General features: G+C 36.2%; 1 protein-coding gene and 1 pseudogene across 1 annotated transcript; both read left to right on the forward strand.

Moving 5' to 3' along the window:
* The first annotated feature begins 23,356 nt into the window (after positions 1-23,356).
* LOC118835862 (60S acidic ribosomal protein P1-like) lies at positions 23,357-23,704 on the forward strand. Its single transcript, XM_036743146.1, has one exon. It carries the CDS (start codon positions 23,357-23,359, stop codon positions 23,702-23,704), a length of 348 nt encoding a protein of 115 aa, XP_036599041.1.
* Positions 23,705-28,564: 4,860 nt separating this feature from the next.
* LOC118835867 lies at positions 28,565-40,531 on the forward strand (annotated as a pseudogene).
* Positions 40,532-72,089: the final 31,558 nt, after the last annotated feature.

A 72,089-nucleotide genomic window follows, 5' to 3' on the forward strand; every position in this document is an offset into this window, starting at 1 on the left:
TCCGAGCTTCAAAGGTTTTTGTACTGCTTTTTTCCAAGCTACTTGTAGGCCCCTCTAAATTTTCTGGTTCTTCTCATGTGGTAATGATGCAAAGAAAGGGTTTACCCCTCTACTGGCCCGTGTGTTGTTCTGTGAACGACCTCAAGTGCTCTTTTCTGCCTTGAAACTGCTATAAAGGCTCCCTGTCCACAGCAACCAAAAGCTCTGCTGCACCAGTGCTCCACCTCACCCCAGGACCACCACCCAAGACTGCAACCCAGTTCCAAGCAAAGCAAGAGTATCCTTCCTCAGTGCCAGCAAAAAGATCCCTTCACTCCAGCTCTGATCAGCTACTTGATTCCACCCACTGTCTGTGGGCCTTGAGCTCCAGAAACAGCCACTGTTGCTGCCACCACTGCTGCCACTTCAGCCACCTTCACTGCCCAGAGCTGGGATTGGACTGTGCCCTTCCCTCACCCATTTCCAACAGAGTTTTCCCACTGACTTGCTAAATTTTCTTTGGTGTTTGTGGGTTAGAAGTCTAAAAACTACCAGAACTCAGTGATTCCGTACCCTTAGGCCTTTTCTGCCTGGTCTGCTCCAGTGTGGCTTGCTGGGCTATGGTCTGCTGCCAGTTTGGTGTGATAGACCCTTCCCAGTGACCATCCAGGCCAGCTGGGGCCGGAGAATTGTTTCACTCTATCATTTTGTGAGTTCTGTAGGTCTATCATTTGTTTTGAGTCATTTTACAGGTGTTTGGAGTGATTTGGGGGAGAGCTCAAGTCCCTGCTTTTATCCTTTCATCTTGGCTTTTGCCCCCTCCTGCATTCTTTTTTGTGTCATTGTAAATGTTAGTTATCTTTCCAAGTACCATAATATCTAAATTTTGACAAGAACACCCACTACAAGGGCAAGAATAGATACCAGTAGTATTTTAACAGATACCTACCTCCAACTTGAAATCAACCAAATGGATACCAATTTTAAACACACAGAAGTATACTATATTTGGATGTCTCTCCCTCCATTTTCTCTGGCAACATCAAAAAGATTTTGTTAAATGCTGCCTCTGAAATCTAAATAGACTGAATCTATAATTTTTCTTTCATCTAATTGTCTGGTTACATTGTCAAATGGATGGAAAGACATTTGCTTGTCATGATCTGTTTTTTTAGCTCAATCTCTTCTCCTGACTGCTCCACCTATTCAACTTTTGTCTTCTCAAACTCTTTATGACTCCATCTTGGGAACTGCTAATAAGTCTTCATGATTGTAGTAACTCACAAGTGATTTATTTGATCTCAGCTGATTGATGAATTTTTTTACATCATTTCATTAGAGGCCCCAGATGTGCTCCCTTCACTTGCTGCTCAAATGATTTTCTAGACTGCTACACATTTTTACCAGTAGACTCCTCTGTTCCATTTACTCCACTTTCTAGCTTCCATTAATTGTTTTATATTATACTATTAGAATGCAAGCTCCTTGTGATTAAGAATGATCATATTTTATAATATTTGTATCTTCTGTTCTTCTCAGACTGTCCAACTTCTATTTAAGGTTTTCTAAACTTTTTTTTAAACTATCCATATTTAAAGCCAATCTCAAAGATTTTTCTTTGATAGTATTCTCTAAAATTCTTCAAAGAAAAAAAAGTTAAACTATCTGTTCTTAAAAAAAATATCTATAGGGTTTTCTCCTTTCCAGTCACATGGGAGCACACTTCAAACATCACTAAGAATACTTTAGCCATTATATCTATCAATTATTGGCCTCAAATAGTACCTTGAACTCATTGAGGGTAGTTAGGTGCTATATGAACATTTCCTCACTTATATTTATAAATCTTTACTTTTTTATTCTCATTTTAAATGCAATTTCTACTGGAAAAGAAAACAAGCAAAAAAAGGGATGTCATGCCCTCTCTATGAAATATCCTATCTTCATCTCATAGAGACTGTATGTCAAGTCAAAACCTTTCTTTCCCTTAATGTAAATTACAAAACCACAACTGTAGCAGCAGCAAGAACAACACACAAAGTAAAAATAGAAAAAAGTCTTTGCCTTTTAAAATATTTATTATATTCCAGATCTTATTATGAGTTTTATTCCTCCAAGCTTTATTCTTACAGAATAATGAGGCTTTTGCATTTCTTCTCTTTTACTTGACTTTACTTTTCCTTCTTATATATTGCCTTTTAAGAGTCAGTATTTTCCTTTCTCCTTTTGTTTTTTAGAATTTCTGTTTGAATAACTTCCCATATCTATTGCATTGACTTCCTCCTCAAAATGTTAAACCTTACCAAGGAAAGCTAAGGCAATCAAGATTGGGAGGGAAGCAGAAAACTAGGAAAAAAGTTTTACACCCAGTGTCTCTAATAAAGAACTAATTTCTAAAATATATAGAGAACTGAGTCAAATTTATATGAATACAAGTCATTCCCCAATTGATAAATGGTCAAAGGATATGAACAGGCAGTTTTCAGAGGAGGAAATTAAAACTATGTATAGTCATATAAAAATGTGCTAAATCACTATTGATTAGAGAGATGCAAATGAAAACAATTCTGAGGGATCACCTCACACCTATCAGTTTGGCTAACATGATAAAACAGGAAAATGATAAATGTTGGAGAAGATGTGGGAAAATTGGAACACTAATTCATTGTTAGTGGAGTTGTGAACTGATCCAACCATTCTGGAGAGCAATTTGGAACTATGCCCAAAGAGCTACAAAAATATGCATACCCTTTGACCCACCAATACCATTCTTAGGGCTGTATCCCAAGGAGACCAAATAAATGGGAAAAAGACTCTTATGTGCAAAAATATTTATAGCAACTCTTTTTGTGGTATCCAAAAACTGGAAATTGTGAGGAAGCCCATCTATTAGGGAATGACTGAACAAGTTGTGGTATGCAAATATAATGGAATACTGCAGTTTTATAAGTAATGATTAAAAAGTGGACTTCAGAAAAACATGGAAAGACTTATATGAACTACTGCTGAATGAAGTGACCAGAATTAGGGGAACATTGTACACAGGAACAGCCACAAAGTATGATGAATGACTTTGATAGACTTAACTCTTTTCAGCAATGCAAGGACCTAAAACAATTTCAAAAACTCATGATAGAAAATACCATCCACATCCAAAGGAAAAAAAAAATATCAAGTCAGAATGCAAATCAAAGGATATTTTTTGCTCCATTTTTTGATTTTGATTCTTTTTCTTTCTCATGGTTCCTCTCATTTTTCCTAATTCTTCTATACAGCATGACTAAGGTGAAAATATGTTTAAAAATAATATATATGTATATTCTATATCAGACTTTGTGTTTTCTTGGTGTGGGGCAAGGGGAGGGAAATAAAGAAAATTGAAAACTTATGGAAATGAAAGTTGAAAACTAAAATTAAATAAATTTATAAAAAATAAATCATTAAATTTCTCTATCTCTCCCTACCTTCTCCCTCCCTCCCCCTCAATCTGTCTATTTGTGTGTGCATGTGTGTGTATATAAATTTATATATACCTATATATAGATATCTATGCAAGTATGTGTATACATGTGTGTATGCATATACACAGACTGGGTGCAATAACCCTAGAGAGAGTTCATTTCAAAATTGTATTTCATAAATTGACATATGCATGGCACTCTCTTTCCAAGTGCTAACACCAGGATCCCAGATATGATTTTGCAAAGCCAACAGTATAGACAACTGCTGAGACAACCCATGCTGTAGCACAGACCTGGAGAAGAGAAGACCTCGAGCAGCCAGAATATAATTGGAGATAATAGCTCCTTAAAAAGTAAAATTAACCAAATAGAAAAGGAGGTAGAGAAGCTAAACAAAGAAAAACATGTTAAAAATCAGATTTGGGCAAATAGAAGCTAATGATTCAATGAGACATCAAGAATAACTCAAAGAAAATGTAAAGAATGAAAAAAATAGAACAACACATGAAATAAGTGATTGGAAAAAAACAACCCACCTGGAAAAAAATCTAAGAGAATGAAGTAATATCATTACATAACATATATCCATAAAGTGGTATAGCATCCAAATTCTTAGAGGAGAAGTTAAGGGACTTACAGGAAGAAATATACAACAAAACTATCCTGGTGGGGGACCTCAACCCCCCCCCCAAACTTGATAAATCTAACCTCAAAATAAACAAGAAGTTAGGGAGGTAAATATAGTTTTAGAAAAGGTAGATATAATAGGACTCTGGAGAAAACTGAATGGGGACAGAAAGGAATATACCTTTAGCTCATAGGTACATTGCACATATGCAAAAATTGACCTTGTACTAGGGCATAAACACCTCACAATCTGTTGCAGACAGACAGAAATAGTTAATGCATCCTTTTCAGATCATGATTCAATAAAAATTATTTGTAATAAAGGATCATAGAAAGATAAACAAAAAATTAATTTGAAACTAAATGATCTAATCCTAAAGAATGAGTGATTCCTAAAGAATCAATAACTACCCTCAAGAGAGTGACAATAATGAGACAATATACCAAAATTTATGGAATGCAGCAAAAGCAGTTCATAAGGGAAGTTTTATATCTCTAAATGTTTAGATTAATAAAATAGAGGAAAAGGAGACCAATGAATTGGGCATGCAACTGAAAAAGCTAGGAAAAAAAACAAATTGAAAATATCCAATTAAATACCAAGTTAGAAATGCTGAAAACCAAAGGAGTGGTTAATCGAATTGAAATTCTGAAAATTATTGAACCAATAATTGAACCAAGATGGCTGCATGAAAACAGAGCTCTCTCACAAGTTCTGTCAGATTCCTATAAAAAAGTGAATTTGAGCAGATTTGAGAGAGTTAGAAACCAGGAGGAGTCTGAGTGGGGCAACTTTGCAAGCCAGGAACCTCTCAAAGGCCGAAGGAATGAAACTGTAGCCTTGGAGAGCACTCAGCATGCGGAGCTGCTCCAGACGGCACTAAAGCGGAAGTGGCCAGGGAAAACCACATGGGAGACAGGCTGGGAGAAATTTGGGCACCCAAAACAGGCAGACATCCCCAGGCCTCCCAACACAGGACAGCAGTCCACGGAAGCAATGAGAGGCAGCCACCCACTGTGAGATACCAACTCCTGAGGCTTGCAGCCGGAAGGCATGAAACACTTCTTGAACTTCTGGGAGACACAATGGCCAGGTAAATGGCTCTAATCCCTCCCCTCCCCACCCAGAGAATTACTCAGAAAAAAATGCTGAAATAGAGAAGACAGAAGTGGGGCTTCAGTGGCCAAGTACTGGGAGTTTCTGAGTCCCAGAGGGGAAGAGCCAGCAGGGGTCAACACCAGGAGCTCAGATGCACTCTTGCTCCACCAGTGGAAGTTCCAGACACCAGCTCAACCAAAAAAGAGCTGAGACCATTGCTGAAGAGCAACAGTGCTGGACAGCAACCACAGGGAAAGAGGAGACTTCAGGCAGCCAGACCCCTCCCCCACACCTCAGGAAACTGAAGGCTATAATTCACAAAGCCAATAACTAGACTCACAATCCCCAGAATATGAAAGCTGGAACAGGGAGCACTGAGCCCTAAAAGCAAAACTTTATTGTAAAGCAAGGAAAAGGCTAACCAACATGAAGAAAAACACAGAAAAACTGAGGACCATTGATTCTTTTTATGGAGACAGGCATAATCAAAATACTAACTTGGAAGAGGATAGCAATGACACTATAGCCACATCTGATACCTCAAAAGGGAATGTGAACTGGTCTCAAGCCCCAAAAGCATTACTGGAAGACTCTATGAGGAATCAAGAAGTAGTACAACAGGGGGCAGCTAGGTGGCGCAGTCAGTAGAGCACCAGCTCTGGAGTCAGGAGGACCTGAGCTCAAATCCGGCCTCAGACACTCGATGCAAGTACTAGCTGTGTGACCTTGGGCAAGTCATTTAACCCCAATTGCCCTGCCAAAAAGCAAAAAAAAAAATTTTTTCAAAAAAAAAAAAGAAGTAGTACAACAAAATGTAAAGAATGAAAAAATAGAAAAAAAGTGTGAAATATCTGATTGGGAAAAGAACTGACCTGGAAAATAGATTGAGGAGAGATAATTTAAGAGTTAGTGGTGTACCAAAAATCCACGATGAACAAAAGAGCCTTGACAGTATCGTCAAAGAAATTATCAAAGATAACTGCCCAGAGGTCCTAGAACCAGAGGGCAAAATAGTCATTGAAAGAATTCACCGATTACCCCTGAAAGAGATCTCAGACTGAAAACACCAAGAAATATTATAGCCAAATTTCACAGTTACAAAGTCAAGGAGAAAATACTGCAAGCAGCCAAAAAGTAACAATTCAAATGTCATGGAACTACAGTCAGGATCATGCAGGATCTCTCAGCTTCTACATTAAAAGAAAGGAGAAATTTTCCAGGCAAGGCGATGGACATTCAATGAAATAAGGGAATTCCAGACCTTCCTGATGAAAAGGCCAGAACTCAATGGAAAATTTGATCTCCAAATACAAAACTCAAGAGAGACATAAAAAGGTAATCAGGGGGAAAACCCCCCAAAACATTATTAATCAAGAAGGGCAAATTATTTCCATCTTTATATAGGATGATATAATCTTGCATATGTTTTATATATGTACATATACATGTCAATCCTGAGAATAGTACAGCTATTATGAAAATTGAAAGGGATACACATAGACTGTGAATGTTTGTAGAAAATAACTGATAAAAGAATAAAAAACATAATTAAGAGAAGTAAAGGGAGGGCTATGAGAGAAGAGGTTTTAGAAAAGGGTGAATCACACCAAATGAAGAGGCACAAAAACACATTTTTGTAGAGGGAAAGAAGGGAGGGAGAAGAGCAGCATTTGACCTTTACTGTCATCTGATCTAGTTCAAGAAGGGAATAACATACCCCGATAAGTACAGAAATCTAACTTGTCATACAGGAAGTAGGAGGGAAAAGGGGGAAAAAGGGAGGGCAGTGGTCAGAAGGGAGGATAAAAGTAGCAAGCGGGAAATGGTAAGATAAGAGAGGGGAATAAAGAGGGAGGGTAAACTGAGGAAGGTGACAGTCAAAAGCAAAATTTTGTTGAGGAGTGGAAGGGGAAAGGGAGAAATAAAAGCAAAAATGGGGGAAATAGGATGGAGAAAAAGATACAGATAGAAAACATAACTGTGAATATGAATGGGATGAACTCTCCCATAAAACAGAAGCATATAGCAGAATGGATTAAAAACCATAATCTTACAATATGCTGTTTACAAGAAACAGATTTGAAACAGGGGGATACACACAGGGCAAAGATAAAAGATGGGAGTAAAATATATTGCACCTCAGCTAAAGTTAAAAAAAAGTAGGTGTAGCAATCCTAATCTCAGACAAAGCAAAAGTAAAACTAGATTTAATTAAAAGAGATAAGGAAGGACATTACATCTGGCTAAAAGGCACCATAAAGAATGAAGCAATATAATTGTTTAATGCATATGCACCAAGTGGTATGATATGCAAATTCTTAGAGGAGAAGTTAAGGGAGTTACAGGACGAAATAGACAGCAAAACTGTAATATTGGGACACCTCAACCTCTCCCTTTCTGAACTTGATAAATCTAACCTCCAAATAAATAAGAAAGAAGTTAAGGAGGTAAACAGAATTTTAGAAAAGGCAGATATGATAGACCTCTGGAGAAAACTGAACGTGAATAAAAAGGGATATACTTTCTTCTCAGTGGTGCAAGGCACATACTCAAAAATTCCCCGTGTTCTAGGGCATAAAAAGCTCACAATCTGGTGCAGAAAGGCAGAAGTAGTCAAAGCATACTTTTCAGATCATGATGCAATAAAAATTATTAGTAACAAAGAACCATGGAAAAATAAGCTAAAAATTAATTGGAAACCAAATGATCTAATTTTAAGAATTAGTGGTCCAAAGAACAAATCAGAGAAACAATTAATAACTTCATTCAAGAGAATGACAATAATGAGACAAAATACCAAAACTTATGGGATGCAGAAAAAGCAGTTCTTAGGGGAAGTTTTATATGTCTAAATACTTACATGGATGAAATAGGGAAAAAGGAGATCAATGAGTTGGGCATTCAACTGAAAAAGCTAGAAACAGTACAAATTGCAAATCCCCAATTAAATACCAAATTAGAAATACTGAAAAACAAAGGAGAGATTAATAAAATTGAAACCAAGAAAACTATTGAAATAACAAATAAAAGAAAGAGCTGGTTTTATAAAAGAAAACCAATAAAATGGATACACCTTTGGTCAATTTGATTAAAAAAAAAAAGAAAAGACAGTCAAATTACCAGTATCAAAAATGAAAAGGGTGAGTTCACCTCTAATGAAGAGGAAATCAAAACAATAATTAGGAATTATTTTGCCCAATTATATGCCCATAAATTTGACAACCTTAGAGATATCGATGAAAATCTACAAAAGCATTAATTGCCCATATTAACAGAAAAGGAAGTCAAATTTCTAAATAACCCCATTTCAGAAAAAGAAATTAAGCAAGCCATCAATGATCTCCCTAGGAAAAAGTCTCCAGGACCAGATGGTTTTACATGTGAATGCTATCACACATTTAAAGAACAATTAATTCCTATACTTTGTAGACTATTTGGGGGAATAGGTGAAGAAGGAGTCCTACCAAATTCTTTTTATGACACAAATATGGTACTAATACCCAAACCAGGTAGAGTCAAAACAGAGAAAGAAAATTATAGATGAATTTCCGTAATGAATATTGCTGCAAAAATTTTAAATAAAATATTAGTAAAAAGATGGCAACAACTTATCATGAGAATAATACACTATGACCAAGGTAGGATTTATTCCAGGAATGCAAGGCTGGTTCATTATTAGGAAAAGTATTAGCATAATTGACCATATCAGCAACAAAACTATCAGAAACCATATGATCATCTCAATAGATGCAGAAAAAGCCTTTGACAAAATACAACACCCATTCTTATTGAAAACACTAGAAAACATAGGAATAAATGGAGCCTCCCTTAAAATTATAAATAGCATCTACCTAAAACCATCAACAAGCATTATTTATAATGGGGATAAGCTAGATACCTTCCCAATAAGATCAGGGGTGAAACAAGGATGTCCATTATCATCCTTACTATTCAATTTGGTAATAGAAATGTTAACTATAGCAATAAGAAAAGAAAAAGAAATTGAAGGAATTAGAATAGGCAAAGAAGAAGCCAAATTATCACTTTTTGCAGATGATATAATGATTTACTTAGAGAATCAAGTAAAAAACTACTTTAAATAATAAACAACTTTAGCAAAGGTGCAGGATATAAAATAAACCCACATAAATCCCTAGCATTCCCATATATTGCTAACAGCTAGTGATAGAAAGAGAAATCCCATTCAAAGTTACTGTAGACATCATAAAATATTTGGGAGTCTATCTGCCAAGACAAACCCAAGGCCTATATGAACATAATTATGAAACAATTTTCACGTGAATAAAGTCAGATCTAAATAAATGGAAGAATATCAGTTGCTAATGGTTAGGCAGAGCTAATATAACAAAAATGACAATTTTACCTAAATTAATCTATGTATTCAGTGCCATACCAATTGAACTACCAAAAATTATTTTACAAATCTGGATAAAATAATAACAAAATTCATCTGGAAGAACAAGAGGTCTAGAATACCTAGGGTATTAATGAAAAGAAATGCTAGAGAAGGTGGCCTAGTCGTACCACATATTAAACTGCACTACAGAGCAGCAGTCATCAAAACTACTTGGTACTGGCTAAGAAACAGAGTTGTGGATCAGTGGAATAGGATAGGTACATAAGATGGAGAAGTTAACAACTATAGCAATCTACTCTTTGATAAACCCAAAGAGGCCAGCTTCTGGGCTAAGAATTCACTATTTCACAAAAACTGCTGGGAAAATTGGAAAATGGTAGGGCAGAAACTGGGCATAGACCAATATCTTACACCATATACCAAAATAAAGTCAAAATGGGTTCATGATTTAGGAATCAAGGCTGATACTATAAGCAATTTGGGAGATCAAAGAATAGTTTACCTATCAGATTTACAGAAAAGAAAAGGATTCATGACCCAGCAAGTGTTAGAGAGCATTACAAAACGCAAAATGGATAGTTTTGATTATGTTACATTGAAATGTTGTTGTACAAAAAAAGCCAGTGGAATAAAGATTAGGAGGGAAGCAGAAAATTGGGAGAAAATCTTTACAACTAGTGTCTCTGCTAAAGGCTTCATTTCTAAAATATACAAGGAACTGAGCCAAATATAAAAGAATACAAGTCATTCCCCAATTGAGAAATGGTCAAAGGATATGAACAGGCAGTTTTCAGAGGAAGAAATTAAAGATATCTATAGGCATATGAAAAAATGCTCGAAATCACTGCTGATTAGAGAAATGCAAATCAAAACAACTCTTAGATACCACATCTCTCTTGTCAGATTGGCTACAATAACAAAACAGGAAAATGATAAATGCTGGAGAGGATGTGGGAAAATTGGATCATTGTTATATTGCTGGTGGAATTGTGAACTACTCCATCCATTTTGGAGAGCAATTTGGAACTCTGCCCAAAGGGCTATAAAAATGTTCATACCCTTTGACCGAGCAATGCCACTTCTAGGGTTGTAACCCAAAGAGATCACACAAGTAGGAAAAGGACCCATATCTACAAAAATATTTGTAGCAGCTCTTTTTGTAGTAGCTAAGAATTGGAAATCAAAGGGCTGCCCATCAATTGGGGAATGGCTGAACAAGCTGCGGTATATGAAAGTAATGGAATAGTATTGTGCTATAAGAAATGGGGATGATATGACCTTCATAACAACCTGGAAAAACCTAGATGACATAATGCTGAGTGAGCAGAGCAGAGTGAGGAGAACGTTATACACAACCACAGATATATGGATTCTGTGAGGACTAACCCTGACAGACTTTGCTCTTCTCAGCAACAGAAGATGCAAAGACAACTTCAAAGACTCTAGATGGAGAATGCTACCTACATCTACATCCAGAGAAAGAACTATGAAGTATGAATGCAGATTGAGTCACACTTCATCCTCATCTTTTTCCCTCCCTTTTTTTCTCTCTTTAGTTTTTTGTTTTGGGGTTGTTTTTTTGGTTCTGTTTCTTCTTTCTCATGATTCATTCCATTGGTCGTAATTCTTTTCCACAAATTGAATGGTGTGTAAATTAATTCAATGTGAAGTTATACACGGAAGTTATATGGGATTCCATGCCTCCTTGGGGAGGGAGGGGGGAGGGAAGGAAGAAAATCTGGAACTCAAAATTATGTAGAACTGAGTGTTGTAAACTAAAAATAGTAAAAAAGTAAAAAACTAAGAGCTGCTATTATGAAAAAAAACAATAAAATTGACAAACATTTGGTGAATTTGATTTTAAAAAAGATACGAATTGAAAAGGGTACATTCACCCTCAATGAAGAATTTAAAATAATGATTAGGAATTATTTTGCCCAATTGTATGCCCACAAATTTGACAATCTTAGTGAAAAGAATGAATATTTGCAAAAATGTAAATTGGCCAGGTTATCAGAAGAGGAAGTATAATACCTAAATAACCCCATCTCAGAAAAAGAAATTGAGTAAACCATCAATTAACTTCCTAGGAAAAACTCTCCAAGGCCAGATGGATTTACAGATTAATTCTATCAAACATTTGAAGAACAATAAAATCACATAGTGTATATAGTATTTTGGAAAATAGATGAAGAAAGAGTCCTACCAGATTCTTTTTAGGATACAAATATTCTTTAAATCAAAAGAGACATTAATATAAATTAAATTAAGAAAAAAATTAAGTGATAAATAAAACCAAAAGTTGGTTTTATGAATAAAAAATAAAATAGAGAAAAATTTGATTAATTTGATTTTTTTTAAAAAAGAAGAATATCAAATTGCTAGCATTAAAAATGAAAATCGTGAATTCACCACTAATGAAGAAGAAATTAAAACAATAATGAGGAGCTATTTTGCCCAACTGTATGCCAATGTATTTGACATTATTATTGAAACAGATAAATATTTACAAAAATATACATTTCCCATAAGAAGAGCAGAGAAAATAAAATGATTGAATAATGGAATTTCAGGAGAAAATAAAGAAACTGAAGAAGCCATTAATGAACTCCCTAAAAAAAATTTCCATGCTCAGATGGATTTACAAGTGAATGCTACTACACATTTAAAGAACAATTAATTCTAATACTATATGAACTATTTGGTAAAATAGGGGAAGAAGGATACCTACCAAATTGTCTTTTATGATACAAATATGGTGCTGATACTTAAACCAGGAAGAGTCAAAAGAGAGAAAGAAAATTGTAAACCACTTCCTGTGATGAATATATATGGACAAATTTAAATAAATATTAGCAAATAAATTATAGCAGCTAACCTCAAGGAAAATACACTATGATCAGGTAAGATTTATATCAGGAATGCATGGCTGGTTTAATATTAGGAAATTATCAATGTAATTGACCATATCAACATCAAAAATATCAGAAATGGTATGATTATCTCAATACATGTGGGGACAAAATACAGCACCCATTCCTATTAAAACTCTAGAGAGTATAGGAATCAATAAAATCTTCCTTAAAATGATTGGTAGCAGCTATGTAAAAGCATCAGGAAGCAGGACATGTAATGAGGATAGGCTAGAAGAATTTTTAATAAGATTGCATATGAAACTAGGATGACCATTATCACCAGTGCCATTCAATATTGTAATAGAAATATTAGCTTTAGCAAGAAAAGAAGAAAAAAGAAATTGAAGGAATTATAATTGGGAAAGAAGAAATCTATCAGTCTTTGTAGATGATATGATGGTATACTTAGAGAATCCTAGAGAATGAAGTATAAGATTATTTGAAATAATTAACAGATTTAGCAAAGTTATAGGATATAAAATAAACATACATAAATCATCAGAATTTCTATATATTACTAACTAAGCAGAACAGTAAGAGATAGAAAGAGAAATTCAATTTAATGTAACTATAGGCAATGTGAAATATTTGGGAGTCTACCTTCCAGAATAAATCCAGGAACTATATGAAAATAAGTATAAAACACTTTTCACAGAAATAAAGTCAGATCTAAATAATTGGGAAAACATCAGTTGCTTATGGGTAGGCCAAGCCCATATGATAAAAATGACAATTCTACTAAAGCAAATTACCAATTCAGTGCCCTATCAATCAACCTGCTAAAATAATTTTAGAGCTAGAAAAAAAAAAACACATACAAAATTCATCTGGATGAACAAAAGTTCCAGAATATCAATAGAATTAATGTAAAGAAATGCAAGGGAAGGTGGCCTAGTCATATGAGATCTTAAATTGTAATATAAAGCAGCAATCCTCAAAACTACTTAGTATTGACTATGAAATAGATGGTGGAACAGTGGAATCGATTACGTACCCAAGGCACATCTATTGTTTGATCAACCCAAATACTCCAGCTCTGTGAGAAGAACTCGTTTGACAAAAGTCACTGGGAAAACTGGAAAATAGTTTGGCAGAAACCAGGCATAGACCAATATCTCACATCCTGTATGAAGATAAAATCAAAATGGGTATATGATTTAGATATACAGATTGATAGTATAAGCAAACCAGGAAAGCAGGAAATAGTTTACCTGTCAGATCAGTGGAGACACGAAAAATTAAGACCAAACAAGAGAGAGAGAACATTAAGAAATGCAAAATGGATGATTTCGATCATGTTAAATTGAAAAGTTTTCACAGGAACAAAGCCCATGCAACTAAGATCAGAAAAGAAGTAGAAAACAGGGAAACAATTTTTACAGCCAATGTCTCTGATAAATGGCTCATTTCTAAAATATATAGTCATACAAAAAAAAGTTCTAAATAACTGTTGATTAGAGAAATGCAAACAAAACAAATCTGAGATACCACATCAGACCTATCACATTGGCTAATATGATAAAGCAGGAAAATGACAAATGTTGGAAAAGATGTGGGAAAATCATTGGAACACTAATGCATTGTTGGTGGAGTTGTGAACTGATCCTATCATTCTGGAGAACAAATTGGAATTAAACCCAGACGGCTTTAAAAATGTGCACACCCTTTGACCCAGCAATACCATTTCTAAGGCTGTATCCCACAGAAATCATACAGTGGGAAAATGACCCTGATATAAAAAAAAAATCATATCAGCTCTTTCTTTTGTGGCAAAGAATTGGAAACTGAGGAGATGTCTGCAATTGGGTAATGGCTGAACAAGTAGTGGTATATGAATGTAGTGGAATACTATTGTAATATAAGAAACAATGAGCAGGTAGACTTCACAAAAACCTGGAAAGACTTATATGAACTGATGCTGAGTGAAATGAGCAGAACCAGGAGAACATTGTATACAGTAAGAGTCACATTGTGTGATGACTCACTTTGGTAGACTTAACTTTCTTCACCAAGGAAATGATCTAAAAAAACCCAAAAGACTCACAATAGAAAATACTATCCATATCCAGAGAAAGAATCTGGAATTTGGAATCTGAATGCAGATGGAAGCATATAATTTTCTTTCTTTTTTTGTTATTGTTTTATTTCATTTTTTCTTTCCATTGGTTCCTCTGATTAGTTCTAATTCTTCTTTACTACATGACTAATGTAAAAATATGTTTAATATGATTATATGAGTAAAGCTTATATTAAATTTTATGCTATCTCGATCAGGTTGGTGGGACAGCAGGGGGAGAAAATTTAAAACTCAAAATCTTATTGAGGTGAATGTGGAAAACTAAAAATAAATTAATTATAAAAATACCCAAAATAATAAGATCAATTATTTCTATATGTGAAAATTTGGGGTTGTTATTGTATCAGTAATTAAGGTGGGACTTTCTTTTATTGTTTTCACTTTTAGCACTTATTTAATCAGAGACTCTATGTAGCTGCTCTTAAGAACCTCCTGGCTTGTAAACCCAGATGTCGATGCTTTCCTGGCAAGTATGAATTGTGATTCAAATCAAACAAGGTCTGTCTGTTGGTGTTTGTAATTTCTATCTGTGTTTGTTCTGAAGTTCAGAGTGCTGGCTTTTCCTCCTGAACTAAGTGAGTTATGTTTGTATATGTGATTGAAGTGAGATTGTTAACCCCTTAAAGTTACTTTCTTTAGTAAAGCAGATCAAAAGAACCTATGCTAGCAGCTCTTGTTACTTGTCTTGTTGGGTCTTACACCACAGTAGCAGCTGCTAGCCAAATTGTTGCTACAGCTATTGATATCATATTTATTTATGTTTTATGTTATTATTTTTTCCAAATTCTCTTGTATTACAAAATTTGAGAAACCATTATAAAACAGAAATGGTGTTATACAAAGCAATTTTTAATCTGGATTTTGTTACACATGAATTGGGATTTTAAAAGGATGATAAAATTATATATTTGTAAACCTAACTGCTTAAGGAGGTATATGCAATTACAAACAATTAATGAAAATAATTATAATGTGTATAACAATAGCAACTTTTCATTTGAAAATCTTGGCTGTTGTGAAAGTGTATAGGGTTGTTTAAAAGTGTAGCTTCAAACATATTAATGATGAGTCACCAATCAATTATTTGCTATATGTAGGGAGGCAAAGAATATGGGTAGTTTTAATTTATATATAAAGGATAAATGAAATGCTAGCTGTTAAGGAAATATAAGGAAATATATTCAAGGCATAACTGTTGGCTAGTGAAAGTATGCCATTTAAGGTAAAAAGTCTTGGGATTGTAACTTACTATTGTTTTGAGTTTAGAATACAGAGATCATTGTCAAAATTGTCTTGAAGGTAATATTAGGAAACAAGATGTGCTGTGTTCTAGGAACTTTTAAAAGTAGATATCTGTACGTGTGAAAAAGTTTTGGGAATCACTGGAGCATGGCCTAGATAGGATCCTCCTGACTCTATTTACCATTGCAGTATTTCCTTTCTGAAAAGGAAAATCCCCACCTGCTTAATCCTGAGCCAACACCTCGTAACTAGATGATGTGTTTTCAAATGTGACTCATGCCTTGAATTAAACAGAGCTAAAGATATTTTCCCTTCTGTTATGATATGATGTTATTATAACTATATCCCTCTTTTTCCTTTTATAGCAAATTTCTATAATCAAGAAGCCTTGTAAGTAAAATACTAAATCTATTTAATAATAGATTGATGCTGAATTATCTCTGAATTTTAATAGGATGCAAGTTTGCATAGCTTACAATTTTAACCTATATTTGTTATTAAACAATAATGTAGGGAAGATATCCTCCTGAGAGGGAAATGATTACACAAAATAATATGACAAAGATATAATGTGATAATTTTCTAATTAAATTTTGAGAAAAGCAATAGGTTTAGTCTATTTTCCCAAGAACTATGAACAGATGTCTACGATTGGCTTCCAAAACTCATCTATCTTGGAAATTCAGGCTTTGAGCATGTATTGGTCATAAATTCTAAAAATTGGATTTTATATATAATTTGTATGGATAAAGGTAAAGAAAGTGAAAATTTTCCCATTGGAGACCTTAATCTTTGTCTTCATAAGGGTTCAAATAAGACAACATCCAAGGCACATGGCTCCCCAAAGAGCCTGGGCCAGGGTTTTGAGAAAAATGACTACCTCCCCACTTGCGTCCCCCTTTCCATACCTGTGTACTTTCCATGCTCCATTTGCTAATATCCCTTAGTTTTGGTTTGCTTTGGCTATATGATTTTCTTTCCCCATGCTCCTCATTCCCCTATCTCTGGTTCCCTTTGTGGTCTCCTTTGACTTGCTTTTGGTTGTGTTGCAATGGCTGCTCATTTCTTTTAGCACTCAACCATCATGCCTGAATCATTCAGGGGATGTTCTCCTTTCCCAGTTATCGTAACTGTAGTATGTCCCTCAAAGGGACTAAGAGTGACAATTTGAGGTGGGAAAATAGACTTCCATCAACCAGGTTTCCTGCCCCCTTTCCTTCTGTCTCAACCTACCATCATTCTGGGACAAGTTTTTCATGTGTTCTATCTCCTTTTATCAGATCCTCCACCCCCCGTATACTGGCCTGTGCACATGCCACTTGGTTGAGGGAGTAGGCTGCTGGAACTCTGTGGTATGATATCTTTAACTCTCTCTCCCCAAGGGTGGGAGGTCTCACTTTGTCTCCACTTCTTTTGGCCACCAGGAAATTTTCTATCCTCCTAGTAATCTATCTTTGGGCTTCTCTAGCCCTGACTTGGTCCATAGGTGCTCTACTGCTTTGGTCAACAAAACAATGCTATCTGTTGTGGTTTCCCCTTGGTCTGCAGTGAATGACTCAGGGGTTTCCTGGAACAAATGGAAGGGATGTGAAAAATTACTTTACTAACAACTTTGATTTTCTTGAGTTTTCTCATTATAAGAGGAGGCTGGAATAACTGACCTGGGAATCACAATTAGCCAAGCTGGAAGCAGACTGAAAATCACTTAAGTTTGACATACCACAGAAACTTTTCAGAATTCACTTGCTAAATTCAAAATACCCTCCACTGTGCTGGTGACCACAGCACTAACTTAAATTGGTTCATACCAGCTCAAAGGGACAGAAATAGCACAAATATCTTAGTTCTTGGACCTTAAGGACTTTTAAGCTTGAACTTCTTCCTTATTCCCTGTAGGAGTCTCTAAACCAAGGGATGGTGGCAGTAATTGATTGGCCCATGACATGGCCTTTCCCACCCAGCTTTGAAGTTTTTATAGCATTTTCTGAAAGAACATATTGTTGAATTCAAATTTCTAATCTTCTATCAGTTTCCACCCTATAGGTAAATTCATCCCATACACATTCTAAATTATAACTATTGTTATATATTTCCCTCCTTCATATTTTCCCTCATTGTCCTTCTCATCCTATTTCTACCCCTCCCCTCTCCTCTACTTTAAATTTTTATTTATAATTTCTTTCAACCCTTTGATATCTGTACTGTCTGTATCTAGAGTGCATTCAAGAATAGGCCCAGATTTTTCTCTCATCTAGGTCAAGACTAAAATTTGTAATTGTTTTTCTTCACCATTTGAAATAGGAAATTGACAGTAATGAAATGCATATTGTAGCTATGTGACTTTATATATCGCACAGAGACCACACTTTTTAACCACTGTGTCAGTTTCATTTTGTCCCTAAAGCAACTAACCCTTCCCCATAATAAAAATCCCTAATGAAATCCTATAGAATAAGGATCTGTTAGATGATTATAAAACACATATACCATAGGTTATTGAAAGGAGAAACACCTATGCTGTAGGTCTAAGTGATCAATTGACATAAAGAACATACATTTAATGAAGAACAATTATTTTCATGACATTTAAGTTAAAAAAAAATCTTATAGGCATTAAAAGCTAATGAATCTTTAATTTCAATATGTCCAGTGTTGTGGTGATAACTATTTAGTAGTTTACTTAATTAGTAGCTAAGCTGAAGATTTTTCATTAATTGAGGAGCAGTAGAAATATTCTAATATAAACCAGTTATATCATCACAAAATCTAGTGAGATATATTTTTTTATTTACATTGGTCCTTGATTGCTTGTAAAATGGAAACAATTCTTGTTATAACCTCAACCACTATACACTCCCTCTGCCCAAAACCATCACTTTTGAAGCTTAGAAGCAAGTCCAAATATCACATTACTCAGTATTAATTATCTAGCATAATAGTCTTTTACTTATGACTATGTAAAGTGACTCCATGCATATATTAGAAAAAAAATACAACCCTGACCATGCTTTTCTAAGGTTTAAACAAGGTCAATACTTTTTCCCACATCTTTTTCATGTGTTCCCCATTCTCTAACATAGTTTGCTTTTCATTGAATAGGTAAAATAATACAAAAATGAAAAATCCTCAGGAGCAGGATTCTTGAGCATACCTTCCTAATATGTCATCTCTGCCACACTTAATTAGAAAATATAGTATTATTAACTACTTACTGGGTTAAAATTTTCTTATCAAATTTTGTGTTAAACATCTGGCTTCATACAAAATTTCTGATAGGGAAGATCAAGTCATGCCCTAGTGAATTTATTTTCTATTCTTCTTTAATTTTATTTTTTCTTAACTGTTCACATTTATTTATGGTAATAATTTGGAACATTTACCAGTATTACACCGATATGGAACTAAATTGTTGATTATGATGAAGCACAATTTGCAAAGCACAATAAAATTAAATCAATGAATCACTGAGTCTCTATTGAACACATTATGTGTCAGGTAATGTACTACATGTAGCAAAGATAATAGAGGAAAAACCCTTCCTTTCAAAAGCATTATATTCTATACAGTGAAGTAACATGTACAATTATATGTAAAATATATACAAAATAAGTATGAAGTAATGTTGGGGACTGCTAGATTAGGTAATGCCTTATATAAGAAAGAAATGACATATAAGCTCTGTGTCTCAAATGATAAGCCACTAACTTTCTTCTACTCTATTGCTCCTGACTGACAATATTATTCTTTTGTGATTCTTTTTGGAGGGCTGATTCAGAAGCGTAGTCATTGAGCAATGAAGCCAATCAGGTGTTGGCTCTAAGATGTATTGTTTCAGATAAGTTAATTATTAATCTGCCTTTGGATGCCCTCTTTCTTATATGTCACTGAAGGCCAAGTTTTAATTCTTTCATGAGCATAATATTTGGCAAATTCAATGAATATAAGTGGCCGCTTGGGCCCAAACTCTGACAAATGCAGTTAGTTGCCTAGGCAACTTCAAAACTAAGTACATACGATCTGTGATATTTGATTGTTAATGTTCAATATTAATGAATCTTTCATTTCACCATTTCTTGCTCTTGTGTTACATTTAATAACTCTAGAATAAATTCTCAGGGGTGGAACCATTATGGTAGAATAAAAGCAGGGACTTGCCTGAGCTCTCCCCCAAATTCATTGAAACTCCTGTAAAAATGGCTCTAAACACATTCTAGAGCTACAGAATCCACAAAATGACAGAGTGAAAAAGTCTTCAACACAAGACAACCTGGGTGGTTGGTGGGACGGGTCTAGCACACTGTGTCGGAAGCAGAGCACAACCCAGCATGGGCTGCACTGGGCAGAGTAGGCTGGAGGAGACCAGGCCTAAGGGCAGGCACTGAATCACTGGCAGCTTTCATGGTTTCCAGACTTCTCAACACACAAAAGCCAAAGACAATTAGTAGATCAGTGAGAAACCATGGTTGGACCTAGGTGAGAAAAGAGCCCCAACTAGCTCCAGCCTCAGAGCAAGGGAGATAGCTGCAGCAGCAGCAGCAGAAGTAGCTGTGGTGGCAGCAGAGGCAGTGACTGCTTCTGGAGCTTCATGCACACATGCAGTGGGTTCATCAAGTAGTTAATCAGAATGCAAGTGTGGGGATCTCTTTACTGGCATTGAGGCAAGATTCACTTTCTTTGCACTGCTTGGATCTGGGTCATAGTCCTGGGCGGTGGTCCTGGAGTGAGGAGAATCACTAGTGCAGCAGAGTTTGTGGTGGCTGTGGAGAGAGAGTCCTCCTAGCAGTTTCAAGGCAGAAACTAGTGCTTGAGGTCATTCACAGTCCAGAGCCAGGCCCAGAGAGGAGTAAATACGTTTCCTTGGATTACACCACCTCAGAAGAACTGAAAATTTACGGGTGCCAAGAAGTAGCTTAGGAAAACATTTAAACAAAAGCTTAGAAGCTTGGGACAGAGCACTATCTATGCTGGAAGAAGAGTCATACCTTGACAAAGAGCTCAAAAGTCAATAATTGGCTGGCAAATTGAGCAGACAGCATAAAAACTCAGAATATAAAATCTTACTTTAGTGACAAAGAAGATCAATGCCTACAGCCAGAAGGAGATAACAAAGTCAAAAATCCTACATCCAAAGCCTCCAAGAAAACAAATGCATTGACCTCAGGCCATGGAAGAGCTCAAAAAAGGATTTTGAAAATCAAGTAAGAGAAATAGAGGAAAAATTGAGAAAAGAAATGAGAGTGATGCAAGAAAATCATGAAAAATGAGTCAACACCTTGCTAAAGGAGACCTAAAAAAATATGGAAGAAAATAATGCCTTAAAAAATAGATTTGCCCAAATGGCAAAAGAGGTCCAAACAGCTAATGAGGAGAAGAATGCCTTAAGAAACAGAATTTGCCAAATGCAAAATGTGGCCCAAAAGCTCACTGAAGAAAATAATTCCTTAAAAATTAAAATGGAGCAAATGGAAGCTAATGACTTCATGAGAAATCAAGAAATTATAAAACAAAATAAAACAATGAAAAAATGGAAGACAATGTGAAATATCTCATTGGAAAAACAAAGGACCTCGAGAATATATCCAAGAAAGAAAATTTAAAAATTATTTGAAATTATTTGAAAGCCATAATCAAAAATAAAAAAGATCCTAGACAACATCTTTCAAGAAATTGTGAAGGAAAACTGCCCTTACACTTTAGAACCAGAGGGGAAAATGGAAATTGAAAGAATCCACCTATCACTTCTTGAAAAAGATCCCCAGAAGAAAACTTCTAGGGATATTGTACCCAAATTCCAGAGTTCCCAGGATGAGGGGAATATATTGAAAGCAGCTAGAAAGAAACAGTTCAAGTATTGTGGAAACACTATCAGGATAACACAAAATCTAGCCGCTTCTACATTGAGGGATTAAAGGGCTTGTAATATGATATTGTGGAGGTCAAAGGAGCTAGGATTAAAAGCAACAATCACTTACCCAGCAAAACTGAGTATAATACTTCAGGGTAAAAATGCCCTTACACTGAAATAGAGGACTTTCATGAATTCTTGATGAAAAGACCAGAGCTGAACAGAAAATCTGACTTTCAAATACAAGAATCAAGAGAAGCATGAAAAGATAAACTAGAAAGAGATCTAATAAGGGACTTAATAAATTTGAACTGTTTATATTCCTTCAAGGAAAAATGATATTTGTAACTCATGAGACTTTTCTCACTATTAAGGTAGTTGAAGAGAATATAAATACCTACATATGTACATACATACATACATACACATAGGTACATACATACATATACACATGTGTGTATATATGTATATGTGTATAAGTATATATGTATATGTGTATATGTATATATGTGTGTGTGCATATATATGTATATATGTATACATAGATAGATAGATAGATAGATAGATAGATAGATAGATAGATAGATAGATGGAGGACACAGGATGAAAGGATGATATCTAAAAAATAAAATTAAAGGGTGAAAAAGGAATATATAGGGAGAAGGAGGAAGGGAGAGTTAGAATAGTGTAAATTATCTCACACAAAAGCGTTGAGAAAAACCTGTTACAATAGAGGGAATGAGGAGGGAAGTGACAAGGAATGAGACAACCTTATCCTCATTGAATTTGGCTTAAGGAGAGTATAACATACACACTCAACTTGGTATCTTACCTACAGGAAAGTAGGGAGTGAAAGGGATATGAGGGATGATAAAAGGGAAGATAGATTGGGGGATGGGGTAGTCAGAAGCAAACACTTTTGAAAAGGGATTGTGTCAAAGGGGAAAATTGAATAAATGAGGGACAGGAGAGAATGGAGGGAAATATAGCTAGTCAATTTCACAACATGACTATTTTGGGAATGTTTTGAATAACAACTCATGTATAACCTATATTGAATTTCTTGACTTCTCAATGGGCATGGTGTAGGGAGGGAAGAAGTGAGAGAATTTGGGACTCAAACTTTTAAAAACAAATGTTAAAAATTGGTTTTTTTACATGCAACTGGGAAATAAGATATACAGGCAATGGGGTATAGAAATCCATCTTGCCCTACAAGTAAGTAAGGGGGGAGTGTATAAGGGGAAGGAATGGGGTGATAGAAGGGAGGGCAGACCAGGGAAAGTGGCAATCAGAATATATGCCAATTTGGGGTGGGGGGAGGTGAGAGATGAGGTTAAAATTTGTAACTCAAAATCTTGTGGAAATGAATTTTTGAAAACTAAAATTGAATTAATCTTCAAAAGATAAAGCAGGTCCTCTTATACATTTTCTAGGTAGAAGTCTTGGGTTATATATGATATTTCCGTGTTTCATGAATATTTTAACTTCAAGATTGTATTTACATTTTCCCCTGGCATTTTTATTTTGACATTCTGACAGAAAAAAATTAAAGTCAACATTTTGTTCTATCAATACGATGAGTTCATCAAAATATTTTAAAAAGGCTTTCTCTTCAGTTGTCTGGAAGTTGCTTGGTTCTTCTTCGGAAGCTAAGGCCGCGTTGGGGTGACCCCTCACTTCAGCCAGCGACTGGCAGCACTACAAACAAGTCACCTCATCCATCCGCTGAAATGGCCATCTCCGAGCTCACTTGCATCTACTTTGCCCTCATCCTTCACGACGATGAGGTTATGGTCACGGAGAATAAAAACGATGCCCTCATTAAAGCAGCAGATGTAAATGTTGAACCATTCTGGCCTGGATTATTTGCAAAGGCCCTGTCCAATGTAAACATTGCAAGCCTCATCTGCAATGTAGGAGTTGGTGGACCTGCCCCAGCAGCTGGTGGTGTTGACCCTGCTGAAGGGGCTTCTCCTGCTAGCACAGCTGCCCCAGCTGAGGAGAAGAAGAAAGAGGAAGCAATAAAAGAAGCATCCGAGGAGTCTGATGATGACATGGGCTTTGGTCTGTTTGACTAGATATTTTTTGTAACATTAAATAAAAAGCTTGACTCAACTAAAAAAAATATTTTAAAAGGTAAAATTACAATGAAGATAACAAGAGTGAAGATAGATATAAATGTATATTAGCACATTTGTGAGTCAGCACAATCTAAGTTGTAGAAGGTAGATGAAATCAAAGTGGCTATGTGTCCATTTTAGATTTTTTAGGAATAGGCTTTACAAACCATCTACATCAGGTAATGGCAGATTAGCTAATTATAGTAGCATTACAATGCTGTGAATTTTAAGTCAATTTTAACAACAACCACAAAAGAGGGTCAACTTGAATTCATCTAGTCCAGAACTAACAGTTGTAGAAATAGAAAGTTCTTTTAAAAATGTGGATGAAATGCAAGAAGCTAGAAATAATTTAATAAACCTTTGCTCAATATATTAAGGTGAAACTTCTTTGTGGAGCTTGAATTCTACTAAGTAGACATTGAGGTCCTTTTCAGGTCTAGATTCTATGATACCATGAATAAATTTCAATTTTGGCCCCATTTCCCTGTCCCTAATCAATGGAAGGTAAATGAACACTTTACTGGGTAGTCATAGGATCAAAGGAGTTTGAGCAGCCACAAAATTTTAAAATAATATATTTCAATCACTTCATTTTACTAACTGAGACACAGATAAAGCATGTAAAATACTCAACTTTCCTTAATAAAATTCATTTAATAAGCTGGAATGCAGACTTAAGTTCTTTCATTCCAAATTCAGTGTTCTTTCTATATCACCATACATTTTCTTTCCTCTTTAATTTAATTTTTGTGTCTTGAAATGGAAAAAAAAAAACAAAAAGGAAAACAAACAAACAAACAAAACCTTTAACTTCTGTGATCCTAAATGGAAAAAAAAACATTTAAAAAGTATTTCATATTTCTACCTCTGGCACTGATTAGTCATCTCAGCTTATTCATTTCTAAAAGGAAACTAATTGCTATCATTTATATAGTTCTTCAGGGTTTACAAAGTAATACACACATATACATACATACACACATGCATATGTACACACATATAATATCACACTGGATCATCACTAGAACACTGTTAAGTCCTATTATCATCCACATATTAAAAATAAATAAACTAAGGCCGAGAGGAGCCAAGTAACTTTCCTAAGAGGAACTACTAAATATCTAAAACATTATTCAAACCTGTGTCTTTCTTATTCTTAATCCAATGCATTGTGATGCCTACTATCCTCTTAATTAGTAACAACTACAATAAGTATATCACAAAATTATTTTGAGGATCAGATATGATCTTACATACATATATACAAACATACATCTATATCTATACATGTGTGCATGGATATAGAGATAATGAGACAGTGAGACACACACAAAGAAAGTGCTTCACAAATGTTACAGTGCCATACATCAACATTTGTTTTTCCAATGGCATTTGATTCTCAAATAGCCTTTTCCTACTCTGCAGTTATTCCCTCTTTCCTTTTCTTCAACATCTTCTGTTCTTCCTCTTCCTATTCCTCTTCTTCCTCTTCCAGCAGCTGACCTAGCCCTACTTCAGCACAGGCCCAAGCAGGCTTGCAGACATCCTCCAGCTACTATACTTCCCCCTACTTCAATGCAATCCCAGGCAAATAGGAATCCTCCAGCAGCTGAACCTCCCAGTGCTTCAGCATAACTCAGGGGAAATGCAGAAAACCCCTGCCTGACCTCAGCCCGTTCCAGACACCACCACCAGGACCCCAGTTCAGCACCAGGTAAGCTGCCAAACCCCTAGAGTGCCCAGCTGCCAGCACCTGAAAAGCCAACACACAAAACCAGTAACCAGGCCCCCAACATAAGAAGCTTGGTTCAATGTTCCCTGAACTTCAGGAAAAGAGCTTTACTTTAAAAGCCAGGAAATAGGCAAACATCTTGAGGAGGAAGCAGGAAGGAATAATGACAATAGAGAATTATTATGCTGACAGAGAAGATCAAAATACAAACTCAGAAGTAGACACTGTCAATATACCTATATCTGAATATACCTGTACTGAAGGGAAATATGCATTGTATTTATAGGGCAATAATTCAAGCCCCCAAATCCTTCTTGGAAGATGTCAAAAAGGATTTTAAGTCAAATAAAAGAGGTAAAAGAAAAATTGGGAAAAATGAGAGGTATGCAAGAGTCAACAGCTGAAAAAGGAAGGATAAAAACTGACTGAAGAAAACAATTATTGCATAAATACAAGTAGCTAATTGAGAAAAAAGCAGCAGGTCCAAAAATCCACTTAAGAGAAGAACTCCTTAAAATGTAGAATTGGCCAAATGGAAAGGGAGAACCAAAAATATCACTGAAGAAAATAATTCCTTAAAAATTAGATTGGGCAAGTGGAAGACAATGACTCTATGAGACATCAAGAATCAATCAAACAAAATCAAAAGAATGAAAAAAATAGAAGAAAATATAAAATATATCACTGGAAAAATAACTGACCTGGATAGTAGATCCAGGAGATGTAATTTAAGAATTATTGCTCTACCTGAAAGCCCTGATTAAAAAATAAATAAATAAAAAAGAGCTTGGACAACGTCTTTGAAGAAATCATCAAGGAAAACTAACCTGAGGTCCTAGAATCAGAGGATAAAATAGTTATTAAAAAATCCAATGATCACCTCCTGGAAGAAATTCCAAATTGAGAAAAACAAAAGAATATTGTAGCCAAATTCCAGAATTATCAGATTAAAAAGAAAATACTGCAAGCAGCCAGTAAAGTAATAATTTAAATATTAGTGAGGATTACACAGGGTCTAGAAGATTCTACATTAAAAGCTCAGAGGGCTTGGAGTATGATATTCAGGAAGGCAAAACAACTTGGATTACAACCAAGGATCAACTACCTAGCAAAATTAAGCATAACCTTTCAGGAGAGTAAATGAACAATTCTATGAAATAGGGGACTTTTAAACCTTCCTTATGAAAAGACCAGAGCTCAACAGAAAATCTGATCTGCAAATACAAGGCTCAAAAGAGGCAAAAAAATTAAACAGGAAATAAAAATGTTATTTAATAAGGGTAAACTGTTTACATCACTGCATAGGAAGATGATACTTGTAACTTCTGAAAACTGTGTCTTTATTATTACATTTAGAAGAGGTATACATAGACAGAGGGTATGCGTATAAGTTGACTTTCATATGATGATGAAAAATAATTAAGGGGTGAGAAAAAATATTGTTCTGGGAGAAAAGGAGGAGAGAGAAAAGGACAAATTACAACAGTGAAGAGGCACAAAGAGAAAATAACATATTTACTCACTTGGGCATAGAAATCTCTTTTACCCTCTATCAAGTAGGAAAGGGAAAGGGGAAAGAAAAAGGAAGGGGTAAATAGAACTGAAGGCAAAAGGGGGGAAGAAATAGCAAGGGAAAGTGGAAAGAAAATGAAAATATGCTGATAGAAGAGACCGGAGATTGAGGGAGGTGGTGGAGAAAAGCAAAATACTAGTGAGAAGAGAAATGGGGAAAAGGCAGGAGAAAAGCATAAATTGGGGAAAAATAGGACAGAGAGAAAGACAAAGTTAGCAATCATAACTGTGAATGTGAATGGGATGAACTCTTCCATAAAATGGAAGGAGACCAGATTAAAAACCATAATTATACAATATTTTCTTTACAACAACAACAAAAAAAACATACTTGAAGTGGACACATGGCCACAGGATAGAGGTAAAAGACTGGAGCAGATTATATGATGCTTGTTGCTGAAGTAAAAAAAAAAAAAAAATAGGTAGCCATCCCTGATCTCAGACAAAGCAAAAGCAAAAACAGATTTGTTAAAAGAGATGAAGAAAGAAACCACATCCTGCTAAAAGGTACCATAGACAATGAAGTAATATGTAATAACAGGCCATTGGAAACTAAATAATTTGATCTTAAAGAATGAGCTGGACAAACAACAAATCACAGAAACAATCAATCACTTCATTCAAGAGAATGAAAGTACTGAGACAACAAACCAAAACTTGTGGGATTAAGCCAAAGCAGTTCTTAAGGGAAATTTTATCTCTCTAAATGCTAATATAAATAAAATAGAAAAAGAGGAGCCCAGTGAATTGGGCATGCAACTAAAAAAGCTAGAAAATGAATGAATTAGAAATCCCCAATTAAATACCAAATTAGAAATTCTCAAAATCAAATGAGAGATGAATAAATTTGAAATTAAGAGAACTGCTAAACTAATAAATGAAACTAAGAACTGGTGTAATACATAAAAACAAAGAAATAAATAAACTTTGATTAATTTGACTAAAAAAAGCAAAGAAGGTAACCAAATTACCAGTATCAAAAATGAAAAGACTGAATTCACTAACAATGAAGAGGAAATTAAAACAATAATGAGGACATATTTTGCCCAGCTGTATGCCAATAATTCTGACAATCTCAGTGAAATGGATGAATACTTAAAAAATATACATTACCCAGATTAATGGAAGAGGAAATAAAATACTTAAATAGCTCCATTTCATAAAAGCAAATAAATTGAACAAGTCATCAATGAACTCCCTAAGAAAAAAAATCACTAAGGCCAGACAGATTTACAAGTAAACGTTACCAAACATTTAAAAAACAATTAATACCAATATTATGTAAATTATTTGGTAGAATAGGCAAAGAAGGATTCCTTCCAAATTCTTTTTATGATACAAATATGGTGCTGATACCAAAAACATGAAGAACTAAAACAGAGAAAGAAAAGTGTAGACCAATCAACCTAATGAAAACAGAAGCATACATTTTAACTGACATATTAGCAAAGAGATAACTACAACTTATTATTAGGATAATAGACTAAGACCAGGTGAGAGTTTTACTAGAAATGCGGGGCTGGTCCAATATTATTAAAACTATTAGCATAATTGATCTTATCAATAGCACCATGAGCAAAAATCGTATGATTATCTCAATAGATGCAGTAAAACCTTTTGAAAAAAAAATACAGTACTCATGCCTGTTTAAAAAAAAACACAGTAGGAAACACAGGATTAGATGCAGTCTGCCTTAAAGTCATGAGTAGCATCTATCTAAAACCATCAGCATGCATCATATGTAGTGGGGATAAGCTAAAAGCATTTCCAATCAGATCAGAGGTGAAACAAGGATGTCCATTACCCCACTGTAATTTAATATTGTAATAGAAATTTTAGCTTTAGCCATAAGTGAAGAAAAAAAGAACTGAAGGGATTAGTATTAACGATGAATTAAAAAGCTACCACTTTGCAGAAAATTTTATTGTATATGTAGAGAATCAGTTAAAAGCCTAATTGAAATAATTAACTGCTTTAGCAAAGGTGCAGGGTATAAAATAAACCCACATAAATAGTTGGCATTTCTACGTACTACTAACAAAGCATAGCAGCAAGAGATATGAAGAGCAATTCAATTTAAAGTATTTTTAGACAACATAAAATATCGGGGAGTCTACTTGCTAAGATAAGCCAAGGGACTACATGAACAATATTGTAGAACACTTTTCACACAAATAAAGTCATATCTAAATAACTGGAAAAATATGAATTGGTCATGAATAGGCCAAGCTAATGAAACAAAAATGACAGTTCTACCTAAATTTATTTATTTAATACCATACCAATCAGACTGCCAAAATAATTTATAGAGCTAAGAAAAAAATAACAAAATTAATCTGCAAGGAAATAAAAGGTCTAGAATATCGAGGAAAAACTGAAAAGATATGCAAGGGAAAGTTGCTTTGCCATACCATATCTAAAACTTTAATATAAAGCAGAAATCATCAAATATACTTGGTACTAGTTAAGAAATAGATTGGTGGATCAGGGCAAAAACTGTTGGGAAAACTGGAAAATTGTATCGGAGAAACTAGACATAGACCAGCATCTTATACCTCATTCCAAAATAAGGTCAAAATGAGTACATGTTTTACATATAAAGATGACATTATAAGCAAATTACTATAGCAAGGCATAGTTTACCTGTCAGATCTATGGAGAATGGAAATAAGACATAGATAAAATTATGAAATGCAAAATGGATAATTTGATTACATTAAATTAAAAAAAAGTTTTTGCACAAAACCAATGAAAACAAAAGTAGAAGGGAAGCAGAAATCTGTGAAATATTTTTTACATAGTCTATGTCTGATAAAGGCCTCATTTCTAAAATATGTAGAGAACTCAGTCAACTTTATAAGAATACACATTGTTTTCCAGTTAATAAATGGTAAAAGTATATGAACAGGCATTTTTCATATGAAAAATTAAAGTTATCTATAGTCATTAAAAACTACTGCTAATTAGATAAATGCAAATAAAAACAGTTTAGAACTATCTTATTTTATAACCCAAAGTGCTATAAAAGGAGATCATAAAATGGGAAAAGGACCCACATATACAAAATTATTTGTAGCAGTTCTTTTTGTGGTGGTCAAGACTTGGAAATTGAGGGAATGTCCATCAAGTGGGTAATGGATATACATATTGTGGTATATAAATGTAATGGAATACTATTTTTTTATAAAAGATGATGAGCAGCCAGACTTCAGGAAAACTTTGAAGGACTTATATGAATGGATACTAAGTGGAGTGACCAGAACCAAGAGAATATTGTATATAGTAATAGCAATATTATGTGATGATCAACTTTGATAGACTTAGCTCTTCTCTGCAATGCTAGGACCTAAGCCAATTTCAAAAAACATAAAACAAAAAACAACAACAAAAAAAACCAAAAACCTAGTGATGGAACATGCTACCCATATCCAGAGAATGAACTATGGAGTCTGAATGCAGATTGAAGCATACTATTTGCTTTCTTTTTTGTTGTTGTTTCATTTTATTTATTCTCTCTCTTGGTTTTTCCCTTTGGATCTAATACTTCTTTATATGACTAATGTGGAAATATGTTTAATAAGATTGTACAAACTTAGCCTACTTCATTGCATGCCATCTTGTGGGGAGGTACTTGAAGGAGGGGGAGAAAATTTAAGACTCTAAATCTTATAGAAGTCACTGTTGAAAACTGAAAAAAGAAATAAATATTTTAAAAGGAGTATTTTAAAATACTTAAATATTTGTTGAAATGAACAGATAATTATAACAACATCTTTAATACGAGCCTGTTCATTAATTACTTCTTACTAAATGAATAGATATTATTATCATATAGGCAGGTATGGATATCAAAAGAACATCATAATGATATCTTGTAACTTCTTTTTTTATTATTCCATAACTTATTATTTAATATTTTTTTTAGTTTTCAGCATTGATTTCCAAAAGATTTTGAGTTACAAATTTTCTCTCCATTTCTACCCTCTCTCCCACTCCAAGATGGCATATATTTGGATTGCTCCATGCCCCAGTCAGCCCTCTCTTCTGTCATCCTGCTCCCTTCCCCCCACCCATTTTCCCTTTACTTTCTTGTAGTGCAAGATTGTATATCTTATTTCCTAGTTGCATGCAAAAAAACCTTTTTTTCAGCATCTTCTTTATAAACTTTAAATTCCAAATTCTCTGCCCTCTTCCCTCACCACTTACTCTCTCTAATAAGGCAAGCAATTCAACATAGGCCACATATGTATCGTTATGCAAAACACTCCCTTAAATAGTCATGTTGTGAAAGACTAACTATATTTCCTTCGTCCTATCTTGTCCCTCACTTGCTGAATTTTGTCCCTTGACCCTGTCCCTTTTCAAAAGTGTTTGCTTTTGATTACTTCTTCCTCTTTTCTGACTTCCATTTTATAGTCTCTCCATTCTTATCCCCTTCCCCCTACTTTACTTTTTTAATAATTTATATTTTATTAATTGATGATGTAAAACAGTTAATTTCCTTAAATGTTATTTAAATTATATTTTAGTAAAAGAAATGCTATTGAATATGTTTCACTATATTTTGAAATCTTGGTTCCACACTTTGCAAGCTGCTGGTCAGGTGATTAAGTTCAGTTTACTTCAATACTTGCTTTTAATGGCAATCCACTAAAAAGGGTATCTCACAAAGATTGTCTTGTACACCCCATTTTGAAAACTGCTGTTCTAAAGAAATTACAGATTTAGAACTGGAAAGGACCCTAGAGGTTAGCTAGTCTAGTTGTCTCATTTTACGAAGATGGCTAACTGGTTTGTTTAAAGCCACATTCCTGATTCTAAATAAAGGGCTTTCCCACTGTAACACATTGTCTCCTTTCCATTTGTCTCTATAAATTTAATCTCATTTAATCTCAATCAATGTTCTAGTCTATCAAAACTTTTTTTAATCTATTTATTTAATTTATTTAATATATTTAGTTTTCAGCATTGATTTTCACAAGAGTTTGAATTACAAATTTTCTCCCCATTTCTACCCTCCCACCCACTCCAAGATGGTATATATTCTGCTGCCCCATTCTCCAGTCAGCCCTCCCTCCTGTCACCCCACTCCACTCTCATCCCCTTTTCCCTTCCTTTCTCGTAAGGCAAGATAAATTTCTATGCCCCATTGCCTGTGTACTTTATTTCCTATTTGTATGCAAAAACTTTTTTTTTGAACACGTATTTTTAAAACTTTAAGTTCCAAATTCTCTCCCCTCTTCCCTCCCCACTTACCCTCCCTAAGAAGGCAAGCAATTCAACATAGGCCACATGTGTATCATTGTGTAAAACCCTTCCACAATACTCATGTTGTGAAAGACTAACAATATTTTGCTCCTTCCTAACCTATCCCCCTTTATTGAATTTTCTCCCTTGACCATCTCTCTTTTCAAAAGTGTTTGTTTTTGATTACTTCCTCCCCCATCTACCCTCCCTTCTATTATTCCGCTTTTTTGTCTCCTCCCTCCTTCTTTCCTGTGGGGTAAGATACCCAATTGAGTGTGGATGTTATTCCCTCCTCAGGTCAAATCCAATGAAAGTGAGATTCACTCATTCCCCCTCACCTGCCCCCTCTTCCCTTCCCACAAAACTGCTTTTTCTTGCCACTTTTATGTGAGATATTTTACCCCATTCTATCTCTCCCTATCTCCCTCTCTCAATTTATTCCTCTCTCATCCCTTAATTTGATTCTAGTTTTTTAGATATCATACCTTCATATTCAACTCACCCTGTGCCATCTATCTATCTATCTATGTATCTATGTATCTATCTATCTATCTATCTATCTATCTATCTATCTATCTATCTCTATCTCTATATCCACATCTAAACCTGTATTTGTATCTATCTATCTATCTATCTATCTATCTATTTATCTCTATCTCTATATCTATATCCACATCTAAACCTGTATCTGTATCTATCTATCTATCTATCTATCTATCTATCTATCTATCTATCTACCTATTTGTCTATTCCCTTCTGAGGTCTCATGAATCATATACATCATCTTCCCATGTAGGAATGTAAACAAAACAGTTCAACTTCAGTAAGTCCCTTGTGATTCCTCTTTCTTGTTTACCTTTTCATGCTTCTCTTGATTCTTGTGATACTCAGTTTTGCTGGGTAGGTTATTCTTGGTTTTAATCCTAGCTCCATTGACCTCCAGAATATCATATTCCAAGGCCTTCCATCCCTTAATGTAGAAGCTGCTAGATCTTCTGTTATTCTGATTGTGTTTCCCTAGTACTCAAATTGTTTCTTCCTGGCTGCCAGCAGTATTTTCTCCTTGATCTGAGAACTTTGGAATTTGGTGACAATACTCCTAGGTCTTTTCTTTTTGGGATCTTTTCCAGGAGGCAATTGCTGGATTCTTTCAATTCTAGAAAAGCAGGGCAATTCCCCTTGATAATTTCTTGAAAGATGATGTCTAGACCTCTTTTTTTGATCATGGTTTTCAAATAGTCCAGTAATTTTTAAATTATCTCTCCTGGACCTACTTTCCATGTCAGTGGTTTTTCCAATGAGATATTTTCACGTTGTCTTCAACTTTTTTGTTCCTTTGTCTCTGTTTTATAATATATTGATTTCTCATAAAAGTCACCAGCTTCTACTTGCTCCAATCTAATTTTTCAGGTAGTGTTTCCTTCAGTGGTCTTTTGGACCTCCTTTTCCATTTGGCTAATTCTGCCTTTCAAGGCATTCTTCTCCTCATTGGCTTTTTGGAGCTCTTTTGCCATTTGAGTTAGTCTATTTTTAAGGTGTTATTTTCTTCAGTATTTTTTGGGTCTCCTTTAGCAAGTCATTGACTTGTTTTTCATGGTTTTCTCACATTATTTTCACTTCTCTTCCCAATTTTTCCCCTAATTCTCTAACTTGCTTTTCCAAATCCTTTCTGAGCTCTTCCATGGTCTGAGACCAATTTATGTATTTCTTGGAGGCTTTTGATATAGGCTCTTTGACTTTGTTGAGTTTTTCTGGATGTATGTTTTGGCATTCTTTGTCACCAAAGAAAGATTCCAGAGTCTGAGTCTGAATCTGAGTCCATTTTCACTGCCTGTTCATGTTCCTAGCCAACTTCTTGACACTTGAGTTTTTTGTCTGGGTATGACGGCTTGTAGAGTACAGAGTATTTGTTCTGAGCTTGAAGGGATGCGCTGTTGTTTTCCAAGGTATTTCTATACAGTAAGCTCTGCTCTGCCAGTGCTCCTCCTCCCCCAATACCCACCAACCTGTACCTGACTCAGATCTTCAGCAGTCTCTGTACTCACACTCTGATCTGCCACTTAATTCCTCCCACCGGGTGGGCCTGGGGCCAGAAGCAACTGCAGCCATAGTACTGTCCTGAGAGCTGCACTGCCCCTGCTGTCCCCTGGGGCGGTGGCCAAACCATGATCTCCTTTCACACAGTTCCCCACAGCTTTTCCCACTAACCTTCTCTGTGGTCTTTGGTGTTTGTGGGTTGAGAAGTCTGGTAACTGCCACAGCTCACTGATTCAGGATGCTGGGGTCTGTTCCGCTGGGCTCCTTCTCTGGTTGGTCCAGGTGCAGCTCACACTTGGCTCTGCTCCTCTCTGCTCCCAGGTCCATGTGTGATAGACCTTAGCCAGTGACCATCCATGCTGTCCTGGTCTGAAGCCCTGCTTCCCTCTGTTATTTCGTGGGTTCGGTAGTTTTAGAATTTGTTCAGAGCCATATTTATAGGATTTTGGAGGGACTGGGGTGGAGGGTGGGGGAAGCGCAGGCAAGTCCCAATTTTCCAGCCACCATCTTACCCTTCCCCCTACTTTCATGTGGGGTAAATTACCCAATTGAGTGTGTATGTTATTGCCTCCTCAGGTCAAATCCTATGAGAGCAAGATTCACTCATTCCCATTTACCTGCCCCCTCTTCCCTTCCAACAGACTGCTTTTTCTTGATACTTTTATGTGAGATAATTTACCCCATTCTATCTTTCCCTTTCTCCTTCTGTCTGTATATTCCTCTCTCATCCCTTAATTTTATATATTGTTTTTAGATATCATCCCTTCATATTCAACTTACCCTGTGCCCTCTGTTTATATACATATATATTCCCTTCAACTACTCTAATACTGAGAAAGGTCTCATGCATTACACACATCACCTTTCCATGTAGGAATGTAAGCAAAACCATTACACTTTAGTAAATTCCTTATGTTTTCTCTTTCTTGTTTACCTTTTCATGCTTTTCTTGATTCCTGTGTTTGAAAGTCAAACTTTCTATTCAGCTTTGGTCTTTTCACTGAGAAAGCTTGAAAGTCCTCTATTTTATTGAAAATCCATATTTTGCCTTGGAGCAGTATACTCAGTTTTGCTGGGTAGGTGATTCTTGATTATAATCCTAACTCCTTTGACCAATGGAATATCATATTACAAGCCCTTCGATCCCTTAATGTGGAAGTCACTAGATCTTGTGTTATCCTAATAGTGTTTCCACAATAATCAAATTGTTTCACTCTGGCTGCTTGCAGTATTTTATTCTTAATTGGGAACTCTGGAATTTGTCATTTTCTTTTGGGGATCTTTTTCAAATGGTGATCAGTGGATTCTTTCAATTTCTATTTTACCCTCTGGCTCTAGAATATCAGGGTAATTTTCCTTGATAATTGCTTGAAAGATGAAATCTAAGCTCTTTTTATGATCATGGCTTTCAGGTAGACGTCTTTTTTCATTTGGCTATTTTTGCCATTCAAGGTATTCTTCTCCTCATTGGCTTTTTGGAGCTCTTTTGCCATTTTAATTAGTCTATTTTTAAGGTGTTATTTTCTTCAGTATCTTTTGGGTCTCCTTTAGCAAGTCATTGACTTTTTTCATGATTTTCTCACATCACTCTAATTTTCTTCCCAATTTTCCATCTACTTCTCTTACTTGCTTTTCCAAATCCTTTTTGATCTCTTCCATGGCCTGAGACCAGTTCATATTTTTTCTTGGAGACTTTTGATGTAGGGTCTTTGACTTTGTTGACTTCTTCTGGATGTATGTATTGGTCTTCTTTGTCACCAAAAAGAATGATTCCAAAGTCTGAGTCTGAATATGAGAATGTTTATGCTGCCTGTTCATGTTCCCAGCCAACTATTTGACCCTTGAGCTTTTTATCAGTGTATGATGGCTTGTAGAGTAGAGAGTACTTTTTCCCAAGCTTAAGGGGCTGTGCTGCTGTTTTCAGAGCTATATATACACAGCAAACTCTGCCACACCAGCTCTCCTCCTCCTCCAAGAACTGCCAACCTGGAACATGACCCAGATCCAAGCAGGATTAGTACACCCACTGTGATCCATTGCTTAATTCCTCCCACACCATGGGCCTGGGACCAGAAGCAACTGCAGCTGGAGCGCTGGAAGCAGCCCTAGAGCTGCACAACCCCAGAGCTACGGCCAACTGTGTACTCTTTTCACTCTAGCAGTTTTTCCACTAACCTTCTCTGTTGTCTTTGGTGTTTGTGGGTTGAGACGTCTGGTTACTGCCACAACTAAATGATTCAGGTCCCTACCGCCTGTGTGCTTGGCTCCCAGTCTGGTGGGTCCTGGCACTGTCTGTGCTTGGCTGTGCTCCCCTCCACTCCCAGCTCCATGAGATAGAGTCTTCCCAGCAATCATCCAGGCTCTCCTAGGCTGGAGCCCTGCTTCCCTATGCCATTTCATGGGTTCTGTAATACTAAAATTTGTGTAGAGTCATTTTTTACAGGTGTTTGGAGGGGCCTGCAGGAAAGCTTAAGTAGGTCCCTGATTTCCAGCCACTATCTTGGCACTGCCCCCTTGTCTTGTAACTTCTACCTGCACAATGCCTTGTAACCATCTCCTCTACAAAACTATTTTATAACCTAGGTTTTCAAAGATCTTGCTATTCTTTTTAGTCCCATCTACAAACACTGCCTGATTATACTCAGCAGGAAGGGTTTTGGCTATTATTTTAATTCTTTGTATTTAGATATCCAATAAGTGCATAACACAATGACTGTACACTTAAAAAAGCTTTATAATGTTTATTTTTTATATTTTTCATTTTTAATTTTGTTTGGTTGATTCTTTTTTATTCTTTTTTTATTTTTTTTTAATATTTTCAGTTTTCAGCATTGATTTTCACAAGAGTTTGAATTACAAATTTTCTCTCCACATCCGGGACCATAACTCAGATTTGAGAAGGCACTGCACTCCAGCTTGGATCTGTCACTTAATTCCTCCCACCAGGGGGGCTTGGGGTTGAAGCAACTGCAGCTGTAGTTCTGTAGCTGTACCACCCCCGCTTCCCTTGGGGTGGTGGCCAAACAGCAAACTCCTTTCACTCTGTCCCCACAGCTTTCCCCACTTACCTTCTCTGTTGTCTTTGGCTTTTGGGGGGTTGAGAAGTCTGGTAACTGCCACAGCTCACTGATTCTGGTCACTAGGGCCTATTTCACCTGGCTCCTGCTCAGCTTTGTTCTGGGCAGAGCTCATTCTGGACTCTGCTCTGCTCCACTTCCAGCTCTTTTTGATAGATTTTACCTAGCGACCACCCAGGCTGTCCTGGACTGGAGCCCTGCTTCTCTCTGCTGTTTCATGGGTTGTTCAGTTCTATAATTTGTTTAGAGCCATTTTATAGTTGTTTGCAGGGTCCTGGGGGAGAGCTTTAGGCTAGTCGCTGCTTTCCAGCCACCGTCTTGGCTCCACCCTCTAATGATTACTTTGTTGACTAATGGTCCCATTATAATGCATGGAAAGTGGGACTTTTTGTTTTGCCCTTTTTCTCCTTTTTTTTTCCTTTTTAAAATTTTTAGTTTACAACACTCAGTTCTACATAATTTTGAGTTCCAGATTTTCTTCCCCTCTTCCCCCTCCCTCCCCAAGATGGCATTGAATCTGATATATCTTCTACATGTAACTTTGCATTCAACTTATTTACACACTAGTCAAGTTGTGAAGAAGAATTATGACCAACGGAATTAATCATGAGAAAGAAGGAACAGAACCAAAGAAAAACCCAAAACAAAAACAAAAAAGAGGAAAAAAGGGGAAAAAAGGCAAGCATAAAGTGTTCTTCAGTTTGCATTCATACTTCATAGTTCTTTCTGTGGATGTAGATAGCATTCTCCATCATGAGTCCTTTGGTGTTATCTTTGCATCTTGCCTTGCAGGGAAGAGCAAAGTCTATCAGGGTTAGTCCTCACAGAATCCATATATCTGTGGTTGTGTATAATGTTCTCCTTGTTCTTCTCTGCTCACTCAGCATTATATCATGAAGGTATAGAGAAGAATAAGTGGCTTGAATTAGCAAGTTTTGATGAAACTTCAGATCCAGACCAGGAAGAGATGGAGGTGGTTGTAGCTTCTGCATCAGATAACAGTGGAGGGGATCTAGAGAGTGAAGAGGAAGTGAGACCCAAGAGGCAGATGGCTAAGTGCAGCACAGCCTGGAACAAAAAAAGTGGATTTGTTTCAGACTCAGAGACTGACGTTGGTGGCTCTGATGCAGAATTTGAACCAGATACCAAGGAAGAAGGGAGCAGTGATGAAGCAAGCACTGGAATGGGTGAAAGTGATAGTGACATGGACAGACCTATCAAAGCTGCCCCGAAATGAAAGAGGGGAACTGTTGGGACCAGCTGCCTCAAGAGGGAAAGCTTGGGTGGTCGTGCTCCTAATGTACCCAAAAGAATAGTAGGTGTTTTCTCAGAAACTAAGAACACATTGAGTGTTCCACAGAACTTTGAGTCTCAAGCCCAAGTTAGTGGAGTTGGTGATGGGAATTGTGGTTCTACTCAGTGGTACCATGAAATCCTAGAATGGTTAAATGATGGAAAGAGGAAAGATGCATGCAGGAGGTGACCAGATCATCCTGATTATGACCCAAACACTGTCCACATCCCTGAAGATTTCCTTAACATCTGCACTCCAAGAATGAGAAGGTGGTGGCAGAACAACTCTCAGAACTTTGACCTAGTAATCTTCTATAAAGTGGGGAAGTTCTATGAGCTATACCACATGGATGCAATCATTGGAGTCAATGAGCTGGGGCTGGTGTTTATGAAATGCAGTTGTGCCCATTCCAGTTTCCCAGAAATTGCATTTGGTACATATTCAGATTCCTTAGTTCAGAAGGGTTATAAAATTGCTCGAGTTGAACAGGCAGAGCCACCCGAGATGATGTAAGTTTGCTGCCAAAAGTTGGCTCACATATCCAGATTTGACAGGGTGGTATGGTGAGAGATATGCAGAATTATTACCAAGGGAACACAGACTTACAGTGTGCTGGATGGTGAACCTCCTGAAAGCAACAATAAATATCTACTGTGAGTCAAAGGAAAAGAGTTGGAAGCTTCTGGTCACATGTGTTTGTATGGTGTTTGCTTTATTGCCACCTCTGTAGGCAAGTTTTACATGGGTCAATTTTCAGATGACCAACATTGCACCTGACTTAGGACTTTGGTGGCACATTGCCCTCCTACACAAATACTGTTTGAGAAGGGAAATCTCTCTGCAGAAACAAGGAAGGTCCTCAAGGGTTCTTTATATTCTTCCATTCAGGAAAGTCTGACACCAGGCTCCCAGTTTTGGGATGCAGCTTATACCTTGAGAACATTCCTTGAAGAAGGATACTTTAAAGAAAAGCTAAATGTGGCCGATGGGCTGGTGTTGCCCCCTGTGCTTAAAAGCATGACATCAGAATCTGGCATTAACTTAACACCTAATGAGAAGAGTGAGCTGGCACTGTCTGCTCTGGGTGGTTGTGTCTTCTACCTCAAAAATGCCTTACAGATTATGAGCTTTTGTCTATAGCCAACTTGGAAGAATACATTCCTGTTGATACTGATATGGTGAAAGCTGTGAAGCCTGGTGCTATCTTTGCTAAGAGAGAATGTCAATTGATGCTAGATGCTGTGACCCTGAGCAACCTGGAGATTCTTCACAAAGTAGTAAATGGCTCAACTGAAGGAATGCTGTTAGAGAGGTTTGATACTTGCTGTACACCCTTTGGGAAGCAGCTCCTAAAGCAGTGGCTCTGTGCTCCACTTTGTAACCCATCCTCAACCAATGATTTAGATGCAGGGGAAGATCTCATGGCTGTGCTTGACAAAACTAGTGAAGTAGTTGACCTGAAGAAACTTTGAGACCATGACAGGATGTTGAACAAGGTTCATAGAGAGGCTCTCCACTGAAAAGTCAGAACCACCCAGATAGCAGAGCTATAATGTAGGAAGAAACCACTTGTAGCAAAAAAAAAGGTTGATTTCTTGTCCACTCTGGAAGGATTGAAAGTGATGTGCAAAATTATTGGTATTATGGAATAAGGGGAAGATAATTTCAAGTCTAAAATCCTTAAGCATATACTCTGGACCCAAAAATCAGGGGGTCGTTTCCCTGACTTGACCAGAGAACTGATCTGGTGGGATACAGCCTTTGACCATGAAAAAGCTGGAAAGCCTGGAATTTATACTTCATGTAGTGTTAATTCTGAATAGTAGACAGATATTTCAGTGCAAAATTTCAAAAAATGGATTAATCTATGTGGATAATCTTGCAATTATTCAGTTCAAAATTCCAACGTCTACAGTTTTCATCAATTGTTGAGACCAAATATTATTCATAATTTTGTGATTGACTATCTGGTAATGAACATCTATTTACATTGGTAAGCTAGACCTTCAGAAGAAAAATAAATAAAGCCCTTTATGGGTGTAAAAACAATGCGCTTGCACAAGGCCAGTAACACAAGCACACAGCTGTAATGCTAGCACAGGTTCTTTGATTCTTTGATCTGCTTTTCTAAGCAAAGCAAGTCTAAGGTTTACAATCTCACTTTCATTAAATATACATATATAATTAACTTATTTCAGGGGAAAAAGTCAGCACTGTGAACTTCAGAGAAAACACAAACAGAAATTACAATCAGAATTATATAAGCAGAGCAAATAACACAAATCAGCAGACAGGGCTTCTGTCTGTCCATAGCAATACATACATAATTACCAGAGAGAGAAGCACCAACATCTGGGTTTCCAAAGCAAGGGTGCTCCTTAACAACTCCCAAGAGTCTCATCTGGCCAAGTCACAGGAATGCTCTTCCAATGAGTGAGCCCCCAGCAACATGCTAATCTCAGAGTATAAGTACACCTCTTGAACAGGTCAGAGAGCATCACAAGCATGTGAGGCAATCTCACATAACTTTGGCTCTCCTGTGACTTAAGCAAGTCAACAAAGACTCATGATTCAATCAAAAACTCTATTTTTTAAATTAAGAATTTTCACTTTTAGTTGAAAACACTCAGTTCTGCATGATTTTGAGTTCCAGATTTTCTTCCCCAACCCCGTCCCCAAGAAAGCATGGAATCTGATATATCTTCTACAGATAACTTCATGTTTAGTTTATTTACACAATACTGAAGTTGTAAAGAAGAATTATGACCAATGGAATGAGTCATGAGAAAGAAGAAAGTAAAGCAAAAAAAAACCCAAACAAAAAAACAAACAAAAACAAAAGAGAAAAAAAAAAACAAAAGAAAAAAGAGGACAAATAGTTTTTCTCAATCTACATTCAGACTCCATATTTCTTTCTCTGGATGTAGATAGCTCTCACCATCATGAGTCCTTTCAATTTCTTTTTCTTCTTTTATTGTTGCAGCTAACGTTTATAGTGAGAAATTGAATAATAGGAGTGATTATGGACATCCCTGTTTCACCCCTGATCCTACTGGGAGGGCATCTACTTTATCCCTATTACAAATAATGCTTATTGATAGTTTTAACTAGATGCTATTTATAATTTTAAGAAAGGCTCCATTTATTCCTATGCTTTCTAGTGATTTTAATAGTAGTGTTTGTTGTATTTTGTCAAAGGCTTTCTCTGCATCTATTGAGATGATCATATGGTTTCTGGTAGTTTTCTTGTTGATATGATGAATTATGCTAATAGTTTTCCTAATATTGAAGCAGCTTTGCATTCCTGGAATAATACTTACCTGGTCTTAGTGTGTTATTCTCCTGATAAGTTGCAGCAGTCTTTTTGCTAATATTTCATTTAAAATTTATGCTTCAATATTCATTAGGGAAATTGGTCTATGATTTACTCTCTCTGTTTTGACTCTTCATGGTTTAGGTATTAGTACCATATTTGTGTCATAAAAAAATTTTTAAGACCCCTTCTTCAACCTATTTTCCCAAATAGTCTATAAAGTATAGTAATTAAATGTTCTTTAGATTTTTGATAGAATTCACATGTGAAATAATCTGACCCTGGAGAATTTTTCCTAGGGAGTTCATTGATGAATTGGTAAATGTCTTTTTCTGAGATGGGGTTATTTAGGTATTTTATTTCCTCTTCTGTTAACCTGGGCAATTTATACTTTTGTAAATATTCATCCATTTCCCTGAGGTTGCCAAATTTATGGGCATACAATTGGGCAAAATAATTCCTAATTATTGTTTTAATTTCGTTTCATTGGAGGTGAATTCACCTTTTTCAATTTTGATGCTAGTAATTTGGTTTTCTTCATTCTTTTTTTTAAACAAATGTCCCAAAGGTTTATCAATTTTTTTTAATAAAATCAGATCATGGTTTTATTTATTAATTTGCCAGTTTTATTGATTTCAATTTTATTAATCTCTCCTTTGATTTTCAGTATTACTAATTTGGTATCTAATTGAGGATTTTCAATTTGTTCTTTTTCCAGCTTTTTCAGTTGCATGCCCAATTCGCTGATCTCCTTTGTATCTATTTTATTCTTTGAGCATTTAGAGATATAAAACTTAGCTTAAGAACTGATTTTGCTGCATCCCATAAGATTTGGTATGTTGTCTCATTATTGTCATTCTCTTGAATGAAGTTATTAATTATTTCTCTGATTTGTTCTTTGGCCCACTCATTCTTTAGAATTAGATTATTTAGTTTCCAATTAGTTTTTAGCTGATTTTCCCATGGTTCTTTATTACAAATAATTTTTATTGCATCATGATCTGAAAAGTATGCTTTGACGACTACTGCCTTTCTGCACTGGATTGTGAGATTTTTATGCCCTAGCACATGGTCAATTTTTGAGTATGTGCCATGTACTGCTGAGAAAAAAAAGTGTATTCTGTTTTATTCCCATTCAGTTTTCTCCAGATGTCTATCATATCTGCCTTTTCTAAAATTCTATTCACTTCCTTAACTTCTTTCTTTTTCATTTTGTGGTTATATTTATCAAGTTCAGAGAGGGGAAGGTTGAGGTCCTGCACTATTATAGTTTTGCTGTCTATTTTAACTTCTACTCTAAACTTTTGCATGCTATGCCACTCGGTGCATATGTGTTAAATGATGATATTGCTTCATTGTTTATAGGGCCTTTTAGCTTGGTGTAGTGTCCTTCCTTATCTCTTTTAATTACATCTATCTTTGCTTTTGCTGTGTCTCAGATTAGAATTGGTACCCCTGCTTTTTTTTTTTACTTTAGCTGAAGCACAATATATTCTACTCCAGCCTTTTACCTTTACCCTGTGTGTATCCCTCTGTTTCAAATGTGTTTCTTGTGAACAGCATATTGTATGATTATGGTTTTTAATCCATTTTTCCATTCACTTCCATTTTATGGGAGAGTTCATCCCATTCAAATTCAGTTTTATAACTGTGTCTTTTTCTCTATCCTGTTCTCCCTGTTTATGCTTTTATTTCTCCCCTTCACCTTCCTTTCCTCAACAGAGTTTTGCCTTTGACTGCCACCTTCCTCCATTTACTCCCTCTTTTGATTCCCCTCCCTTATCTTACCTTTTTTTCCCCTTGCTACTTCTTTCCTCCATTCTGACCTCCTCCTTCCCTTTTCTTTCCCCTTTCCCCTCCTACTGCCTGTAGAACAAGCTTGAATTCTATACTTGTCAAGGTATATCATTCCCTTCTGTAGCCAGAGTGGCCTTTGTTTTCTTTGAGTGACTCAGTTTATCTCATTGAGCATTGCTGGGCCATGCCTGGGAGCAGAGAACTTCCTGTGTGAACTCTTCCGGGGCAGGAAGCCCAGAAACCCATGCCTGGGAACAGAGAACTTCCTGCATGATGAGTCATGGGGCTGGCTGAGGGGAGGTGTTGACTCCAGAGCCATGCCCTTTTGGGTTTTAACCTATTCTATGCCAGGGGAAGGGGCCAACTCAAGAACCAATCGGCCCTGGTCATTCAGGCGGCACTTGATGATGTCAAAAACTCTATAAGAGGGGAGAGAACAGCTTGAAGAGCTCTCTTTCCTTTTCCGGATGGCATGGCAGTGGTGGGGAGCGTGACTCTGGGCCAGCCCTTGCTCTCGGGCCAAGCCCAGATGTTGGTAACTATGAATTGTTTTGGGTCTGTATGTTGATATTTGTAATTTGTTTGTATTTTGGTTTTGAGCTTCGGGGTGCTGGTTATTTTCCCCCAAACTAAATGAACGTTCTGAACCTCAGGGTGCTGGTTTTTTCCCCTGAAGTATGTCTCTTGATGCTTGTGTGTATGCTCCCCTGAACTAACTGAATGCCAACTGAATGCTGGTGTTTTTCCCCTGAACTAAATGAATGTTGTCTGTATGCTAACTGAATGCTGGATTAAAGTAAGCTGGTCAACCTCTTCACCGTGCTTTCCTTGTTTAAGCAGATAAAAAGAACCTGCGCTTTCCTGGCGTCCCGGCAGCCTCCTGGGTGCTGGCTGGGGGGGCGGGGGGGATCTTATGCCCCCACAGAAGCTACTAGCCGATTGTTAAAACACCTTCTTGAATCAAATCCGATGACAGTAAAACATAAATACTGCTCTTCTCCCTCCCTTCTTTCCCTCTGTTATAATGTCTTTGTGGATCTTCATGTGATGTATTATATCTTTTTTTACGACCTCCCTACCTCTTCTCCCATTACCATTCCCTTATACCTCCCAATTATATTTTTACCATTGTACTGGTTATTTTATACTGATACCCACAGTCTATGTATATCCCTTTAAACTGTCATAATAACTGTACTATTTTCAAGGCTGATATATGTAAAAAACATATATAAAACAAAATAATCCTTTATAGGGATGAAATAATTTACCTTATTGATTAGCTAGGGATTTTTTCCTCATTTACATCTTTATGGTTCTCTTGAGTTTTATATTTGAAGATCAAATTTTCCATTGAACTGTGGCCTTTTTATCAGGAAAGTCTGGAATTCCCTTATTTCACTGAATGCCCATCTCCTTGCCTAGAATATTATGCTCAATTTTACTGTGTAGTTGATCCTCAGTTGCAGTCCTAGATCCTTTGACTTAGTTCCATGATATTTGAGTTGTTTCTTTCCAGCTGCTTGCAGTATTTTCTCCTTTTCCTGGTACTTCTGTAATTTGCCTGTAATATTTGTTGCAGTTTTCAATTTGGGATGTCTTTCAGGTGGTGATCAGTGGATTCTCTTGATGACGATTTTACTCTCTGATTCTAGGATCTCTGGAAAGTTTTCCTTATGGATTTCTTCCAAGATACTGTCCAGGGTCTTTTTGTCATCATAGCTTTCATAGATTGTCTCTCCTTGATCTGTTTTCCAGGTCAGTTGTTTTTCTAATCAGGTATTTCATGTTTTCTTATATTTTTTCATTCTTTAGATTTTGTTTGAGTGACTCTTGTTGTCTCAAAGAGTCCTTAGCTTCTACTTGCCCAATTCTAATTTTATGGATTATTTTCTTCCTTTAGCTTCTCTATCTCTTTTTCTATTTGACTTTATTTTTCAATGATATATTTTCTCCATTTATATTCTGATTCTCCTTAACCATTTGGTCAATTTTACTTTTCAAAAATTTGTTTTCATCAGTGATTTTTTTTCCATTTTTTCCATTTTTCTTTTACCTCCCTAATTTGGGTTTTGAAGTCCTCCTTGAGTTCTTCCAGGAATGCTTTTTGGTCTGGAGACCAGTTCACTTTCCCTTTTGAGGTTTCAGATGTGGGTATAGTATCCATGCTGTCTTCTTGTGAATTACTATTTTTATCTTCCCTTTCTCCATAATATGATTCAATGGTCTTTGAAAGCTTCTTGGTGTCCTTTTCCATGGTATTTTTTTTCTCCTGGTTTCTAAATTGGAACTCTGCTTCTGGGGCTCAGGGAGATTTGTCCCAAGTTTCTTGTGTTGGGATCTAGCTTTATGTTCTGTGGCCTCTGGTTTCATGAGGTGTGGGTGAGGGGTGGTCTGGCTGCTTGGGGTCTCCTCTTCCCCAGTAATGCTGTACAGCATGTGTGGTCTCAGCTTTTGTCTGTGCTGGTGTCTGCCTGTCTGGCTGTGCAAAGACACATCTGGGTTTCTGGCACTGATGTTTGTTACCTCCACCCCCTGGGACTCAGTTGCTCTTGTTGTTCTGCTGAGGTGAGGTCTGCTGGTACCCCTCTATTCTTGCACTAGTCTCCTTTTGTCACCACAAGCAGGACCCTCTCCCCAACTTCTCTTGCTACTGAAGCCCCACTTCTGGCTCCTCTTTTTCTCCTGAGGTAGTATTCCCTGGGTTTATTCAAGGTAGGAATGAGAGCTGTTTTACCTGTCCATCATGGCTCCCAGAAGTTTAAGAAGGAGAATTGCAATCCTTTAGAATGTGAATTGGAGGTCTCAGGGCTAACTGCTCGTGCAGCTGCAGGCTCTGGACTGTTGTTTCCCATAGCTCCCACAGACTCCCATCTTAGGTAGAGAAGCCTTGGGCAAGATCAGGGACATAGGTGTTACTTCTGCCCTGGGCCTGTTCCTGCTCCAGGATTTTGCTAACTTAGCACTCTCCCACACTGGTGCGTTAGCTGGATTCCTCTGCTGTTCCTCTTTGGTTTGTTCTGGAGCCTTGCGCATGCTCAGTGCTCCTGCTCCTCTCACTCTACTAGTGGCTTCAAACTCTCTCACATCTGCTCAGATTCACTTTTTTAGAATTTGTGAGAGAGCTCCAGTAGTTCCTTCCTTTCACAGTGCCATCTTGGCTCGGCCCCACAAGAATTTACCTTTTACTCAATGGTGTATGGCACATGCACAAAAATTGACCATGTACTAGGGACATAAAAACTTCAAAATCCAGTGCTGAAAGGCAGAAATATTAAATGCATTCTTTTCATATCATAATGCAATAAAAATTATATGTAATAATGTGCCATGGAAACATAGAGTAAAAACTAATTGGAAACTGAATAATCTTATCCTAAAGAATGAGGGGGTCAAGCAACAAACTATAGAAACAATAAGTAACCTAATTCAAGAGGATGGCAATAATGAGACAACATACTAAAACTTATGGAATGCAGTGAAAGCAGTTCTTAATAGAAGTTTAATATCTCTTAATGCTTATATGAATAAAATAAAGAAGGTAATCAATGATTTGGGCATGCAATTGAAAAAGCTAGAAAAAGAACAAATTGAAAATCCTCAATTAAATACCAAATTAGAAATAATCACATCCAAAGTAGAGATCAATAAAATTGAAATCCAAGAAACCATAGAACTAATATATAAAACCAAGAGCTGGCTTTATGAAAAAAAAAAAACAACAATAAAACTGATAAACATTTAGTCCATTAGACTAAAACAAAAGAAAGAAGAAAACCAAATTCTGAGCATGAAAAATGAAAAGGGTGAATTCACCTTAAATGAAGAAGAAATAAAAAAAAATGAGGAATTATGTTGCCCAATGCCTGCCCATGAATTTGATAATTTTAGGGAAATTGATGAATATTTACAAAAAAAATATAAATTGCCCAAATTGACAGAATGGGGGGGGGGGGATACTTAATAAGCCCATCTCAGAAAAAAGAATTCAGATAAGTCAGCAGTGAACTTCCTAGGAAAAACATCTCCATGGCCAGATGATTTTACATGCAAATTCTCTCAAACATTTAAAGAACAATTAATTTCCACACTTTATAGACTATCTGGGAAAATAGGTGAAGAAAGAGTCCTGCTAAATTATTTTTATGACACAAATATTGTACTAATACCTAAACCAGGAAGTCATTCCCTAATTGATAAATGGTCAAAGGATATAAACAGGCAGTTCTCAGAGAAAGAAATGAAAGATATCTACAATCACACAAAAAAGATGCTATAGATTACTCTTGATAAGAGAAATGCAAATCAAAACAGCTCTTAAGTACCGCATCTCTCCTGTTGGATTGGCTAACATGTCAAAACAAGAAAATGATAAATGCTAGAGAAGTTCTGGGAATATTGGTAAACCCCTGCATTGTTGGTGGAGCTGTGAACTGATCCAAATATTCTGGAGCATAATTAGGAATTATGCACTAAGGGGTATAAAAATGTGCACACCCAAGATTAGGTGAGGGGCGGGGCAAAGATAGAAAACAGGGACACGCTTAAACTCTCCCCCAAATCCCTCCAAAAACCTGGAAAAATTACTCTAAACAAATTCCAGAGCTACAGAACCCATGAAATAACAGAGGAAAACAAGTCTCCAGCCCAAGGTATGCTGGATGGTGACTGGAAAGGGTCTAACATACCATGTTGGGAGCAGAGCACAACAAAATTTGAACTGTGCCAGGACAGAGCAGACTGGAGTAGACTCTGTGCAGCATTCCTCAAGGTCCTGAATTACAGAACTGTGGCAATTACCAGAATTTTCAACCCACAAACTCCAAAGAAAACAGAACAAGTCAGTAGGCAACTTCTGGATCTCGGTGAGGGAAGTGTATGATCTGGCCGCAGCTTAGGGACAGTGGAGGTGGCTGCAGCAGTGCAGTGGCAGCAGAAGCAGCAAGAGCAACAGCAGTGGCAGCTGCTCTGGGCTCCAGACCCACACAGTGGGGGGAATCAAGCAGATGATAAGAGTGGGAATGCAGAGATCACTTTGCTGGTACTGAAGCAAGGTTTTCTTGTTTTGTCCTGCTTTGATCTGGGTGGTGGTCCTGCTTGGTGGTTGTTGGGGAAGGAGGAGTGCTGGTGTGGCAAAGAGTTGTAGTGCCTGTGGAGAGGGAGTCTTGCTGGTGATTATACAGCAGAAAGGAGTGCCGGCACTCATAAACTAGAGCATAGGCCAGGAGAGGAGCATCACACCACCTCAGAATAGAAGTAGCTCTGAAAAGAGCAACACAAAATCCCTCAAACTTGAGACAAAGCACTTGCCACTCTGAAAGTAGTCCAAAAGCTCCAAATTAAAGTAATTGGCTGGGAAAATGAGCAAGCAGAATAAAAGGACTCATCCTATAGAATCCTTCTTTGTTGACAAAGAAGATCAAAATATACAGCAAGAAGTCAAAAAAGTCAATGATCCTACATCAAAAGCCTTCAAGAAAAATATCAATTGGTCTCAGGCCAGGGAAGAGCTCAAAAAGAATTTGGAAAAGCAAGTCAGATAAGTAGAAAAAAATTGGGACAAAAAAATGAGAGTGATATAACTAAATCATGCAAAACAAGTCAACAACCTGCTAAAGGAGAGCCAAAAAATACTGAAGAAAATAACACCTTAAAAACATCCTAACTCAAATGGCAAAAGAAGTTCAAAAGGACAATGAGGAGACGAATGCCTTAGAAGGCAGAATTAGCCAAATGGAAAAGTAGGTCCAAAAGGCCACTGACGACAATACAAACTTAAAAATTAGAATTAAGCAAGGGGAAGCTAGTGACTGTATGAGAAATCAAAAAAAATTATAAAACAAAACCAAAGAATGAAAAAAATGGAAGACAATATGAAATATGTCATTGGAACACCCCCTGACCTGGAGAATAGATCTGGGAGAGATAATTTAAAAATTATTGGACTAGCTGAAAGGCATGATAAAATAAAAGAGCTTAGAAATCATCTTTCAAGAAATTATCCAGGAAAACTGCCCTGTTATTCTAGAAGCAGAGGGAAAAACATAAATTGGAAGAATCCACCTATTACCTATTGAAAAATATCCCAAAAATTAAACTCCTAGTAATATTGTAGCCAAATTCCAGAGTTCCCAGGTTAAGGAGAAAATATTGCAAGCCACCAGAAAGGACCAATTAAAGTATTGAGGAAACACAATCAGGATAAAAGCTTCTATCTTAAGGGATAAAAGGGCTTGGAATATAATATTCCAGATGTCAAAGGAGATAGTATTAGAATGAAGAATCACCTACTCAGCAAAACTGAGTATAATGCTCCAAACAAAATATGAACTTTCAATAAAATAGAGGACTTTCAAGCATCTTTGATGAAAAGACCAGTGCTGAGTAGAGAATTTGACTTTCTTTTTTTTTTTTAATTCAATTTATTTATTTAACATATTTGGTTTTCAGCATTGATTTTCACAACATTTTGAATTAAAAATTTTCTCCCCATTTCTACCCTCCCGCCCACTCCAAGATGGCTTATATTCTGGTTGCCCTGTTCCCCAGTCAGCCCTCCCCTCTATCACCCCCCTCCCCTCTCATCCCCTTTTCCCTTCCTTTCTTGTAGGGCAAGATAAATTTCTATGCCCCATTGCCTCTGTATCTTATTTTTTAGTTGCATACAAAAACTTTTTTTGTTTTTGAACATCTGATTTTAAAACTTTGAGTTCCAAATCCTCTTCCCTCTTCCCTTCCCACCCACCCTCCCTAAGAAGTTGAGCAATTCAACCTAGGCCACACATGTATTGTTATGTATAACCCTTCCACAATACTCATGTTGTGAAAGGCTAACTACATTTTGCTCCTTCCCAACCCATCCCGCTTTATTGAATTTTCTCCCTTGACCCTGTCCCCTTTCCAAAGTGTTTGTTTTGATTACCTCCACCCCCATCTGCCCTCCCCTCCATCATCCCCCTGCCTTTTATTTTTTTTTATCTTCCTCCCTCTTCTTTCCTGTGGGGTAAGATACCCAACTGAGTATGTATGGTATTCCCCCTCAGGCCAAATCTGATGAGAGCAAGGTTCACTCATTCCACCCTCACCTGCCCTCTCCCCTCCTCCCATAGAACTGCTTCCTCTTGCCACCTTTATGTCAGATAATCCACCCCATTCTGTCTCTCCCTATCTCCCTCTCTCAGTATGTTACTCTCTCATCCCTTAATTTCATTTTATTTCTTTTAGATATCTTCCCTTCATCTTCAACCCACCCTGTGTCTGCTCTCTCTTTTTACATATATATATATATATATATATATATATATATACACATATATATATATAAACACATATATACATATATATACACATGCATACACATACATACACATACACATAGATATATACATAACAACACATTCACTTATATATATACATAAACATATATATACATATATATATATGCATATTCCCTTCAACTACTCTAATACTGAGGTCTCATGAATCATACTCATCATCTTTCCATGTAGGAATGTAAACAAAACAGTTCAACTTTAGTAAGTCCCTTGAAATTTCCGTTTCTTGATTACCTTTTCATGCTTCTCTGGATTCCTGTGTTTGAAAGTCAAATTTTCTATTCAGTTCTGGTCTTTTCACTGAGAAAGCTTGAAAGTCCTCTATTTTATTGAAACTCCATATTTTGCCTTGGAACATGATACTCAGTTTTGCTGGGTAGGTGATTCTAGGTTTTAATCCTAGCTCCATTGGCCTCCGGAATATCGCATTCCAAGCCCTTCGATCTCTTAATGTAGAAGCTGCCAGATCTTGGGTTATTCTGATTGGGTTTCCACAATACTCAAATTGTTTCTTCCTGGCTGCTTGCAGTATTTTCTCCTTGATCTGGGAGCTCTGGAATTTGGCAACAATATTCCTAGGAGATTACTTTTTGAGATCTATTTGAGGAGGTGATCGATGGATTCTTTCAATTTCTATTTTGCCCTGTGGCTCTAGAATATCAGGGCAGTTCTCCTTGATAATTTCCTGAAAGATGGTATCTAGGCTCTTTTTTTGATCATGGCTTTCAGGTAGTCCAATAATTTTTAAATTATATCTCCTGGATCTATTTTCCAGGTCAGTGGTTTTTCCAAGAAGATATTTCACATTTTCTTCCATTTTTTCATTCCTCTGGTTCTGTTTTATAATATCCTGATTTCTCATAAAGTCACTAGCTTCCACTTGCTCCAATCTAATTTTTAAAGTAGTATTTTCTTCAGTGATCTTTTGGACCTCCTTTTCCATTTGGCTAATTCTGCCTTTCAAGGCATTCTTCTCCTCATTGGCTTTTTGGAGATCTTTTGCCATTTGAGTTAGTCTGTGTTTTAAGGTGTTGTTTTCTTAGTGTATTTTTCAGTATTTTTTTGGGTCTCCTTTAGCAAGTCATTGACTTGTTTTTCATGGTTTTCTTGCATCCTTCTCATTTCTCTTCCCAATTTTTCCTCTACTTCTCTAACTTGCTTTTCCAAATCCTTTTTGAGTTCTTCTATGGCCTGGGACCAGTTCATGTTTTTCTTGGAGGCTTTGGTTGTAGGCTCTATGACTTTGTTGTCTTCTTTAGGCTGTATGTTTTGGTCTTCTTTGTCACCAAAGAAAGAATCCAAAGTCTGAGACTGAATCTGGGCGCGTTTTCGCTGCCTGGCCATATTCCCAACCAACTAACTTGACCCTTGAGTTTTTCAGTGGGGTATTACTGCTTGTAGACTAACGAGTTCTATGTTCTACGTTTGGGGGGGAGGTGCCAGCTCTGTCAGAGCCGCACTCCTCCTTCCCCAAGGACCCCCAGTCCAGACTGGGCTTAGATCTTCAGCAGGCTGTTGCACTCCTGCTCTGATCCGCCACTTAATTCCTCCCACCAGGTGGGCCTGGAGCCAGAAGTAACAACAGCTGTAGCTGCCCCACCTCCGCTGCCCCCGGGGCTGGAAGCCGAACCGCGAACTCCTTCCACTCCTGCAGCTTTTCCCACTAACCTTCTCCGCATTCTTTGGTGTTTGTGGGTCGAGGGGTCTGGTAACTGCCGCAGCTCACATATTCAGGGCGCTAGGGCCCCCTGCGCCCGGCTTCTGGTCTGGATTGTCTACGCCGCTCAGGCTGGGCTCTGCTCCACTCCATTCCCAGCTCCCAGCTCCCAGCTCCGTGTGGAATAGAGCTCACCCAGAGACCATCCAGGCTGTCCTGGGCTGGAGCCCTGCTTCCCTCTGCTGTTCTGTGGGTTCTGCCATTCTAGAATTGGTTCAGAGCCATTTTTATAGGTTTTTGGAGGGACTCAGGTATGGAGCTCACTCTAGTCCGTGCTTACCAGCTGCCATCTTGGCTCCGCCCCCGAAAATTTGACTTTCAAACACAAGAATCAATAGAATCATGAACAAATAAACAGAAAACAGAAATCCTAAGGGATTTACTAAACTGGAACTATGTTCTTTACATTCCTACATGGAAAGATGATATTTGTAACTCATGAAACCTTTCTCAGTGTTAGGGTAGCTGAAGGGAATATATATGTGTGTGTGTGTGTGTGTGTATGTATATATGTATATATATATATATGTGTGTGTATTTATATGTATATGTATACATTATATATACATATATATGTATGTATGTATATATATATATATATACACACACTCACTCTGTACCCTGTGTGTGTGTGTATACATATACATATACATATACATATACATATACATATACATATACATATATATATATATATATACACACAGGGTACAGAGTGAGTTGAATATAAAGGGAAAATATCTAAAAAATAAAATTAAAGGTTGAGATAGGAATATATTGGGAGAAGGAGAAAGACAGAGAAAGAATGGGTCAAATTATGTCACATAAAAGGGGCAATGAAAAGCAGTTTTAATGGAAAGGAAGAGGAGGCAGAGGTGAAAGGGAATGACAAAATCTGGCTCTCATATGATTTGACTTGAGGAGGGAATAACGAACATACTCAATTTCATATTTTACCCTACAGGAAAGTAGGGTGGAAGGGGACAAGAGAGGGGATAGTAGAAGGTGGGGCAGATTAAGGGAGGAGGTGGTCAAATGCAAACACTTTTGAAAAGGGACAGAGTCAAGGGAGAAAAGTGAATAAAGGTCCACAAGATAGGATGGAGGGAAATATTGTTAGTCTTTCACAACATGAGTATTATGGAAGTTTTTTGCATAAAGATACATTGTGGCCTGTGCTGAATTGCTTGCCTTCTCAAACAGAGTGGGTGGGGAGGGAAGAAGGGAGAGAATTTGGAATGCAAAGTTCTAGAAACAAATGTTTAAAAAAGTTGTTTTTACCTGCAACTTTGAAAAAAGATATACAGGCACTGGGGTATAGAAATCTATCTTGCCTGACAAGAAAGTAAGGGGAAAAGAGATAAGGTGGGGAGAAAGTGGGGTATTAGAAGGCAAGGCAGGCTGAGGAACAGGGCAATCAGAATTTGTGTGTTCTTAGGGTAGGGGGACGGTAGAAATGGTGAAAAATTTGTAACTTAAAATCTTGTGGAAATCAATGTTGAAAACTAAAAATATTAAAAAAAATAAAATTTCAAAAATAAGTGGATATCCAGGATACCCAGCAATACCACTTCTAGGGCTATGTCCCAAAGAGATCATACAAGGGGGAATAGGAACAGTATGTACAAAAATATTGATAGCAGCTCCTTTTGTGATGGCAAAGAATTGGAAATCAAGCGGATGCGTATCAATTGGGGAATGGCTAAACAAATTGTGGTATATGAATGTAAAGGAATACTATTGTGCTATAAGAAATGAGGAGCAGATGGACTTCATAAGAACCTGGAGAAAGTTACATGATCTGATGATGAGTGAAGGGATCAGAACCAGGAAGACATTGTACGCAACCACAGACACACTGCTTCTGTGATGACTTGCTTTCATAGATTTGGCTCTTCTCAATGATGCAAAGTTCTAAGACATCTTGAAAGAACTCATGATGGAAATGGCTATCCACATTCCAAGAAAGATTTAAGGAGTCTGACTGCGGATTGATGCAAGGTATTTGTTCTCTCTTGCTTTTTGAATTTTATTTTATTTTTTGGTTATGTTTCATCTTTCTCATTGTTCATTTCATTGGTTATAATTCTTCTTTACAACTTGATTATTAGGAAAATAATTTAATGAGAAGGTATATCTAGAACTTATATGAAATCACATGCTGTCTTGCGAAGGGATGTGGGGGATGAGAAATTTGGAACTGAACAACTTTTGGAACTGAGTGCTGTAAACTAAAAAAAGAAGATTTAATTAACTTAGAAAAAAGAGAATCTGACCATGGAAAGTTCTTCTGATTATAAGGAAGACCAAGGCACAAACTTAAAAGAAGACAACAATATCAAAGTACCTAAGTGCAAAACCCCCAAAGAAAAATGGGAAATGGGCTCAAACCCAGAAAGAACTCATGGAAGAGCTCAAACGAGCACTTAAAAATCATATAAGAGAGGCAGAAGACAAAATTCAAAAAGAAATCAGAGTGAAGTAAGAGAATCATGAAAAAAAAGAAGCAATAGCTTAGAAAAATCCACTGAAGAAAACAAATCCTTAAACAGTACGATTTGCTAAATAGAAAAAAAAAAGTACGAAAGCTAACTGAACAAAACAATGCTTTAAAAATTAGAATTGGGCAAGTGGAAGCTAATAAACCTCTGAGAAATCAAGAATAAATTAAACAAATTCAAAAGAATAAAAAAATATAATGTAATATTCCTCATGGCAAAAACAAAAGAAAAGAAAATGAGACAATTGTTCTGGAAAATAGATCCAAGGGATACAATGTCAGGATCAATGAGCTACATAAAAGCTATAATCAAAAGGAGGACCTAGAAAACATTTTTCAAGAATTTATCGAAGAAAACTTCCCCGATATCCTTCCATAAGAGGGTAAAATAATCATCAGAACAATCCATCAATCACCTCAGGAAAGAGATCAGAAAATAAAAATTCCAGAGAATATTATAGAAAAAATTTAGAAACATCAGGTCAAAGTGAAAAAATATTAGAAGTGGCCAGAAAGAAACAATATTGGGGAGTCACAATCCATATTACATAGGACTTAGCAGCTGCAAAATTAAAAGGTTGGAGGTCATGGGACATGGTATTCTGTAAGGCAAAGGAACAAGGACTACAAGCAAGAATCACTCACTTGGCAAAAGTAAGCATAACAAATCAAGGGGGGAAATGGTCATTCAATGAAATAGAAGTTCAAGTTTTCAGAAGAAGACCTGCAATAAAGGAAAAAATTATGTCCAACGTCAAGATCCAAGAGTAGCATAAACTGGTAAAATGGGGAAAAAACATAAAGGATTCAATGAAGCTACTCTGTTTACATCCCTACATGGAAAGATGATACATGTAATTCTTAAAAACTGTAACACTAATAGTATAGCTTGAAGGAAAGTACATAGAGAGTACTAGTATAAGGTGAATTTGAGGGAATGACAAAAAAAATATAGAATGAGAAACAGGAGTACGCAGGTACAGAATGAAGGTAGAGGTACAGTGGGATAAATTATTTCACATGAAGAGGAACAAATGACCTATTACAATGGAGGGGAAGATGGCAGAGTGGGTGATGGGCATGACTGGAACCTTACTCTCATAGGTGTTGCCTCAAAGAGGGAATCATATACATAATCAGGGGAAGGTAACAGGCATTAGCAAACCACTGGTGGGAAGAGAAAGAGTGAAAGGAAAAAGAAGATAAAAAGGATGGAAAATCAGAAGGAGGGAAATACATAGTAATCGTAACTGTGACTGTGAATGGAATGAAAGCTCTCATAAAATGGAAGTGGATAGCAGAGTGGATCAAAAACCAGAATACTACAATATGTTGTTTGCAAGAAACACACATGAAGCAGAAAATCATACACTGTAAGAGGCTAGAGCAAAATCTGTTATACTTCAGCTGAAGTTAAAAAAATAAACAAACAAAACAAAACATAAGTAGCAATCCTGACCTCAGAAAAAGTAAAAGCAAAAATAAAAGTAGTTAAAAGAGACCAGGGGGGAAACTGCAACTTCCTATAAGGTACCACAGACAATGAAGTGATAACAATAGCAAAAATATATGCACTAAGTATGCATCCAATTTTTTTATTGTTTGTTATATTGAGTATTGCATTTTCCCCCAATTTCATATAAAAACAATTTCAACATCTGTTTTTAGAATTTAGATTTCTGGGGCAGAGCCAAGATGGAGGCTGGAAAGCAAGGACTTCCTTCAGCTATCAACCAGGTCCCTCCAAAAACATATAAAAATGGCTCTATCAAAATTCTAAAGGTGCAGCACCCACTAAATAACAGAGGGAAGCAGGGCTCCTGCCCAGGACAGGATGGATGGTTGCTGGGAAGGGTCTATCGCACAGAGGTGGGAGAAGAGCAGAGCAGAGCCCAGCACGGGGCAAGCCAGGACCAACCAGACTGGGAGCCAGGTGGAAAGTTCATAGGGCCCTGAATCATTGAGCTGTGGCAGGTACCAGACTTCTCAACGCAAAAAGGGCAAAGACAACAGAGCAGGTTACTGGGGAAAAAAAAACTTCTGGGATATAGTGAAAGGAGTTTACAGTCAGCCACTGGCCCAGGGGCTGCAGAAGTTGTGCAGCTCTGGGACTGCTTCCAGAGCTACAGCTGCAGCTGCTTCCAGCCCACCTAGTGGGAGGAATTAAGAAGTGAATTACAGAGGGAGTACAAAGTCTGCTTTGCCCTGCCTGGATCTGGGCCGCAATCCTGGTTGGCAGTTCCTGGCAGAGGAGGAGCGCTGGCATGGTAGAGCTTGTTGTGTAGAAGTAACTCTGAAAACAGCAGCACAGCCCCTCAAGCTTGGAACAAAGTACTCTCTACTCTACAAGCAGGCATGCCACAAAAAAAAAAAAAAAGCTCCAGGGTCAAGTAGTTGGCTAGGAACATGAACAGGCAGTGAAAATGGACTCAGATTTAGACTTAGACTTTGGAATCTTTCTTTGGGGACAAAGAAGGCCAAAACAAACAGCCAGAAGAAGTCAACAAAGTCAAAGAGCCTACATCAAAAGCCTCCAAGAAAAATATGAATTGGTCCTAGGCGATGGAAGAGCTCACAAAGGATTTGGAAAAGTAAGTAAGAGAAGTAGAGGAAAATTGGGAAGAGAAATGAGAAAGATGCAAGAAAACCATGAAAAATGAGTCAACAGCTTGCTAAAGGAGACCCAAAAAGTTACTGAAGAAAATAACACCTTAAAAATAGAATAATTTAAGTGGCAAAAGAGCTCCAAAAAGCCAATGAGGAGAAGAATACCTTGAAAGGCAGTATTAGCGAAATGGAAAAGGAGGTCCAAAACACCACTGAAGAAAATACCAACTTAAAAATTAGATTTGAGCAAGTGGAAGCTAGTGACATTATGAAAAATCAAGATATTGTAAAACAAAACCAAAGGGATGGAAAAATGGAAGACAATGTGAAATATCTCCTTTGAAAAATCACTCACCTGGAAAATAGATCCAGGAGAGATAATTTAAAAATTATTGGACTGCCTGAAAGCCATGATCAAAAAAAGAGCCTAGATATCATCTTTCAAGAAATTATCAAGGAAAACTTCCCTGATATTCTAGAACAAAAGGGTAAAATAGAAATTGAAAGAATCCACAGATCGCCTCCTGAAAAAGAGCCCAAAAAGAAAACTCCTAGGAATATTGTCACAAAATTCCAGACCTCACAGATAAAGGAGACAATACTGTAAGCACCCAGAAACAATTTGAATATTGTGGAAACACAATCAGGATAACACAAGATCTAGCAGCTTCTACATTAAGTGATCAAAAGGTTTGGGATATGATATTCTGGAGATCAATGGAGGTAGGATTAAAACCAAGAATCACCTACCCAGTAAAACTGAGTATAATGCTCCAAGGCAAAATATGGATTTTCAATAGAATAGAGGACCTTCATAAATATACATACATACACACACATACATACAGAGGGTACAGGGTGAGTTGAAAATGAAGGGATGCTATCTAAAAAATAAAATCAAATTAAGGGATGAGAGAGAACTATGTTGAGAGAGGGGGAAAGGGAGAGATAAAATGGGGTAAATTATCTCACAACAAAGTGGCAAAAAAGCAGTTCTTTTGGAAGGAAAGAAGGGGGAATATGGGGGGGGGTGAGTGAATATTGCACTCATCGGATTTGACTTGAGGAGGGAATAACATACAGACCCAATTGGGTATCTTACTCGACAGGAAAGAAGAAGGAAAGGAAAAACAGGTGGGGGGGGGGACAATAGAAGGGAGGGCAGATGGGGGAGAAGGTAATCAAAATCAAACCCTTTTGAAAAGGGACAAGGTCAAGGGAGAAAATTGAATAAAGGGAGACAGGATAGGCAGGATCAAAATATAGTTAGTCTTTCACAACATGAGGATTGTAGAAGGGTTTTGCATAATGATACACGTGTGGCCTATGTTGAATTGCTTGCCTTATTATGGATGGTGGATAGGGAATGAAGAGGGGAAAGAATTTGGAAATCAAAATTTTAAAAGCAGATGTTCAACAAAAAAAGCAGTTTTTGCATGCAACTGGGAAATAATATATACAGGCAATGGGGCTTAGAAATCCATCTTGCCCTACAAGAAAGTCAGGGAAAAGGGGATGGGAAGGAGTGGGGTTACAGAAGGGAGGGCTGACTTGGGAACGGGACAATCAGAATATATGCCATCTTGGAGTGGGGTGGGAGGAAAGAAATAGGGAAAAAAATTTGTAATTCAAAATCTTGTGGAAATCAATGCTGAAAACTAAAAATATTAAATAAATAATAAAATAAAAAAAATGATTCCCAAATTCTATCTGTTTCTTCTTCCCCACCACCCATAGTTAAGAAGACAAGTACTTAGATATAGGTTATGAATTTGTAGTCATGAAAATATTTCTAAAGTGGCATGTCATCAAAGAAAATATAGATCAAAAAAAAGCCTCATGCAAAATAAAATAAAAATATAGTATTCATCTATCTGTATTCAGAAACCAACAGTTGTTTCTTTGGAGATGGATAGCATTTTTCTTCAAAAGTCCTTCAAAGTTTTCTTGGATCATTGTATTTTTGAGGATACCTTAGTAATTCACAGCTGATAATCTTACAATATTGCTATTACTTTGTGCTTACTACATTCCACTTTGCATCAGCTCATATAAATCTTTCCAGGTTTTTTCTGAGAGCATTCCTGCTCATCATTTATCACAACACAATAGTATTCACATAACACAATTTATCCAGCCATTCCCTAACTGATTGGCTGTCCATTAATTTCAATTTTTTTGCACCAGAAAAGAGCTGATGTAAATATTTTTATACCTATAGGACCTTTTCTTTTTGCTTTTTATCTCTTTGGGGATGTAGACCCAAAAGGGTTATTTTTAAGTCAAAGTGTATGCCTGTTTTTATGCCTGTTGAGCACAGTTCCAAATTGTTTTACAGAATGGTTGAGTCACTTCACAACTCTACCAATTGTGCATTAATGTCTCATTTCTCCCACTTCACCTCCAATATTGGTCATTTTCCTTTTCTGTCCTATTAGACAATCTAATAGTTATAACTTAGTACCTCAGAATTGTTTTAGCTTGAATTTAGTTTGAATTTCTCCAATCAAAAGTTAGAGCATTGTTTTCAATATAGCTATAGACAGCTTTGATTACTTTCTCTGGAAAGTGCTTATATCTTTTGATTATTAATCATTTGGGGAATGGCTCTTATCATTAAAAAACTCACTCAGTTCTCTATGTGTTTGAGAAATGATTCCTTTCTCAGAGAAACTTCATTCAAAGTATTTTCACAGTAACTATTGCTTAGTGTATTTCAATCCATCCTGTTACCCTCCCCAATGTTTATTCTATTGTCTCTCTCCTTTCACCCTGTCTCTCATCAGCAGTGTTTTCCTTCTGACTACCTCCTCCCCCAATCTGCTCTCCCTTCCATGACTTCCTTTTCTTTCATTCCTGTCCCATCCTAATTTATATTAGGGTAAAATAGATTTCTATACCTCACTGAGTCTATGTGATTCCCTCTTTGAGCCAATTCTGATGAGAGTAAGATCAATTCACTTACCATCATTTCAACCATCTTCCTCTCCACAGTAAAAAGCTTTTACTTGCCTCTTTTGTTTCACACTTTTCTACCCTTCCCTTTTACTTTTTTCTAGTACATTCCTCTCACCTAGTAATTTTATCTTTTTAAATATAGTCTCTTTTCATTCAACTCACACCTGTATTCTCTGTCTATATATACTCCTTGTAACTTCCTTAATAACGAGAAAGTTGTTATGAGTTAATATTATCATCTTCCCATGTAGGAATGTCAACAGTTTAACTTTATTAAATCCCTTTTATCCCTTTATTGTTTACCTTTTTATGCTCTTACTTTTCCTCAGGCTTGCATTTGAAAGTCAAATTTTCTATTCAGCTGTGGTGTTTTCATCAAGAATGCTTGATAGTCCTCTACTTCATTGAATATCCAATCTTCTCCTGTAGGTTTATACTTAATTTTTCTGGGTAGGTGATTCTTGGATGTATCTTAGTTCCTTTGCCCTCTGGAATATTATATTCCACATCTTTAAGGTTGAAGCTGTTAAATCTTGTTTTATCCTGACTGCAGCTATCTGATAATTGTATTACTGATTTCTGAATGATTGCAATATCTTCTTCACCTGGGAGCTCTGGAATTTGACTACAGTATTCCTAGGATTTTTCATTTTGGTATCTCTTTCAGGAGATGATCAGTGGAGTCTTTAAATTTCTATTTTATCCTCTGCTTCTGGAATATTAGGAGAGATTTTCTTGATAATTCCTTAAAATATTATGTCTAGGTGCTTTTATGATAATTGCTTTCACATAACATTCACATAACACAATTTATCCAGCCATTCCCTAACTGATTGGCTGTAGTCCAATAAGTCTTAAATTATCTTACATTAGATCTAATGAGATATTTCACATCGTCTTCTATTTTTTCTTCTTTTGCTTTTGTTTTACTGTTTCTTTATGTCTCATACAGTTATGAGCTTCCATTTGCTCAATTACAAATTTTAAAGAATTATTTTCTTCTGTGAATTTTTGTGCCTCGTTTTCCATTTGGGCAATTCTGCTTTCTAAGACATTCTTCTCATTGGCTTTTTGTCCCTCTTTTACCATTTCTCCTAGTCTGTTTTTAAGGTCTTATTTTCCTCTGTGTGTTTTTGTGTCTCCTTTGCTAAGGTATCAACTTGTTCATGATTTTCTTGAAACTCTCATTTCCCTTCCCAATTTTTCCTATACCTGTCTTACCTCATTTTCAAAATCCTTTTTGAGCTCTTCCATGGATTGAGCCCAAGTCTTATTTTTCTTGTAGCCTTTAGGATGTAGGAACCTTGGCAAATTCTGAGTGTGTTTCAATCTTTACTTTTCACCATAGTAACTTTCTATGCTTAGATTTTTTTCTGTTGTTGGCTCATTTTCCCAGCATTTTACTTGGCTTTTAATTCTGTTAAAATTGGGGTCTCCTTCAAGGGTGCAGGGCACATTGTCCCAAGCTTCACAGGCTTTCTGGAGCTATTTTCAGAGATGGTTCTAGGAACATGTAAATTTTCAGTTCTTCCAATATGGTTTGATCTCAAGAGAGGTGTTTACTACTCTCTTGGCCTGTGTTCTGCTCTGTGAACAGTGAAAGGGGTTCCCCACTCCATTGTAGCAGTAAACTCTAGTGAGCCAGTGTTCCTCCTTACCCAGGAACTGGTACCCAGGACTGTGACCTGGATGCAGGTGTGGGCAAAGAAATAGAGTCCTCCTCCCCCTCTTTCCAGCAGGAAGACCCCTATAATCTCCTTCTGAAGTATTGTTTGACACTCTTACCATCTGTGGATTGACACTTCTGAAAGCATCTACTGCTACTGCTGCTGCTTCATTGGCTCCCAAAACCTGTTACTGGTTTACTGAGGTCAGCTCTATCTTGGCAGCCTGTTCCAGACTGTGATCCTCTCTCACCCTGGCACAACACACCTTTCCTGCCACCCTTCTAAGTTTTCTACAGCTGGAAAATTTTTTGTTCCATTTTTTGTGAGTTCTGCCAACTATATAATTTATTTAGATTTGTTATTTAAAGATATTTGGTCAGTTTTGGAGGAGAGCTCAAGGAAGTCCCTTCCTTTACTCAGTCATATTGGCTTCACCTCCCAAAAAATACTGCTTTGAAATGCTTAAAGGAGAAGTTAAATTAGTTATAGGGAGAAATCGCAAACAGAACTATACTAGTTAGGGAAATCAAATGTCTCCTTTCAGAACAATGATAACTATAACCAAAATAACCTAAGAATGAAGCTTTAGTGATAAATAGAATATTAGAAAAGTTAGATATGACAGACTTTGGAGACAACTGAAAGTGAATAGAAAGGAATACATATATTTTTTTCAGCATTGCATCGTACTTACACAAAAATCAAGCAGATATTTAGACATAAAAATCTCAAAATAAAATGCAGAAAGACAAAAATATTAAATTTATTCTTATAGGATCATAATGAATAAAAATTATGTTCAGTAAAAGACAATGGAAAATTAGATTAAAAATAATTGTAAACTAAATGATCTAATAATAAAGAATAAGTGGGTCAAAGAATAAAGAATAGAAACAGTGAATAATTTCATTGAAGAGAATGACAGGAATTTGACATCATCCTGATATTTATGGGATGTAGTCAAGGAAGTACTTAGAGGGAAATTTATTTCTCTAAATTCTTGTATCAACAAAATAGAAAAAGAACAAGTCAATGAATTGTGTATGCAACTAAAAAAAACCTAGAAAAAGAAGAAAAGATAGGATTAGTAAGATTGAAAATAAAAAAAAGACAACAACAACAACAACAACAACAACAAAAACTATTGAACTCATAAACAAGTCTGGGACCTGGTTTTATGAAGAAACTAATAAAATAGATGAGCTATTGGTTAGTTACATTTTTGAAAAGCAGGAAAAAAAAAAACAAATCTCTATTACCAACTATGAATGACTCAGCTCTTCTCATCAACACAATCCAAGACTATTGCAAACGACTCACGATGGAAAATGCTATCCCTATCCAGTTAAAGAGCTGATGGACTATGAATGCAAATCAAATCACATTTTCCCCCTACCTTAATCTTTTTCATGTTTTTTTTTATTTTTCTTCTTTCACAATTATGACTAATATGGAAATATGTTTTACATCATAGCAGATGTATAGGCTATATCAAATTTCTTACCATTTTTGAAAGAGGAGTTGAATTGGAGGGTGAGAAAAAATTTGGAGCTCAAAATTTTTTAAAAATGAATGCAAAAATTGTCTTGAAAAGTAATGGGGGGAAATAAAACAGTATTTAAAAAAGGAATATTTGACTACTACAAAAAGGTAGTTTAGACTTTTGCAAATCTCCTATAAGAAACATAGAAATTAAAAAATAATTCTAAAAAAAAATGTGTGTTCACACAAATTTTTCAACTGGAGTAATAGAACATCAGTATAAAGGAGTTTGAACATCATAGTCTGATTTTCTTTTTATGGCTGGGTTTACTGATGCATAGAGAGCTTTAAAATGCCATGTGTAAGCCTTCTCTCAAATTGACAATGAACTTAAAACATTCTGATCAGAAATTGGATTGACTAAGGCTCTGAAGTCAAGCTGACCAAGATTATTGTAGTCCATGAGATAATGCTTAAAAGTTTCCTGCCACTCCTAATTAATCACTCTTAGGAAAAAAAGGCAGTAGGCTCCCATTACCTCATTAACTTGTGGAAATCTCCAGTTGCTATTGGGAGTAATTTGGTCCAGTGACAATGACGATGATGATGATAATTTTATTCAATTGTATTTTCCTATTATTGCATGCAGCCATCTGGAGGGAGTTCACTAAATTTACTTTCTCTACTCCTCAAAATTTATCAGCATCATGCTAAACCATTTATATCCTGTTTTAGAGGAAGATAAATGTCAGGCTTTGTAATATTTGTACATATAATTTTTCTTTTTCCTGAACCTTATATCTTGCAGGATCTTCATTCAACACTAATGAGTCCCTCTGTCTCTACTATGTATGATCCATTCCTTCCCCTGTATTGGGTCCTTTCCATATTGTCACAAAGAAAATCACTTCATAACCATCAAAAGTAATTTTTTTTACCCTCCAGGTAAGATCATTCTTTATTTCTCTGCATTATTTGACACTGTTTCCTATCACTTCTTTCTCTATGTCCTGTCTTCCATTACTAACAATAAGAGCTACTGTTTATATAGTGCTTACAATGTGCCAAACACTTGGCTAAGTGTTTTACAAATATTATCTAATGTGATCCTCACAACAAGCCTGGTAGGTAGGTGCTGATTAAAAATGTCCTCAAGAAATTTAGCCACAAGAGGGTGGATAGATATGGCCTGATAACTAGCAAAGATGGATGAATAAAGTGCGTGGTCATGTGGGTTTCGACCATGGTGGTAGCAATGTCAGTGAAGAGTGTATGCTACATACAGGAGATATCATGAAGATAGAGGTATAAGCTATGTGGCTGTGTGGATAAATAATTGGGCTAAAAGTCAGGGAAACTTAAGTCCAAATTTGGCTTCAAAACCTTACTAGCTAGGTGACTTATAAGCTATGTGATGCTGGGCAACTCAGGTAACCTCTGTTTCCCTTAGTCCATGAGAGAAAGAAATTGCGGACCACTTCAGTAACCTTGTGGAGAAAAAAACTCCCAGACAATATTGGCATGGCATGGTTCATGGGGTCATGAAGAGTAAAGTGTGACTGAACAAATGAACAACATGAAAAGAGTATCAACAGAATTCATCAGGAGAGTCATATGAGGGCTGAGAGAGTGAGGAATGTAATTTGACACTTAATTTGTGAGCTTAGGTGACTACAAAGTTGTTGGTGACACCTCAATAGTAAAAGGGAAAGTTTGGAAGAAGGTCATCAGGTTTGGAAGAAAAGAAGTGAGTTCCATTTAAATCTTGCTGATTTTAAATTTCCTATGATTCACCCAACATGGCATATCCAAAAAGTAATTGGAGATGTAACACTAGCAATCAAGGAGAATATAGTTGGATAAATAGATCTTAGAAACATCAGGATGAAAGTGGTAATTGAATCCCTGGGCTCTGATTAGATCATGAAAAAGTTTAGAATAAAAAGAATATAGAGGAGAATCTGGGCTTAACTTTATTTATCACAAAACAGATAGTGCATGTGACCTGGATGAAGATCCAGAAAAGAAGACTGAGAAGGAATAGTCAGAAAGAAGGCTGAGAGCCAGGAAAATCAGTGTCACAGAGAAACAGAGACAAGACAGTATAAATCAGGGGAAGGACAAAGACTGAAAATGGGTGAAGAAGATCAAAGACTGAGAAAATACCATTAGATTTAGTGATCGACATACTTTATAACTTAAGACGCAAATATTTTGCTTTGATGATGAGGTCAGAAGCTAGACTGAAAATAATTAAGACGAGAATGATTGGAGAGGAAGTAGAGACACTCATTAAAGATGTCTTCCGGAAATTTAGCCATGAGAGGGAGGATAGATATGGCATGATAGCTTGCAAGCACAGATGAATCAAGTAGATTTTGTCTTTGTTTTTAAGAAGGTAAGAGATATGGGTATGTTTTAGGCTGTAGGGAAACAATAAGTAGGCAAGGAGAGATTAAAAATTGATGAGAGAGTAGAGATGGTAGCAAAATCATACTTGCTCATATAGAGGGATTCATCCTGTGTAGGATAAAGACATCATCTATCCTATTTCTGTGAATTGCACCATAATACTTTCAGTCACAAAGATTCACCATTTATTGTCATCATTGTATTTCTTTATCACTCATGCCATTTCCCACCAGCTATGCTTCTTTGGAATTTGTCTGAACTTCCATCATGCCTTTCTTCACCAGGAAACTCATCATTAGGGAATCTTCATGTCCTCATTATTCTCAAGATCCCATCTTTATCTGTCAGGTACTTAGATCTTATCAGTGTTCTATGGCCACCTGATTGGAACTTCTGCCTGGGGGGGAGGGCCATAAGCTCCATGTCCTTTATTCAAAAAGAATCTCTTGACAAAATTTTCTCCACTTCCTAACAGCTAGACTCATTTGGGATTTCTCTGTACTTTTTCATCATGTTCCAGAGCTTGGAACCCATACACTTGCTTTTGTGTGTTGTCTTTCTCAGTAACATTATAAGGACCTTGAGAGCAGAGACTGCCAATATTTTTTTGCTTTTGTATTTGTATCTCCAGGTCTTAGCATAGAGCCAAGCATATACTAGGCACTTAACAAATGTTCAATGAATTACTAACTAACTGAGCCCACAATTCCAACTCTAAAACATTGCTCTCATCTGTCTCCTTTTCCCCCCTCAATAAACTAGCAATCTAGTTTAGTCCCTTGTCACCACACTCCTAGACTATATTTCTAATTTATCTCTCTTAGTCAACTTATCCTCCACAAAAGTAAAAAAAAAAATATAATTTGTAGACCTGCGTATGCCACCCACTTCACTCCACCTAAATAAAATCTAAGACTTCTTTTCTCTTGTTGATCAAATATAAACTATAATGTTTAAAATTTAAAAGTCTTTCCTACTTGACCCCATCTGATCTTTCCAGCCTTATAACTTACTCCTTTCCACATACTCTATGGTCTAGCCAAACAGGTCTATTTGATGTTCTTCCTATACTTCAACCCATCTGCCATCCTCAAGCCTTTCTCTGGCTATCTCTTATGCTTAAAATGTACTCCTTTGTTTGTTCTGCCTCTTGGATTCATAGGTTTCCTTCAAAACCCAAATCAACCTTCATATGAGGCCCATCCTAGTGTTTCAACTGACAAGACCTTGCTTAAAATTTCCTTGCTTCTACCTTATATTTGTTTTGCTGCTGTGCATGTTTGTGTGCACATGTGTATATGAATGCACACTGACCACTTTATTAAAATATCCTATTTAGAATAGATGTCCTCCTTGAGGACAAAGAATGTAACATCTTTTTTTTTCCCTTTGTTATCTCCAGGGCCCAAAATGTTTGTCATATATTTAGCATAAATGCTTGACAATTCACTCATAAATTGATGTAATCTTTTTGACCTAATTACTAACTAAGTGATTCAATTAAAATGAATTGTGTTATTATTTGTATTAGATATAAAATTCTGTTAATATATGTGTGCTTTCTTTTTTATTTAATAAAAAATATACTCAGTTTCTACTGGGTGAAAAAATATATGCTGCTAAGGGAAGATGACTGAAACAAGATTTCTTTCTAGATTGTCAAAATTTATCCAGTATTTTTTTGAAGAGAAGGAGATCCACAATTATGACAACTTTGCTTGATTTGTCCTAAAGTCAAGAGAAAAAAAATCTGGTATGAGGAGGAGTGATATTAAGACTTTGCTTAGGAACAATTTTTTGGTTAGTGACAGTATCATGAACAGTGGGAGTCCATTAACACAGCTTGCTATAACTAGAAATCAGGATAGAGAAAAAAAACAGCTTAGGGAATCATGTCCATTCTCAATTTTATTCCTAGGAATATTGGATTTCTTCTGCCATTATAACTGACAGATTCCTTAATTGTCAAACACTGTGGTTGGGCAATTATTCATTAACAAGAAAATGCACATTAATAAGGAGAAATATAATACATCATGCATCTGCCACAGTGCTAATTAAATCACTATGTAAAACTGTGCTCAATTCAGAGATAAAACATGTAAATATTTTGCCTTAGAATATGATATCACATTATACTTGCAAAGATTCTAAAGGCTTCAAATGTTTTGACTTGGGAATTTGCTTAACAGATGCCTCCAACATCCCTGACCATGTCATTATTCTCTGTCATGAAGACCAGGGTATTATTTATTTAATTTATTGTGTGTACCTAAAGAAACAAGTTGTGCAAAGAGACAGCTACTGGATATTTTGAAAATGGTGAGAGAGAAGACTTGTATTTTGACATCTATAATTAATTCTAGGTGAGGCATAAGTGGCTATAATTGTTCCCCATACATAATCTGTACTACTTGTCTCTTTAATGAAAGAAGAATAAAAGACCCACAGGGGTCAAGTATTATAGTACATTAAATCAATACTGATAACTTATTTTCTGTGTATTAATAGGTTTGATAAAGTACAAAAATCACTACTCATTGATTTTTCTCAGTGTCCTTGAAGATTTTATGTATCTCATAAATCAGTGACAATTGCCAAATTGAATTTCCCTACACCATTCTCTACACACACACACACACGCACACACACACACACACACACACACACACACACCCTGGAACACATACACATGACAGATATTCAGTTCATTTTGTATTGGTATTCAATATCTTGAATTTCAAGTAAGTTTATTTACATTGTTTACATTTTTGAAGTATTATTACCATGAAATAAAGTACTCAAATGCATCAAGGAAAGCTGAAAATTGAAGAAGATAATATCAGTTTTGGGGAGTACCATCTTGTGCTTTATTGATACTCTTCTATGGACATAAGAGTTTAAGTGCATTGCATTTACCATTTTTTTAAAATAGTTGTTTGGTAAATCTCTCTGATTTTGGTATAGTCACATAAAGTCAATTTTCCTTAAATATAAAACAAGGGATTTGGACTTAAGGATCTTTAAATTCTTAATATCTATAAACATATATATATATAATGCACATATATATGTAATATATGTGTGTTTATGTATGTATGTATTAAATATATACATGCACACATATGTATATATTTGTATTTGTATATATACATATATGTGACTATGTATGCACATGAACATATGTGTATATGTGCACATATACACACATACATACATGCATATATACACATACATATATATGTACACACACACACATATCCTCCCTACAGGACAATGCTTCCTATGAGACTCTAAGCTCATGATTTAGTACCATAAGACCTGGGTTCCACATCTATCCCTACTGATTATTACCTCCTCTGTACTGCAAGCCTAATTTCATCTCATTGGACCTCACTTTCAGCATGTGTAAAATGAAGCAGTTGGACTACATAATTTATAAATTCAAATTCTAAATTCAGCAATCTCACTAGCCTATAATTGCCTTTGCAAGATCACAAGTCAAAAATATCTCAATCTTTATCCTGTTCATTTTTGACCTCAAGAAATTTGAGACAGATGTACATGTATTTGCTGGCTTGTTTGTTTGTTTTTTCCTGTTGTTTTTTTTTGTACCTTTTTGTATGAAGTACTTTTCTTCTTTATTCAAATGATGTGACCTATCCTCTCTAATTTGTCCTGGTAAATAGTCCCTGAGCAGTTATGTACATGCATCCTTGGCCTTTGCTTTTTTTAATCTAGCTTTTATTAAACTTTTTTTCTCCATTATTCAAAATAATTATCAGGTCAGTGAGAATTTAAAGATCATATATCATTTTTTATATGTTGCCCAAATGCCTAGTACAGTGCTATGCAAATACAGATTAAAACAAAATAGTGACCTCAGAGCAATTTAACATAGAGGTAGAAGGAGATATATAAAGTCAATATTTTGTGGTCAACTGTATTGAATAAAATATTTTCATTAAAAAGAGAAGTAGAAAAAAGGAAGAAAATAAAAAGAAATATAGACAGAAAATCAGTTTGAGTAGCTTAAAAATAGTATTATAGTGTTGGTGACATGCCAATTCCCTGGAACTTTTTGACAAACATTTTCAATGACTAAAACTTCTTTTTGGAAAGACAACTGAAGGCTTTTTGAATGTAGTACTTTTTCATCAGCTATAATTCTGAACTTTTCACTATTTCAGATGATTGTTATGATCTCCATAACTGACTTACATCCTAGGGAGTTATCATGCATAAATGTAAAATTTTTCATATTTTGAGGTAAGTTTAAAAGAGTGTATTGAAAAACCAATTTTAAAATACAACATCTGAATCAGTAATGCATATTATTTAAAATATAAGAAGACATTGCTATTTAAAAAAATATTGCCTGCCAATAGTTAAGAACAACACAAATATTTTTGCTTCTTTAAAAGGGAGTGAACCAGCTTTATTTGTAGAAGAGGGGATTTCTCACTATAGTACTAAAGACAAAATAAATCCCCATAGTTCTAGAACTGGAATGGATCTCAGAGTTCCTTTATTAATACCTCACTGCCTTTTATAGGTCAAGAAAAAGAGACCTAGAGAAATTGAGTGAATGGCACAAATATATCAGGAATTAAGCATCAAAAGTGAGTATTAAATTAATTTTCCTTGACTTAAGCCATTGTGCTTTCAACTATACAAAGTTATCTCCCATTGATGATAGGGAAATAATAATACAGAAGGGAAAGTACAAATCTTAGAATCAGGAAGTTATGGGTTCAAATCAGGTCAGTGTTTTCATGTTCTAGATAGCTGTCAAAATTATATATGTAATTGCCATAAAGAAGTTCCTTCACATAATAATGAAACCTCAAATATTGATCCTTTTCCCTCAGAAGGCAACTATGGTAATAACAAGTGAGAGGCTACAGTATGGTAGTCCTTACCATTATTTCCTTTGGCCCTTGTGAGACAGTTGCAGAATCTTGATTTAATGGTTGAATAATTAGAGTCTTAAGGGAAAATCTTGTTCTTTTTTTAAAAAAAAATTTATTATAGCATTTTTTTTGATTTTTCATTTACAACACTCAGTTCTACATAATTTTGAGTTCCAGATTTTCTTCCCTCCCTTCCCCCCTTCCTCCCCAAGATGGCATCGAATCCCATATAGCTTCCCTGTATAATTTCGCATGGAATTAATTTACACGCTAGTCAAGTTATGGAGAAGAACTGTGATCAATGAAATGAATCATGCGGAAGAAGAAACAGGGCCAAAAAAAACCACCCAAAAACAAAAACAAAAGAGAGAAAAAGAAAAAAAAGGGGGAATACAAAGGCTAGCATGAAGTGTGCTTCAATCGGCATTCATACTTCATGGTTCTTTCTCTGGATGTAGATAGCATTCTCCATCGTGAGTCCTTTGTGGTTGTCTTTGTACCTTATGTTGCTGAGAAGAGTGAAGTCTGCCAGGGTTATTCATCACTGAATCCAGTTTTATTTATTACTTCAATAGATTTCTTGGTTTCAATTTTATTAATCACTCCTTCATTTTTCAGAATTTCTAATTTGGTATTTAATTGGGGATTTTCAATTTGTTCTTTTTCTAGCTTTTTCAGTTG

The sequence above is a fragment of the Trichosurus vulpecula genome, chromosome 1 (genome assembly GCF_011100635.1).
Source record: "Trichosurus vulpecula isolate mTriVul1 chromosome 1, mTriVul1.pri, whole genome shotgun sequence".
Classification (NCBI taxonomy): Eukaryota; Metazoa; Chordata; class Mammalia; order Diprotodontia; family Phalangeridae; genus Trichosurus; species Trichosurus vulpecula.

Coding starts and splice junctions, on each gene's coding strand:
- LOC118835862 (XM_036743146.1), top strand. CDS start 23,357: ATGGCCATCTCCGAGCTCACTTGCATCTACTTTGCCCTCATCCTTCAC.